At 49.5% G+C, this 69,412-nt stretch overlaps 3 protein-coding genes across 11 annotated transcripts in view; 2 read left to right on the top strand and 1 right to left on the bottom strand.

Moving 5' to 3' along the window:
- Window positions 1-532: 532 nt before the first annotated feature.
- PRPSAP2 (phosphoribosyl pyrophosphate synthetase associated protein 2) lies at window positions 533-42,008 on the top strand. Of its 7 annotated transcripts, XR_013824966.1 has the most exons (13): window positions 533-1,280; window positions 5,613-5,707; window positions 5,949-6,099; window positions 6,870-6,922; window positions 9,668-9,734; window positions 13,407-13,579; window positions 15,759-15,874; window positions 23,642-23,697; window positions 31,597-31,745; window positions 33,587-33,657; window positions 34,828-34,974; window positions 38,958-39,895; window positions 40,434-42,008. XR_013824966.1 is itself a non-coding variant. In XM_079903734.1 (12 exons), exons 4-12 carry the CDS (start codon window positions 6,886-6,888, stop codon window positions 39,114-39,116), a joined length of 975 nt encoding a protein of 324 aa, XP_079759860.1. In that variant the 5' UTR covers window positions 533-1,280; window positions 5,613-5,707; window positions 5,949-6,099; window positions 6,845-6,885; the 3' UTR covers window positions 39,117-42,008. The 7 variants fall into 7 exon arrangements, 5 of the variants coding, with proteins under 5 accessions (XP_079759860.1, XP_079759858.1, XP_079759862.1 ...); XR_013824967.1 differs by lacking the exon at window positions 40,434-42,008 and having other exon boundaries at window positions 33,587-33,746; window positions 38,958-39,087; XM_079903734.1 differs by having other exon boundaries at window positions 6,845-6,922; window positions 38,958-42,008.
- Window positions 42,009-52,102: 10,094 nt separating this feature from the next.
- The window catches only part of SLC5A10 (solute carrier family 5 member 10), a 55,111-nt gene continuing 37,801 nt past the window's right edge, over window positions 52,103-69,412 (top strand). For 2 of the 3 annotated variants that reach the window (XM_079905742.1, XM_079905743.1), the window contains exons 1-9: window positions 52,103-52,486; window positions 53,431-53,502; window positions 53,764-53,868; window positions 54,199-54,258; window positions 54,960-55,064; window positions 60,824-60,929; window positions 61,226-61,306; window positions 62,728-62,933; window positions 68,202-68,337. In XM_079905742.1, coding sequence (XP_079761868.1) covers window positions 52,373-52,486; window positions 53,431-53,502; window positions 53,764-53,868; window positions 54,199-54,258; window positions 54,960-55,064; window positions 60,824-60,929; window positions 61,226-61,306; window positions 62,728-62,933; window positions 68,202-68,337 — 985 coding nt within the window. In that variant the 5' untranslated portion in view covers window positions 52,103-52,372. Of the gene's footprint in view, window positions 52,487-53,430; window positions 53,503-53,763; window positions 53,869-54,198; window positions 54,259-54,959; window positions 55,065-55,394; window positions 55,527-60,823; window positions 60,930-61,225; window positions 61,307-62,727; window positions 62,934-68,201; window positions 68,338-69,412 lie in introns of those variants that run through there. The other variant, XM_079905744.1, reaches the window with a different exon arrangement.
- FAM83G (family with sequence similarity 83 member G) overlaps window positions 68,542-69,412 on the bottom strand; it is a 23,660-nt gene continuing 22,789 nt past the window's right edge. The window contains exon 4 of the mRNA XM_079905745.1: window positions 68,542-69,412. This exon is cut by the window's right edge and continues 627 nt beyond it. Within this exon, the coding sequence (XP_079761871.1) occupies window positions 68,743-69,412 (670 nt within the window). The 3' untranslated portion in view covers window positions 68,542-68,742.

Here is a 69,412-nt window from a genome sequence, read left to right on the forward strand (position 1 = left end):
CTAAGCCCGTGCGCCACAACCACTGAGCCTACGCTCTAGAGCCGGAGAGCCACAACTACTGAGCCAGCATGCCTAAAGCCCGTGCTCCGCAACAGACAAGCCACCGCAATGAGAAGCCCGCGCACCACAAGGAAGAGTAGCCCCCACTCACCGCAACTAGAGAAAGTCCGCGCGCAGCAACGAAGACCCAACGCATCCAAAAATAAATAAATAAATTTGTTTTTTAAAAAAAAGTCCGCCCTCGGGTTCTCGAGGCTCAGCCCCACCCTCCCCGCCCCTCTCCCCGCCCCTCGCCCAGCCTGGCCCCACCCCTCCAGTCAGCCCCGCCCCACTCGTGGCCTCGCCCCGCCCATGGCCCCGCCCCTCATCCGGCCTGGTGTATTCCAGCTAGACTAGAAGGCCCCGCGCCTCCCCTCTGTGGGCGCCTTCCCTGCCCCGCCCCTCACACGGATGGTCCCTCCCGAGGCCCCGCCCCACGTGCCCCGCCCCTCTATCGGCCCCGCCCCCTTGAGCGGCCCCGCCCACAGGCGTCGCAGTCGCTGCGGACGCAGTTCTCGGGTTTGAGTCGCCATTTTGCTCTTGGAGAGGCCGCCGGTGCTCCGGCGCTTTCCTCATTCGGCAGCGGAGGCTGCGGCGGGGCCGGGGCTGGGGTCGGGGCCAGGTAGGCGGGCGGGAGCCGGCGACGGTGGTGGCGCGGCCGGCGGGCCGGCCCTGCGGGGCACAGGTGCAGGGGCGGGGGGCTCGGCGGGGACCCGGCCGCGCGCAGCCCTCAGTCTGGTCCGGTTCGTAGGCGTCCGCGGGCTTGGCGCGCGGCCCGTCCGGCCGTTACGGGACCTGCAGCTGCGGGCGGAAGCCCAGCCTCACGCGCAGACTGACATCCCTGGCGGTGCTGGGCTGGCCTTGCGGCGCGGGCCTTTCTGTTGCCCCGCGGAGCTTGAGTGAGGACAGGGATGTAGCTCTAAGGCTTTTTTCTGCTTTTAAATGGTTTCCAGCAGTACTGCACAGTGACGATACCGACTTTTACCACCTTTTATTAATATTGACGCGGTTTGGGTGTTTAGCTTTTGCAAGGAATGGGAAATTCGGGATGGGGATTTGGGGTGTGAGAAAATGTGATTTATAATGTTTAAAACTGTTCCATGCACAAATGTAAGTGATTCACCCACATTATTGAACCCCACGAAGTCCTACCCTTCTTGTCCGTATTCCTATCCCGACCTCGTCTGTACCGTTATTACCCAGCTTGGGTTGGAGGAGATGCAGTTCTGCTCTTACTCAACGTAAGCACTTTCGTACAGTCCCGGATATTTACCGTTTTTATTGTATTAAATGTATATTCAGAGTTTTACTTAATTACCCCATTATGTAACTTTTGCATATGTTCAGTGTTCCTCCTCTTAGAAAAACCATGCAGTGACCATCATTGAGCTTTTCCTTTCCGTAAGATAAATTCTCCAAAGGGGAAATACTGAATCAGAGTTATGTGTTCTTTCTTTGACACGTGATATAAATTGTTTTCCAAACAAGGCGTGTTTACTACGCACATTTTTCTACATCTGGGTGTTTGTCGGGCTTGCCCCCTGAAATGCGGGGTGTCAGGTCACTCTCCGTGGTGTTGGGAGACTGCTGCTTCCAGGTGGGCAGCCTTGAGGAGGTGTCTTCATCTTCAAGCGTCACTTATCCCGTGTCTCAAAGGGGACTTGTAGTACCTGTTTTATTGAGTTGTCATAAGAATTCAGAGCGCTCAGAAAATGGTATTTAGCCGAAAGAAAACAGTCTGATGAAGAGATAGCCAGGTGCCTGGGGTCATAGAGGCCTGGAGGATTAATTACATCTAGGCTTCACCCTTCTAATTCTCTTCAGTACTGACTCCCAAAAAGCAAATTTTCTTTGAGTGAGGTACATCACTAATAAAAATAATAATTCTTTATACTCTCTGACACCTTTTAGTTTGCAGACTTCTTTCAACTCCATGTGTTAATCATTGCAACTCAGTGAGGTCAGGCTTTATTCCACAAACATTTGTTATTTGACGAACATTTGTTAAGCCTCTCCCTCTGCCAGGTACCATGCTAGGCCCTGGGTGTACAGCAGAGAAAATAATAGTGGAAAAAATCTCTGCTGTCCTGGACCTTAAATTCTGGTGAGGGAAGCTGTTTTTTTTTTTTTAGGGAAGCTGTTTTTAACCGAGCATGTATCTCTGCTGTCGGGAAGGGGAAGGCCAAGGACTCGTAGCTGGTAACCAGGGGAGGCAGGTCAGGTCTTCACGCTGTGACTCCAGCGGTCAGCACACGCGCTAGATGGAAAGCAACCCACTTTGCTGCCAGCCTTACTCATCTGAGATGTGCATGAGTCGTTTTGAAACGACTGCCAGCACTTGCAAAGCGAGTGGTCTTTCAGAGTGGTTTCCTTCATGAGACTTTTCGTAAGGTTCTGAGATTCTCTGAAAAGGCTGTGGTTTCATGTGTTGTATATAATTCTCACACATTCTAGAGTGAATTTAGGATAAAGGTAAAGGCAACTGTAGTTTATGGGGGGAAAATGGGAATGTTCTCTTTACTCTCCATTTCACACTATAGCCTTGTAGTAATGAGCCTTCTGCCAGCCCCATGCTGGTGACTATCTTGTTTACGAGGAGAATCTTTAAAACGCTTTTCTTAAAGCTTGGTAAAGAGCACAACTTGAATTTCCAATAGGAAAAGGAGAACTAAAACTAGCAACTAGTTTTATTGTTTGACCGACTTGTGAGATGGGTAGTCACAGAACATGACTATACTGATGACTGTTTCCAAAGGGACTCCCAGCCTGTGCCATTTTGAGGTCTTAGGTTAGGTTTCCATTATTGAAACCTGGTATCTGGAGACTGAAACCCTAGAGACCATAGTCAGTGATGAAGGACATTTAAACCATGACCATTAATGAAAGGTTCCAGGAAAAGAGAATACACAGAGGCAAGAGAGCCATCTTGAGATAGGTCGAGGACTGCCCTGGGGAGAAGGAATTTGGGGTTTCCCGTAAATCTTCAAAGAAAGGACAAGGCTCAGGATGGGGAGGCTGCTGGGAGAGAAGTCTGCGTGTTCTAAGGCTGGACCCTCAGGATGTGGGCATCAGGCCCGGGGCTGTTCAGGTATCTGGAGTGGCTCCTTGGTAGGAGTCCTAGAGATGGACTGAGTTACTTCCAAGATCTCTTCCTTCCCCTCAGATAGTTTGATTCTCAGTGTTCTCTCAAGAACGTCCTCTCAAGAACGTCCTCTCAAGAACACTGTTGTCCTTTAAGAAGCTTCTTAATTTGAAGGTTAGGGGATGTAGAAAAGTGGCCATCCCATGCATATTATGTACTCGTTCGGTAGATAACCAAAATATTAACAAGTTGACTCATCAGAGCTTCCATTTACCATGCGTATCCTGTGTGTGGGGCACTGTGTTAAGTGCCGTACAGGAATTAATCTTACAGTGACCCTGCAAGGTCAGTATTCGCAGTTGCATGGATGAGGGGGCGGAAGCTGAGAGTGACTAATTTATGCGAGGCCTCACAGTGAGTTACGGGGAAGTAGGAGCTGAGATGCAAACCTGGGTTTGACTCCAAAGCCTGTATTCATAAGTACAGGAGAATGAGTTTTATTTTTGTTGTGGTTTCCTTTTCCAGACTCTGTTCCTAAACACAGGCATAGAAGAGTTGAGAGGTGGTGTTAGAAGACACCTAGGATCTCCTCCGATTCTGAGTGTTGATGGTTAAACATTATTTCTTTGCTTTGCACCAGTCACCCTGCCCCACGCTATGCTGTAAAGCTGGCTCGGCACACTTTTTCTGTAGAGGGCCAGGTAATATTTTAGTCTTTGCAGCCCATACTTAACTCTACCACTGCATCCACAGACAGCTTGTTGACAGTGAGCGTGGCTGTGTTCCAGTGAGCATGGCTGTGTTCCAATACAGTTTTATTTACAGAAATAACCTGTTTTGGCCCGTGGGCTGTACTTTGCCGATCCCTGCCCCAAAGCCACTTTCCACGGTACACACCAGTGGTCCTTCTTGGTCTCCTTAGGGCTTTGGCCAGCTGTTCATACATTTCTGTTTGTAATTCATAGGCTTTAGGTCAAGTGCATTGGGGTGGCCTGTGTTTGCCATTGAGCGATGCCTCTGAGGAGGAAATGTGCTCTCCTAGCCTGCGTGGGGGACCGTGAGTGACCCACTGGCCCCCACTGGCGGTTACTGCAGAGAGAGACACACACATGCAGAAGGAGGCCTCTTTGGGTTGGTGACCTGCTGAGTGTGGCGTGCCTGCACCAGGGAACACTGGCAGCAGTTAAAAAGGACATGATGGGTCTGTACTTTCTACCTGGGATCTTAAAATATATTGCTTTTTAAAAAAGCAGATTATGAGTAGATTTGTACGATGATCCCTTTTATGTTAGAAATGATTTTTTATATGTATTTTTTATGGGGATCACGTGTGAACGTGTAACAGCCTGATGGTATCTCTTTCAAACTAATAATAAGAACTGTCAGGTCCAAGGACGTGGGTGGGAAGGAGCCTGGGATCGGAGCTAGTGACATTAGCCTAAACTCTCATGTTTCAGTTTTTTTTACAAGGAGAATGTATTTGTTTATTGTGTAATTAAAAGTTAAGGATAGGGGCTTCCCTGGTGGCGCAGTGGTTGGGAGTCCGCCTGCCGATGCAGGGGACACGGGTTCGTGCCCCGGTCCGGGAGGATCCCACATGCCGTGGAGCGGCTGGGCCCCGTGAGCCATGGCCGCTGAGCCTGCGCGTCCGGAGCCTGTGCTCCGCAACGGAAGAGGCCACAATAGTGAGAGGCCCGCGTACCGCAAAAAAAAAAAAAAAAAAGTTAAGAATAACAAATAAGATAATTGGCTTCAGCCTTTTTGCTCCTGACCACCAGCCTTCCCAGAGCCACCCACGTAAACATATGACTGGGGAAATGCAGTGGGCTTGCTGGGAAGGCGCCTCCGTCCCCGAAGGCCTAGTGGATTGTTGCTCTTGCATCTAACCCGTGCCTGCCTTTCTCCATAAGGACACTCAGCCCAGAGAGTGCCCAGAGGAGGAGGAGATCATGGAGGGTTCTGATGACCTGTAGGACAGGCTCTTTCTTTCTTTTTTTTTTTTTTTTTTTGGGATACGTGGGCCTCTCACTGTTGTGGCCTCTCCCGTTGTGGAGCACAGGCTCCGGACGCGCAGGCTCAGCGGCCATGGCTCACGGGCCCAGCCACTCCGTGGCATGTGGGATCCTCCCGGACCGGGGCACGAACCCATGTCCCCTGCATCGGCAGGCGGACTCTCAACCACTGCGCCACCAGGGAAGCCCAGGCCAGGCTCTTTCTGTCTGTGCCCTGCTGCTGGTCAGTTGCATGGCTGAGTCACTTTCCTTCAAGGTTATTGTTACCTGGTCAACCTTGTGTTCCAGTTGAGGAAAAATGCAGATGACAAGGTCAGGCTTAGACAGGACCTGGGGCAGCTGCAAGGCCAGGGGGAGGTTTCATGGTACAGGCATTACAAGGAAAGCTGGGCATGGACGGGTTTTTTATTCATTGTTTAAGGATCAGTCAGTCCTTGTCCTTGCTAATGGCTTTGCCATTTTTCTGTGTGTTAATCCAGGAGGAATTTTGTTGTCAGAGACTAAAAGGAGGTTGTCGTAATTGACTTTAAGCAGCAAACAGTAAAACACTGAGCTCTTCAGCTCCACCTTTCTTGTAAGTTTATCATTTATTCCCAGTGGTCATGAAAATAATTGAGTCATGTGATAGCATCTTTCCATAAATTTGGGACCCTAAAACTCAATAGACTTTCTATTTGTCTATATACATGTTTAATATAAAAGACTCCATCATGGTAAAAACTAATTTCCTTCAGCTTAAGTCACTTGCTATTAAAAAATTTTCTGGTGTATTTCATATCACATGACAGTTCTTAATATATTTTGTATCTTTCCAGGCTCTGAGAATTGGAAAACCAAGAAGGTTTTGATGTTTTGTGTGGCGCCACCTGAATCAGAAGCCAAGATGAACATAACCAAAGGGGGTCTGGTGTTGTTTTCGGCAAATTCTAATTCATCATGTATGGAGCTTTCAAAGAAGATCGCTGAGTGAGTATAATCATAGTATTAAAATCTGTACTCATTACGTGGTGTTTTACATTTGATAAACGGATTGGCACTGATTGTTAAATTTGAAAGCAGATATTTTATAGTTAAGCTGCTCATCATCTGTGTATTAAAGGCTCACCTTCTTGTAAACTGTTGTCACTCCTACACGTTCTTTCAGCAGACATTTATTGAGTGACTCCTGAGTGCCAGAGATTGTGTTAGGTGCTACATATGTATAGAATTATTTGAGTATAAAGAACAATGAAGGGTATATACTATATGAAGATACTTTATAGATTACAGTTCAGTATAATTTTAGTTATTTATTAAATAAATATTGAACCCCTACTGTGTACCAGACCTTGATCTAGATACTGGGGAGTAACAGTGAAGAAGCCAGTCAGAACCCTCCCTTCTTTAGTAGAGGGGCCAGGCAAGAAGCGAGTCAGCCAAACAAACAAACAGGATCACTTCCGATGGTGGTAAAGCGGGGAGAACGGAGAGGCAAGGGCAGGTTGTTCTGTCTTAGGGAGCCCAGGACCCTGGAGAACCAGGACAGCGTTGAGAGGCCTTCTTGGGTTGGCATAGGGTGGGGATGTGATGAGTTAGGTGACCGAACAATTCTACGTCCACTTTAAATCTCGTAATAGGAATACCTCTATTTTAAAACATTTGTATTATTTTGATCAATTTCTAAATCATCCTTAATAGTAAAGCGGTTGCATCTGTTCTGTTACTTTTTCAGCGTTTTCCGTCTTTCTCTTCTCTAGGCGGCTGGGGGTGGAGATGGGCAAAGTGCAGGTTTACCAGGAGCCTGACAGAGGTGAGTGATCCTGTGCTTTCGTGACGGTGGCCTTTTTGTGGTACATGCCGTGCTGGCCCAGTCCCCCATCCTCCGTAGCTGAAGCCGTCGGCCTCAGTGTCCAGTTAGTTCTGCCAGCAGAAAGACAGGCAGGCATGGTGGGCGAGCGCGGTGTTCCCACTAATACCAGCTCGATAGGGAATTCTGGGGCAGTCACATCTGGGGGCTTAAAGTCTAGTCCTTAGACGTCATCCGATAACTGCGTGGGTGCATGAACAAGCTGTTCACCTGAAGGAAGCATAAGCGCAGCGCTTGGTTGAATCCGTCCCCTTAGGCGGGGGGCGTATGCCCTGTGTAGCCACAGTATCAGGTGGTGGGTGTTCTTTTCCCCAACCTGCACTGCCTTGGGCTAGACTCCATGATGTCATGTCAGGAAGTGCTTTTTGCTAACTGATTTATGATGTTGTATAAACACCTCAAGTTGTGAAAATCACATGTTATTTAGCCTTTGTACTTTCTGTAGAAATGGCGGATGTTTAAAGTTATTCTAGCAGGAGCGACAGATGACCTGCATAGGTGTGAGAGTCAGACAACTTCTCCTTGGCAAGTTATTTTAGCTGTCTAAACTGCAAATAATTCGGGCTGTTCTGAGGATTAAGTGGGATAATTTGTGTGCCCAACACAGTTTTTGGCACATAGTAGACACTCAGTAAACACTGGTTCCCTCTCCTTTTCCACTGCAGGATTTTGTCTAATACTTAAATATTAGAGAACTTTCAAGACACTTAGATGAAAAGGCACAAATTTCCTCTTCCCCTATTTATTTCTTCATTACTGCCTCCTCTTCCCTGTCTCCCAATATCCCCCATGTGGCTTCAGTGGGAAAAAAGTATAATTGAGGGAAATATACAGGGAGTTTGGAGAAGATTTTGCTGCTAAAGGAATTGGATGAAGTCCTTTGTCTAGTGTAGAAGGGGGGCTGAGGGAGGCTGGTGGCGGAAGACTCAGGAGGAGCCTGTCCACCCTCCGGGTTCATGAACGAGGGGAAGGAAGCAGGGAACTAACGTCTCTAGAGTCCTTACCATTACCAGGTACTGAGGAACTGAGTTCAGGGGTGACGTTAGGATTAAGGCCCCAGAGGGAACAGAGTCGGGATTCAAAGCTCAATCTCCCTGTCTCTAAAGCTCGTTTTCTTTCCATGGTGCCACACTTTTTTGTAAACATGTACTCTATTTTTTCCAACATTTCTAATGAAAATGTTCAAACCTATAAAAAATGTGAAAGAGTAGTGCCATGAATACCCATATGAATGAGTACCACCCAGTTTCAGCAGGTGACACTTTGCTGTATGAATGTGTGTTTGTGGGACCATTTGGAACTGAGTTGCAGACATTGACACTTAACCCCTGAATACTTGACCATGTGTCTCCTAAGGAGGACGTTCTCCCATGTAGATACACTACCGTTGTCACGTTAAAGAGATTAATGATAATTCTCTATCATCTAATAGCTAATGTACGTTCTAATTTTCTTAGTTGTCCTAGCTGGTTTTTGTTTTTGTTTTTATAAATTTATTTGTTTTTTTATTTTTGGCTGCGTGGGGTCTTTGTTGCGGTGTGCAGGCTTCTCATTGCGGTGGCTTCTCTTCTCTTGTTGCGGAGCACAGGCTCTAGGCACATGGGCTCAGTAGTTGTGGCTTGCAAGCTGTAGAAGCACTGGCTCAGTAGTTGTGGCACGTGGGCTCAGTAGTTGTGGCTTGCGGGCTCTAGAGCGCAGGCTCAGTAGTTGTGGCGCACGGGCTTAGTTGCTCCACGGCATGTGGGATCTTCCTGGACCAGGGCTCGAACCCGTGTCCCCTGCATTGGTAGGCGGATTCTTAACCACTGAGCCGCCAGGGAAGTCCCTTTTGTTTGTTTTTTAAACCAGGATTCTTGGTTCAAGTGAGGTGTTTTTTTTGTTGTTGTTGTTTGTTTGTTTGTTTTTGCTGTACGCGGGCCTCCCACCGCTGTGGCCTCTCCCGTTGCGGAGCACAGGCTCCGGATGCGCAGGCTCAGCGGCCATGGCTCACGGGCCCAGCTGCTCCGCGGCATGTGGGATCTTCCCGGACCGGGGCATGAACCCGTGTCCCTCGCATTGGCAGGCGGACTCCCAACCACTGCGCCACCAGGGAAGCCCAAGTGAGGTGTTTTTTATATCTCTTTATTCTCTTCTAGACTAGGGCAGTTCCTTCACCTTTTCTTTTTTTTCCCCACAGCACTGACTTTTTGAAGAGTTTGTCTTGTGGAATTTCCCACTCTGGATTTGTCTAATTGTTTCCTTGTGGCTGATCACAAGTTTTTTGAGAGTAGGGATACTGGGCCTTATTTATCTTTACTTTCACAATGTTATTCTAACGTTTGTGCCTCATAGGTTCTTAATTGTTTCTGGTTGAATGAATGAGTCTATCATTTCCTGTAAGGATACGGGGCTCAGAGCAGCCCCAGCACTCGCTGTTTATGTATAGGAAGTGAGGAGGGGATATTTTCTTGTTTTAAGTGACAAGTGTGATTCCTTCTTAAGCATGTCGTATAACTTAACATGTTTAAAAGGTGTGATTAATCGAACTGTGTTCGTTATCCTTCATAGAACTGAAAACCTAGTGAGTGTTGAAACAGTTCCAGTTTCCATATTTTACAATATTGGGGAATGCTGCAGGGGTTTTTTTGTGCGTTTTTTAAAGTTATGTGCCTTGTTCACCCTTCTTCTCTTTTCCCCTTTTCCTGCCAGAAACAAGAGTACAAATTCAAGAGTCTGTGAGGGGGAAAGATGTTTTCATCATCCAAACTGTTTCAAAGTGAGTACCTTATCCAACAGAAATGTTGCTTTCTGGTCTCTGTTTGGGCATGAATGTTTAGAATAATGAGAATTGCCTAGACAGGGAGAATTACGATTGTTTTAAAATTACCATGATCTCACTCTGCTAATTTTTCTGACATAGCTGCTGACGTTTTTTGTGTTCTTTCAGTGTTCTCAAGGGTGGGAATAACCAAGTTTTGGGGTGGAGGCGCGTAACGATAAGAGAGCCCATTACGTTTGCTCTCAGTAGCCGGAATTTCATAAAATTTGTAGGGAAGCTCTTCTAGTTCCAAAAAAGAAAACAGGCGAGAGGAGAGGAATTTGCTTACTTGGGGTTCTTAAAGCTTTTCCTGCAGATAATTTAAACGTACTGTCCTGTTGCATAAATTAAAGGAGCTGAGAAGATAGACGGTGTGTTGAAGGCATGTGTGTTCCTGTCTCCTGTGACATTTGATAGCTGCGTGTTCTGGAAATTGTTGAGGTCACAAATGTGTACGCTGGGGATAGAAGATTCAGTGCAGCGAGGGTGTCTGCACCACTCTTCGATCAAATGCCACTCTGTCCACAGGTGTCCCTCAAGGCCTCTATAGATGAAATTTTTAACTCAGTACAATTTTTAATAATGTCTAGAAATCGGTTTGTGTAGTGCAACAGTTTTTAGCCTAGAGATTCCAAAAATTGCCGCAAGCTAAATTTGTGGTTACATGTAAAGCAAATACCAAAGAAAGTGAAGATGAGCCAAACTTTGGGAGAATTTAGACTTGGAACACATGACCTTTCACCTAAAGTTTGAACATCTCTGTCCTGGTCTTTGGTTCATGGGGATGAAATCTCAAAGCCACCTGACTCCTCTGGCAGGAGGAGCGAAGGTGCCCTGTCACTGCATCCCATCGTCCTGGAGCGCAAGTGTGCGGGCCTTTGCAGGGGGCCTTTGCGGCGGGGCCCTGGCTTCATGTCTTCCCTCCGCTTAGGACCCTCAGCAGGGCTGGGCTGTGGGGACGAGAGTTCGTGCTGCCCCTGCTGCCTCTCTCTTTCCCAGGCCAGACGCCAGGCTGGTAGAGCGCTCTCCATGCCCACGCCCTCATCAAGGAGGGGAAAGTGCAGAGCGCAGAACAGCTGACTTCCTTCTGGCTCCCGGGTGTTTGCAGTACTTTATACCTTCCATTTCTTTCCATTCATTCATTCATTCCTTCCTTTACATTTATTTTTGGACATTTCGATACTCTTTTCATTCTGCCCCTGCCTCTCGTCAGTTTCTTATTCCTCTAGCCAAAACCATTCCCTTGGCTTCCCTGGTGGCGCAGTGGTTGAGAGTCCACCTGCCGATGCAGGGGACATGGGTTCGTGCCCCGGTCCGGGAAGATCCCACATGCCGCGGAGCGGCTGGGCCCGTGAGCCATGGCCGCTAAGCCTGCGCGTCCGGAGCCTGTGCTCCGCAACGGGAGAGGCCACAACAGTGAGAGGCCCGCGTACCGCAAAAAAAAAAACCATTCCCTTAATTTTCTCTACATGCCTCATTTTGGAGTGCTCCAGACTGTGCCATAGGCTTGTCTTGTCCAGGTTGCAGAAAGCTTAGATATTGTGTTCTTTAAGAAACTGTTAACACTGAGATTTGGTGTCGTCAGATACACCTTGTACCTTGTCTTAGTGTAGACTGGTGGTAGGCACTAAAAGTATAAGAAAAATTTTAAATTAAGAAAATTCTGTTCACTAACTTAACTTTTCCTGTAATTCAGACAAGTTATTATTTGAATTTAGTGATGGAAAGCCTTGTACCAGTTCACAGAAAAATGGTGTTCCTGGGAGTATAGTTTGGGACCTTGGTGTAACTTTACATCTGCTGTTGGTTCCCCTACTCTTACCCCCGGCACAGAATGCTTTCTGAAAGGCGACTTTAACTCTTCCCATGTCAGGCTTGTTGTTTGGTATCAACAGAAAACCTACTCACGCAAATGTTCCGTGTTTCCCTCACTCTTGCATGCAGTCGCTCATTCACAGACATTTACTGAATGTCTGTTATGTGCCAGCCACTGTTACAGGTGTGTGAGATGCGCGAAGGATTAAAATAGTTCACAGATCCTTTGTCCTCATGGAGCCTGTGTTCTAGGACATGCAGGTAACATAATGAATAAGTAGACCAAACCAAAACAGCCTGGCAAGGAGTCGGACGTGACGATGGTAAAGGATGGAGAGAGGGCAGGCTGGGGAGGTGACATCTGACAAACACTGGAAGAAGGTGCCAGCTGGCGACGAGGGCACTCCAGGCAGGAGCAGGGAGCCCTGAGGCGAAGGCCCTCAGGTCGGCGTGAGGACTGGCATGAGGGGAGGGCACGGAGGAGGAGTGCAGGGCAGAGCTGGCGGGGGCCAGACCCTGAAGGGGCCTCGGGAGCTGTTGCAGGGCCTTGGCATCTGCGGGAAACCATCGCTGGCTCCTGAGCAGAGTGCATGATCTGCCTGTGACTTTAAGCTCCAGCTGGATGCTGTGCAGAGGGTGGGCTGCAGAGGGACTGCCGGGGGGGGGGGGGGCTGTCACTGGGGGGGGTCGAGGCTCAGCCCCAGGGCAGCAGTGGAGTGGTGGGTTGCTGTCACTGTGGACAGGAGAGCAGTTAAGGACGCCTCTGGGGGTTTTGTCCTGAGTAAACTGCAGGAGCAGTGTTGCCGTCAGCTGAGATGGCAGAGGTTTATGACGAGGCAGGCTTTGCCGGTCGAAGAGCAGTTCAGTTTGGGGTACGTTTTGAGATGTCTTAACAAGACTTTCTAGTGGAATTGTCAAGAAGCAGCTGAATTTGTTAGTCTGGACTTGAGAAGCCTGGGCTGGAGCTATAAATTTGAGTCCCCAGCATTTACAAAGCTCTGAAATTGGATGAGAAGCCCGAGCGAGGGATGAGGGAGGAGAGAGGAGAAGAGGACAAATGATCAGGTGTCAGGGCAGGAAGCTGGGGAGGAGAGCAAGCAGCAGAGGAAACGAAGCGGGGCGGGAGGGGAGCGGTGGGGGAGTGATGGAGTGTGTCAGGGCGAGGATGGAGAGAGGTGGAGTGAGAACCCAGCATTGGCCTTGGCCACGTGGAGATCATCTGTGACCTGGATCGGAGCGTGTGTGGGAGAGGATGAGAGAGATGAGTTGGAAGCAAGTGCGGACGACCGTCTTGAGATGTGCTGCCCAGGGGAGCCAAGAAATGGGGCAGTGGGGAAAGTGGCCTGAGCTGCTGTTAATGGGAGAAATGGCCCATCAGTATGAGCAGGGGAGAGTGACACAGTGATGGGGTGGCCGGGGGGATTGCTGGAGCCCTGCTTCAGTGGGCAGGGGGGATGGGATCCCTGCGTCACGGGAGGGCTGATTTTAGAGTGACTTTGGTGTGGAAAGTTCGTCTCTGGCTAATGGCTCGGGACAGGCAGACTTGGGGGCTGCACGCGCATGTGGCAGTGGGGGCCCTGGGCTCTTTTCTGACAGTGCTTTTCTCAGTGGAAGAGGAAGTAGGGTCATCGGCTGAGAGGCAGCATGGGGGCGGCTGATGGAGGCCCTAGAAGAGAGGGATGTGGTTTCTTTTTTGTGTCTAGAGCCTGTCTCGGTCGAGGCGGGCGTGACACATGGCTAACGCTTAGTTGGAACCAAGAGAGGTTATCGTGTATATGACGTTTCTCCTTGCTGGTTTCTGTCCTTGGGTTCCAGGGATGTGAACACCACCATCATGGAGCTCCTTATCATGGTGTACGCGTGTAAGACCTCCTGTGCCAAAAGCATCATCGGCGTGATCCCCTACTTTCCTTACAGCAAACAGTGCAAGATGAGAAAGAGAGGCTCCATTGTTTCTAAACTGCTAGCTTCCATGATGTGCAAAGCTGGTAAGAAAGGCAGATATTTGACGGTTTATTGGGGGTCTGGGAGTTTTATTTTTACCTGAGAAATTGTAAAGCATTGTCTTAACTAAATTAGAATGTTGAACAGAGTAGAAATAGTGGTACAGCTTTAAGATGGCTAATTTGTAATTAGAGAGAGTTCTCTCCTGTTCCCAACTCCCTAAACACAAAGCTGATGAGAACAACTTATTTTTTCCTAAATTCTTTGTTTAAAAAAATTAATATTGAAATGACAAGTTACAGTCATATTTTAGGTTGTTTTTAACGGGGAAGAAGGCATTTGGAATCAACAACTCTAATAACACGGCAACTATTTTTATTTTCGTCTCTTCCCTTTCCCAGTACACACTGGCATACTTTGCAGACCATACAAATTATTTCGTGTTGTGCATTTTTAGGTAACATCCTAAGTGTCTCCTCCTTGTTTCTAAATAATCTTCAGAGTTGTTACTCTGTGTGTGTGTGTGTGTGTGTGTGTGTGTGTGTGTGCGCGTGCACGGGTGTGCCTGTGTATGTGTGTATGATTATAGAAGGCACATGTCACAGAGCGTTTGCACAGAGAGAAAAGAATAAAAGTCCCCATATCACTACATTTTAACACAGACACTTACTGCAGAATAAGTTTTCTACTGTAGCATTTCAAAGAAGGCAAAACCAAAACAAAAAATGAATAAACCTGAGCCCCAGCAACCTGAAGAGCACACCCAGTTGAGACTCTGCTGGAGGGAGCAGGCCTGCCCTCCCCCCCTAGGCTTGCTCCTGGGGGGCCACCAGGCCTGCTTTCCTGTTCATTTGGGCAAGTTGTGCTTTAAAAAAATTTTCCAGTTGAATTATATGTATGTTTATATATATATATATATTTCCATTTCAAATATCCTTTAAGGAGCCAATGGGATGAAGATTCCTCATTTTTTCGAATTACAGACAGGCCTGTGCAGTTTGTCTTAATATATTAAGACAAATACTTGTCTTAATATGGCTTTGTCATGCCTATTGAAAAGACTTCGGGGAGATGAAATCCACTCTCACAGAATTATCAGACATTTCTTCATTGCTATGATCTTGGCTGTTTTAAGACTTTAAATTGATGTGAAAACCATGCATCTCTGTGTAAGAAAAGCCACCCAGTCTTTCCCTTCTGAGGGGGGAAACCCAGTTCCCCACCTCCTCTGAGTTTCCTTTACTCCTCGCAGGGAACACTTCACCTCTGTCACCAAATGTGTAGGCGTTTTCCCCACACCTTGCAATTCTCCAGGGCACCAGCTGGGTGTCGTACAGTTCCACTCTGACACTGTGTACCTGGAGATGGCGTCAGATCCCACGGGTTAAGGGCTCAGTCCCACGTGCCTGCTCCCCTGACCCCCCCAGACGCTCACTGCAAGTCCAGGTTGTCACCTGTGCTGACCAGTTGGCTATAAATCAGAGGTTCCCACGACCTCCTCTTGGGTTCGATTAATTTACTAGAACTCCTCACAGAACTCGGGAACACTGTTCTCTTACTGTTCACTGGTTTATTATAAAACGACATGATAAAGGATCCAGGTGGGCATCTGGGTGGAAGAGGTGCGTGGGGCAGGGTATGGGGAGGGGCTTATGCCCGTGTTCACCCGCCTGGAAGCTCCCTGAAGCCCGTGCTGTTGGGACTTCATGGAGGTGTCCTCACAAGGGCGTGCTCGTTCATTAGCTCCATTTCCAGCCCGTCCCCCATCTCGAGAGTGGGGGTGGGGAGCTTGAAAATCGTGGTGACCGGCCCCCATCCCGGAGCCCATCCTGGGTCGCCTCATTAGAACAAAAGATACTCTTGGTACTCTTATAACTAAGGAATTCATAAGGCTTTCAGGAGCTCTGTGTCAGAGCTGGGGTCAAAGACCAGATATTAGAATAAGAGATGCCCCTGGTGCTCTTAGCACTGAGGGAATGGCAAGGGTTTTAGGAGCTCTGTGCTGGGAACCGGGGGGCAGAGACCAATATTTATATTTTCTTTTATCTCATAATCTCATTGTACTAAAAAAAAATCTGAGAAATAAAGACACTGAGTTTTTGATGAGAGCAATTTTTAATAGTAATTTATTATATATGGTATCTTGTTTTATGTAGTACTTATTCATACAGTGCAACTGGTTATGAAATTATTTGTGTGTTTGTGTCTGCTTTATTTTCAAAGGTCTGACTCATCTTATTACTATGGATTTACACCAGAAGGAAATTCAGGGCTTCTTCAATATTCCTGTTGATAATTTAAGAGCATCTCCCTTCTTATTACAGTATATTCAAGAAGAGGTGAGCTAGCTCAAACTTTTTAACATTCTGTTTAAGGTTGAAAGATGCATTTCCATTTCCTTGGGCTGTCCATGAAGGATTAAAACTTGATGTATTCTGCTTAAAGTACTATTTACTTTATAAATGTAATTCAGTGTTTTTTTTTTTTTCAGTCTGAAATTCTTTTCCCATTTAGATTATTACAGAATACTGAGCAGAGTGCCCTGTGCTATACAGTAGGTCCTTGTTGGTTATCTATTTTAAATACAGTAGTGTGTATATGTCAATCCCAAGCTCCCAATTAAAGAATTTGAAAAAGAATAGATACCTGTATATGCATAACGGAATCACCCTGCTGTACACCTGAAACTAACACACCATTTTTTTTTTTAACATCTTTACTGTAGTATAATCGCTTTACAATGATGTGCTAGTTTCTGCCTTACAACAAAGCGAATCAGCTATACATATACATATGTTCCCATATCTCCTCCCTCTTGCGTCTCCCTTCCACCCTCCCTATCCCACCCCTCTAGGTGGTCACAAAGTACTGAATTCGGTGTATTTTTAAATTCTTAATCTGCAATTTATTTCTTTTGCTAAGCTGTTAAAATTGCTTTTTTTTCTTTTGCATCTCAGGTGCCTAGAGTCACCTAGTCGTGATTGTGACAAATATCTCACTGTCATCATTGGTCCATGGGTGGTCCTGGGCCTCTTTTATGTGTCCCTCTTCCTGCCTTATCTTCGTCCATGCACCTGTAGTCGTTGGCATCTGTGATCCTACCACCCAACAAGAAAACTAGCATCATCATAGTAACTTACGTCCACACATGTAGTCCTTTTGTGTCCCATCCCCCTGCCTCCTTCCACCCAAGGGAACCACTATCCTGAATCTTGTTTCATCTTCCTCTCAATTTCCTTGGTTAAATTTATTCCCAGGTGTTTTACTTTTTGGCTCTGTTGTAAATGGAGTTGTTCCTTTTGGTTTGTTCACTGCTGGTGAATAGAAATGAAACTGACTTTTGTGTGTTGATCCTGCACCTTTGCTGGACTCATGTATTAGCTCTAATAGTGTTTTGTGTTGTATGTGGATTCTCTAGGGTTTTCTACATGTAAGATCATATGGTCTGTGAATGGACACAGTTTGACCTCTTCCTTTCTAACTTGGGAACCTGTTTTTCTTGTCTGATAGTTGTGGCTAGAGCTTCCAGTACAGTGTTGAGTAGCAGTGTTGAATGTGGGCATCTGTGTCTTGTTCCTGATCCTAGGTGGAACGCTTTCAGCCTTTCACTGCCAAGTCTGATGTGAGCTGTAGGTTTTTCATTAATGCCTTTTATTATGTTGAGGAAGTGCCCTTGTATTCTATTCCTAGTTTTCTGTTTTTATCATGAAAGGGTGTTGGATTTATCAGATGCTTCTTCTGCATCATTTGAGATGGTCACGTGGATTCTTTTCCTTCATTTTATTTATTTATCTATTTTTTGCGGTACGCGGGCCCCTCACTGCTGTGGCCTCTCCCGTTGCGGAGCACAGGCTCCGGATGCACAGGCTCAGCGGCCATGGGTCACGGGCCTAGCCGCTCCGCGGCCTGTGGGATCTTCCAGGACCAGGGCACAAACCCATGTCCCCTGCGTCGGTAGGCAGACTCTCAACCACTGTGCCACCAGGGAAGCCCTCCTTCATTTTATTAATGTGATATATTACAGTGATTGATTCTTCTCATTTTGAATCACTCGTGTTCCTGGGGCAAATCAAACATATGTAATTTTAATATAGTTACATTTGTTATTCTTGGATGTAATAGCACTTTTGTGACTCATTATTTAAGAAGCCTTTTTAAATGTTAACTTATAATGCACTTAGCTATTTTGCTTTTTTAGGAACTCTTTTCCTCACGTGAATTGTCTCTTTAATAACTTTTCCAGAGAACGCTTTTAACAGTATTTAAAAGAGAGCAGGTTGTAGATTTCTGAGCAGTTTCTTTCTGTCAAGAGTACAGGCCTTCCCCATCCTCCAGTAACTAACGTAGGCCCTCAGTAGTGAAAATGGGTTGAAGTATTTTTGAAAGGGAACACTAGAAAATATTCTACTTGTTTTTTTAAAGTTATGCACAAGAAACATACAAACTCTAATACATTCAAAAAACAATATGAATGTAATTTACTTGAATATGATTCTCAGTTGAGAGAGAAAGGGTGCGAGAGCACAGCTCCTGTCCTCACAGGAGGAAAAGGGCCCGGGCAGAGGGAGGAGCGTGAGGGCAAGGCTGGGCTTCACACAGCATGGTCCCGGGAAGAGCCATCTCAGTGATGCCTCTAGTTTTGGAAGAAATAGAGCAGTCGGTGTACACTTTTTTTTTAAATTTATTTATGTTATCAATTTATTTTTTTGGCTGCGTTGGGTCTTCGTTGCCACGCACAGGCTTTCTCTAGTTGCGGCGAGAGGTCTTCATTGCGGTGCGTGGGCTTCTCATTGAGGTGGCTTCCCTTGTTGCAGAGTACGGGCTCTAGGTGCGTGGGCTTCAGTAGTTGCAGCACGTGGGCTTCAGTAGTTGCAGCACACAGGCTCAGTAGTTGTGGCTCGCTGGCTCTCAAGCACGGGCTCAGTAGTTGCGGCGCACGGGCTTAGTTGCTCCGCAGCATGTGGGATCTTCCCGGACCAGGGTTCGAACCCATGTCCCCTGCATTAGCAGGAGGATTCTTAACCACTGCACCACCAGGGAAGCCCTCGGTGTGCACTTTTATAGGCTAATGTTCATCTTTTGGTCTGGGGGATGTTTCCTCTCAAGACACCAGGAGTGCTGTGTGCTGACATCTAGAGACGTACATGGCAAGAGCGACTCTTGAGAGGCCCCTGTGGGCCTGGTGAGTCAAGGCCACAGCACCCTTGGCGCTGATCCAGAGGTCAGGGCAAGGTCATTGCCCTTCATGTAGGCGTCTGCCTTGGTGCAAGGCTGCCTGCCACTTGAAGAATCCCGTCTTAGGTTTCATTGTTGAAAAGAAGTCGGACCTGAACCCTCTTAAACTGCTCATGGTTCAGCAGATATGGGAAGTGGGGTCCTTGTTTCTGACGGTGAGCTAACAGTGGTAACCTCAAGTGTTTTAGTTTTAAATTCTCTGTTCTTCATTCATAGAGGTAAATTAAAACAGCCTATAGAAAATGAGACACTATATGGGAGCTCACTGTTTACTTTTTTATAGTATATGTACTTGCTTTATGCCTTTTGTTTTCATGCATTAGAGTTTCTCAGGCAGGGGGTAGATTCACCATATTTTACTGAATCTAAGTTGCCGTCAGTTAAGGTTTATGTTATTCATGTCATCAAGAAAGAAGGCAGCGCTGCCAGTCCTGCTGTGAGGCATTGCCTTCGTGTCACCTGGTGGCTCTATTCTGCAAGCTTTGACACTGATGTCATCCTATTTGACAGCTCACCCTCTGTTTTTCTTGGGTTGTCAAGGGAATTTGAGCACTTTCTGCCAAAAGTGGGCGTTCAGCTAATGGGTGCTCATTGCCTGGAAACTGTTCTCCAGCCTTGGCCGTGTTGCTGTGCATGCGTTAAGCATCCTTTTCAGATTTAGTCCTTCCACAGCTTCACCTCCTGGCAGGGAGTCTTCCTTTCGTAGGTCCCAGAAAGCATTTGATTGTTGCCTTGCAAGAAAATATGGAATTGTGGTCATTCCTCCAGTGATGACCCTTTGATTCATGAATATGAAATTTACATCGTGCTGCCCTCTTCCTGTGTCTTTCTGCGTGCATGGTAACTCGTCATTTTAATGCTGAATCATAGTGAGCTCTTTCTGGCGACATTTTATTTTATTTTATTTATTTATTTTTCCTGGCGACATTTTTTTGTTTGTTTGTTTGTTTGTTTTTGCTGTACGCGGGCCTCTCGCTGCTGTGGTCTCTCCCGCTGCGGAGCACAGGCTCCGGACGCGCAGGCTCAGCGGCCATGGCTCATGGGCCCAGCCGCTCCGCGGCATGTGGGATCTTCCCAGGCCGGGGCACGAACTCGTGTCCCCTGCATCGGCAGGCGGACTCTCAACCACTGCGCCACCAGGGAAGCCCTCTGGCGACATTTTAAATGGCAGTTAAGCCTGGCCCGGAGAGAACCAACAGTGCCTGTGATTCATGTGAATGGAGGACATAGGAACACCGTGGCCACCTTCATGCACGCGAAGGGGTGAAAGCACACAGTGCGGCTGCTGTTGGGCTGACAGCGGCTGTAAGGCAGCACTGAGTGTAAGACATCCAAGTTGTAGACATAATAAAATATAACCCAAAAGAGGTTTGGGTATTGATTCAGTATAGTGTTTGTTTTTAAAAAAAATGACTAAGTATTATAGTGATAGTACTAGTAATCATTGGTCTGCACCAGGGTTTTTTAAGGAAATTAGGAAGAGGGGAGGCTACCAAGTGTACTTTTGTGGTGTATCGAGAGATTCCATCCCATCAGTTTTTAAAATAGGAACTTATAAAGTGATCCTGTTTCTGATTCTTGAGTTGCTTTATTCCCCCCTGTGTTCTTCTTAGTGTCTTTATACCAGTTCACTCTCACTGTCAGAGAAATGAGATCTGGCAAGAAATGGAAAACCAGGGACACAGGCAGGGGTGTAGCAAAGGAGTGTGGGTGTCAGGCAATTTGATTCTCTGTGGTCCCACAGTGGCCCTGGTGATGTTTTCCCTTAATGGTTCCGGGGAAATTACTACAGGGTTTGGAAGTCAGACTTGCATGACATGTGGTGTGTTTTCCCCTCCACTTGATAAGATTAATAAGAATAATCTTCGAAAATGTGAAAAATGAAAACTTATGTTTACAGTGGCAGTTAGGGAAATTCTGACAGAAGTGATGAAACAAGCAGCTTCCCTGGACCACCAGCCTGGGCCCAGGCCCTCTGCAGGGCTCACCCTGGTTACCAGCCTGCGTAGTGTCCTGAATCCTCTCAGACCTTTGCCTCTGATTTACCTCCCATTTCTGTACACCTAGTTACAGAAATTGATTTGTGGGGGCTTTTTGAAAAAAAAAATACAAAAAACCACATTGATATATTGTTTGTGTTGTTCTGTAACTTTGTTTCCTTTCCTGTGCTGGTGTCTGGAGGTCTTTCCATGTTCAGCTATATAGGATTACTTCTTTCTTCATGATTGCTACATAGTACATCATCATCATTCTATGATGGTGTAAATGTTCTATCTGCTGTCAGAATGGCAGCCACACGTACCTGTTGAGTCCTTGAAATGTGCCTGCTGTGACTGGAGAATGGAATCCTTCATTTTATTTAAGTTTAATTAATTTAAATTTAAATAGCTACCTGTTGAGATGTTTAAAGCACAAGTTTAAATGAGCCGCAGTTTTTTCAACCATTTCCCTCTTGCTTGGATATTAGGTTGTTTTAATTTTTCACTCTTTTAAGTGAAATATTTTATTTTCAAAATATATTTAAGTCATGTTGCATTAAAAATTCTTGTACCTGCCCTTTTGAGTACTTACGCAAGTGTTTTTCTGAGCTATATTAGGAAGTGGAATTGCTTAATTGAAAAGTATCTACATTTTTCATATTTTAATAGATATTACAAAAATTGCAATTGTCTGAAGGGGCTGTATTCATTTACACTTGGACAGAATTCCCCATGTAAAACAGTGTTTTATCTTTTTGCTGTGGTTTTGAAATTTCAGCACAATGTGTCCAGGTGGATCTTTTTTCCATTCACCTCACTAGATGCTCAGTGGGTCCCTTTCATTCTCTATGAATTTTGTTTGCTATAGTTTGAGTATTTCATCCCTTCTATTTTTTCATTCCTTTCTTTGGGAACTGTTAGAAGTTGAAAATCTTGGATCTAGTCTGTATATTGTTTAACTTTTTAAATTTTTTTTCAAGTTTTGCATTCTTACATGCTGCCTGGTGGGAAAATTCCATGGCTTAATCTCACCCACGGTTTTTTTTTCAGCTGTGTCCCTCCTGCCCTTCAAGCCAGCTGAGTTTCTTATTTGCACCATAATAACTTCCACCGTCTAGATTTCTTTTTGGTTCATTTTCATAACAACTTGTTCTTTCTTTATGTGTATGATTTCCTGTTTTGACTCCTGAGGAGAAAATAGACCTGTTTTTATTAAAGAGTCCTTTCTTTTAAAGTTTCTTTTTCTTTGCTCTATTAACTGTTTCTTCATTTGTTATTTTTTCTCTTGGCTGGGTTTGGTGCTGTTTGGTGATGTTTGATGAGGCAAAGAAGTGCATAAAGCAGTTTAGAAAGACTTCCAGCAAAAATAAGGAAAACGCCTAAATGAAAATACTTTTTGCTACCTTACTCCCTGATAATGTTGGATAAGTTAGGCTTTTTATGTGTATAGATGGATCAGATGTAGAGATTTCTTATCCATATGGACATATCTATCATAGAGCCTTGTTCAAACTAATTGGTTTTTTTGTTTACTAAATATTGATTATTTTAGTGCTTCCCATGTACTAGGTATTGTACAAGGTGCTAGATGTTATTAAGTGCTTATATTAAAATTCATTGATCCAGCATAATTGTGAGAAATCAGTGGGGATATATTTGAATGAAATAATATAATTTAATGAAATGATTAGATTTTAAGAACATAATTTGAAAATATTGCCAAGATGAAATCAGAAACAACAAACTACTGCTCAGCTTAAAAGTAGTTCTGGGCTTCCCTGGTGGCGCAGTGGTTGGGAGTCCGCCTGCCGATGCAGGGGACACGGGTTCAAGCCCTGGGCCAGGAGGATCCCACATGCCGCGGAGCAGCTAAGCCCGCGCGCCACAACTACTGAAGCCCACGCGCCTAGAGCCCGTGCTCCACCACAAGAGAAGCCACCGCAATGAGAAGCCCGTGCACCGCGATGAAGACCCAAGACAGCCAAAAATTAAAAAAATAAATAAATTAAAAAAAAAAAAGAAAGTAGTTCTGTCAGGCTTCCCTGGTGGTGCAGTGGTTGAGAGTCCGCCTGCCGATGCAGGGGACGTGGGTTCGTGCCCTGGTCTGGGAAGATCCCACATGCCGCAGAGCGAATGGCCCCGTTAGCCATGGCCGCTGAGCCTGCGCGTCCGGAGCCTGTGCTCCGCAACGGGAGAGGCCACAACAGTGAGAGGCCCGCGTACCGCAAAAAAAAAAAAGTAGTTCTGTCTTCTAAACTCTCAGAAGTTGGTAATGGGTGTATCTTCAACTGTAATTATCCTGGTACAGATCACTTCAAATGTTTAAAGTAAAGAACTCCAAAGTAGACTGATATTTTGCTTATTTTCTTAAGGGCTCTTAATATCTTTATGAAGCAGTGCTAGGCGGGCTGATTCCTTTAACAAATTGGTTTCTTCATTATGCTGTGACAGAGACACATTAAGTAGTTATTTGTTTGGACCGCACTTATTTGGAATTCAACAGGTGCCTTGAATTCAGATTCGATGAATGTCATCCTTGCCCTGTGAAATTACATGTAACTGGGATTCATGAGAGTACTTCCTGTTGACTTCATAAAAACACCTTTGCTGCCACATAGATATGAGCTAATTACTGATTAACCCTACTTTTTTCTTAAAATAAGTCTATGAGAGTCATGCCTTGATAATAGTTTTTTTTATTCCTAGGTAGGCGTTTCTTCATCTTCTAAAGAGGAAATTTACTTTGAACTTTTTGTCTTTTTGGAAAACTTTGAAGTGACCAGATGACATTTTTGAGTCTGTTGGAATGTTCATTTTTATCAGTTACCGGGTACTGGTGTGAATAGCCTTGTGGAGACATGGCAGTAATCCCCACCCTCTCCTCTGTCACAGATCCCGGATTACAGAAATGCAGTGATCGTGGCCAAGTCTCCAGCCTCGGCTAAGAGGTAGGTGGGAGCTCCTCCGAGCCACACCCGGGGTCCCAGCCCCGTCGAATCCCAGGTGCTCTGGATTCGATCTCAGCGGTTCCCACTGTGTCTCTTATTTTTTATCCTGTGAACTGATAGTTTAATACTCCACGTGCTAAGTGATGATGATTTATTTTCCTCCCTTCTTTCCAGTCCCAGTCTGTGACTGCCATCACATTTCTTACCAGAAGCTGTCCAGGGCTGGGGAATCCCAGCCCAGTGCTTAGGCAGATCTGCCATTTCAAATACCAGTGAATGTATTTTGAGGCTGTTTACTGCCTTTTACTCAGAGAACTCAGTAATTTATTAACAGAATTGTATCCAGCCAAGAGGCTGGATTGGTATGTGTTAAAAGGTGACATTTTACAAAATTTACAAACACCACAAGGTGTGCAAATGGGGCAGTGCTGAGAGTTACATGTAACCTGGAGTAACTGATGAGTCAGGGATACAGAACCTAAAGTTGTGTTTGAATTGAGAAGGTTTCACACACAGACAGGCCTTGGAGATAGCGTGTTGGGTTCCACACCCCTGCCAAAGCCAATATCACAGTAAAGTGAGTCACATGGATTTTTGGTTTCCCACCACATATAAAAATTATGTTTACACTATACTGTAGTCTGTTAAGTGTGCAATAGCATTATGTATTAAAAAACATTGTACATACCTTAATTTAAAATACTTTATTGCTAAAAAATGCTAACCATCACCTGAGCCTTCAGTGAGTTGTAATCTTTTTGCATCAAAGATCAGTGATCACAGATCACCATAAAAAATATAATAATAATGAAAAAGTTTGAAATACTTTGAGAATTACCGAAACGTGACACAGAGACATGAAGTGAGCAGATGCTGTTGAAAAAATGGCGCCGATAGACTTGCTGGACGGAGGGCTGCCCCAGACCTTCAACTTGTAACAAGTGCAGTGTCTGCGAAGTGCAGTAAATCGAGGTCTGCCTGTACTAATGTTCCCTGGAGAAGCCGCTCCACTGGGGAGGGAAAGAACAAAATCAAACGTAGGAATGAAGGCTTTTTCTTAAAAATGCTCTTTTAAAATAGCTTCCCACAATCGAATACCTTTGCTCCCTGGATCATCGTTGAGCCCATGGAGCGAGGGAGCGGAGGTGCCTCCGTCCTGTGCCCACCGTTGTTAATGTGGAAGGAGGAAGGGCGGCTTGCACGCCGTAAGCCCTTGACTTCACAGGCGTTACGATAAGTGGTTTTCCATTACAAAGTAAGAATAGCAGTTACTGTATTAAATAAAGTTGGCATTTGTGATGAAGCCATGGAGTTGCCATGTTCGTGGGACCAGCCTCCCAGTCAGCCAGGGCTGCGCCCACACAGGCTTCCTTCGAGAAGCTCTGTCATGGAGCCTCATAGTGTCCGTTTGATTAAGTCATGAACACCGGGACTCATGCTGGAACATAAACATTTCAAACAGCCTTTCCAGAGATTTGTGCAAAGGCTGGATTAATGCTGATTTAGTAATTTCCTTTTCTCTGATACACGTGCTTTTTTAAATTAAGTTGAAAATTACATAACATACATTTAACTTCTTTAAAGTGTGTAATTCACTGGCAGGTAGTGCGTTCACAGTGTTGTACAGCCACCACTTCTCTCTGGTTTCAGAACTTGCTCTCATCCCAGAAGACCACCCCGAACTCACTGAGTGACCAGTCTCAGGTCCCTTCTCCCGCATTCCCTTGCAGCTGCTGATCTGCGTACTGTCTGTGTAGATTTACCTATTCTAGATATTTCATGTAAATGGAATCATATAATATGTGGCCTTTTGTGTCTGGTTTCTTTCACTGAGCATAATGTTTTCGGGTTCATCTACATTGTAGCATATATCAGTAATTCATTCCTTTTTATGGCTGAATACTATTCCATTGTAGGGATGTACTACACTTTGTTTATCCGTTCATCTGTTGATGGGCATTTGGGTTGTTCCCACCTTTTGGCTGTGAGCAATAGCAGTGCTGTGAACATTTGTGTACAAGTGTTTGTGTTGGCATGTTTTCATTTCTCGTGGGTATATATCTAGGATTGAAATTGCTGGGTCATATAGTAATTGTATGTTTCCATTTTTGAGGCACCACTAAACTTAACATACCCCAAACTGAACTGCTCTTTGCCCCCAAAAGCCTGTGGGGTTTGGCTGGAGTAGCGCAGTTTTTGTCTTAAAGTTTCCTGGCTTGTGAGGCTGCCCCTTGCTTGGTCTGGCTTTTGTTTGGGCACAGCTGTGAGCCTGGGGTAATGAGGCAGAAAGACAGATGGGAGGACCCACCACTGCGTGTTCCCTCTCACAGGTGAGGAGACACATCAGGGAGGTGAGGAAACGGATCCAAGGTGATTCTGCTGTGTTGTTTACAGGAAGGTAGCAGCACAACTAATGACTTCTTTTTTTTTAATTTATTTTTTATTTTTATTTTTGGCTGCGTTGAGTCTTTGTTGCTGTGCGCAGACTTTCTCTGGTTGCGGCGAGCGGGGGCTACTCTTTGTTACAGTGCGCGGGCTTCTCATTGCAGTGGCTTCTCTTGTGGCGGAGCGCAGTCTCTAGGCGCGAGGGCTCAGTAGTTGTGGCTCACGGGCTCTAGAGCGCAGGCTCAGTAGCTGTGGTGTACAGGCTTAGTTGCTCCGCAGAATGTGGGATCTTCCCAGACCAGGGCTTGAACCCGTGTCCCCTGCACTGGCAGGCAGATTCTTAACCACTGCGCCACCAGGGAAGTCCCAGCTAATGACTTCTTAGAGTGTCTTCCCCACCAGTGATTCTGGGATTTGGGCGTGGGCCGAATAGGCTTGAGGTTGGCTTGCCCATTCAGTCCGTCTCACTCGGTATGTGTGTGCTGTGCCAGCCGTTTTCTAAGGGGGGAGCAGTACAACCCGCTTCTCCCCTCTGGGGCTCGCAGATCACCCCATGTGCTGTTTGGCCAGTAGGTTGGGATGAAGGATCGAGCCTCTTTTTCCCGCCTTCTGTAATGGAGTCCACATAGGTTACACTGCATTCAATAAATGTTTTAGGACGGAGATGGTTGCTCCAAAGGGGATGAGGGTATAAAATAGTGTAGTTATGGCTTTTGCACGCCGCATCGAAGGTGTGCTGAGCGCTCTTGGTCGGTAGCACCTGCCGTGGCATCTCCCACAGCGCTGTGCTGTGATTTCCTCTCATTTTGACGTCCTGATTTGCATACTCATCCAGAGTTAGGGCTTGAGATGGCATTTCCAGCTCAGCAACACGCTGGTTTTGATCTGATTGTTTCCGGCTTCCTTCTCCAAGTCTTTTATTTGGCGCCTCACCTTAGAAAACTGTTACAGTTCATTTAAGAGACACCCTAAGGCAGCAGGAAAATAGTTAAACTAGGAGTCAAGAGACGCCGGCTTCCAGCTGGTGCCTACCCAGTCTTTGTGAGAGAGCTGAGAACCACCGTCCAGGCTCTCTGCAGGCCTCCATTTCCTCGTCGGCAGAGTGGGGGGTGACGCCTGCACTGCTTATCTTACAGAGTGGCGTGCGCCGAAGAAGGCGGGAGAGACTTCACAGATTGAGCAGCACGGTGAGCCCTGCAGTTCTGCAGATGTCGGTGGAGTTGAGGGCAGAGCTGTGGTTGTGCAGCCCTTTGGCAATGAGCCGTTGTCTTGAGTAAAAGAGGTCATCTGAGAACATAACGTTGCTTTAACAAACAGAACTTGCTTTACTGAGCAAGTTGTTTGGAATTGTTTTCCTAGAATAATTGAGGGAATAGAAAAAAAAAGTCTGAGATCCTGTGTTTTGTTCTGACCCATGATGTACATTTACCCTCATCATAGTACAATCAGAAGCGAGACTGAGTTGCTTTGGAATTCCTCTGTGACCGTCAGTGTCTAAAGCAGTATGACCTACCGGAACCATCCTGATTCCTTTTTTGGAATCAGGTGGGAACCCAAGTTACGTTACTGTTCTATGAAGTATCAGAAACTAACATCATTGTGCAGGTAATGCTTTTATTTATCTTGAAAGTATTGTGGTTTATAGTTAGTAGTGTTATAGTAGGTTAGTAGTGTTGAAACAGCATTATTCTAGGAATTGGCAAACCTCTACGAATTCCTGATGGGAAAAGACTTCCTTAGAGGATAACTGAGAGCTCAGGACTTTTGACAGTAATCTTGTTTGTGAAGCCAATCTTGGATTTGAAGGAGCACTTAATCTCTGTGGTGCTGTGAGGTTAGCGTGGGGCAGAAGCCAGTGAAGGCTCTGCCGTGGTCTTTGTCTGAACATATCTTTTTCTGAGGACTTCTTTAAAAACTGTTTTGAATTTTTTTAAAGGGTGAATTTAAAGTTATGCAAATACTACATCTTAACTCTTAGGATCTTTAGCAATTTTTATTAAAAATATTCTCCCCCTGAGGCTCTCCCTCTTTTCCTTAAGTAAAAATATTCACACACACACACAAAGATACACTTTTCTGGATCAGGTTATGCAGTACAGCTCTGCTCCTGTGAAGTCTGTTGTCTTTTCTTTGGAAATATAAGTTAGATTCATTGTAGGAAGGGCCAGACCAGTAGACGTTTCTTTATGTGCATTTGAGATTTTCTCAAAACCACAGAAGACTTAACTGCATGTGCTGTGTAATGACATCTTCTACTGAGGGAGGAAAGTGTAACTTCGTAAGAAAGTAATTTGCAATGGATGTAGCATCCATTTAAATTTCTTGAACTGATTGCAAGCACTGTGACAAAACTCTCCTTGGTCGTGGAGTGCAGACGGGAAACCTGGCACAGGGGAGATTCTGTTCCACCAGGGAGCACAGTCGTGCCTTTAAGTGCCTCCCTGTGGCATTGCAGTGCCTTGGCTGTGTCTAGTGCAGGTAGTCCTGATGATGGGGTTCTGTTAAATCCCTAATTTATGACCACAGCCCTTGTTTTTGTTCCTTTTTAGCTGTTCTTGTGGGCTGTAAGGAACTTGTTCTGAATTTTTGATGTTTGAAAACCAAGGTTGGGAGAACTTGTTGGATCTTCAAGCACTTGAGCATTTTTTTGTGCACTAGGTGCTGAAGATGGAAAAATGAGTAAGACCTCAATGGTGAATTCTACCAAACATTTAAGGGGGAAATAATGCTAACTGTACATAAACTCTTCCAGAAAGTTGAAGAACTAGTACTTCCCAGCTCACTTTATGAGGCATTCATTACCCTGATAGCAAAGCCAGACACAGACATTACAAGAAAAGAAAAACAGATCAATATTCCTCATGAACCTAGGTATAAAAATTCTAGGGCTTCCCTGGTGGCACAGTGGTTGAGAGTCTGCCTGCCGATGCAGGGGACACGGGTTCGTGCCCCGATCTGGGAAGATCCCACATGCCGCGGAGCGGCTGGGCCCGTGAGCCATGGCCGCTGAGCCTGCGCGTCCGGAGCCTGTGCTCCGCAACGGGAGAGGCCACAACAGTGAGAGGTCCGCGTACAGCAAAAAAAAAAAAAACCCAAATAACATCAAACTAAGTGAAACACTTAGGGATAAACCTAAGGTGTTCAAGACTTGCGCACTGAAAAATATAAAACATTGCCTAGAGAAATTAAAGACCTAAATGAATGGAGAAATATACTGTGTCTGTGGCTTGAAAGACTCAATATTGTTAAGATAGCGTATCTCCTCCCTACATTGGTCTGTAGAATTGACACCATCCCAATCAAAATGTCAGCAGGCCTTTTTTTAATAGAATTTGACAAGCTGATTCCAAAATTCATATGGACATGCAACGAAACTAGAATAATGCCCCCCCCCGAAGAAAAAAAAAAAAACTTTGAAAAAGGAGAACAAAGTTTGGAGATCTAACACTACCTGAATTCAAGACCTATTATAAAGCTAAAGCAATCGTGATTGTGTGGTATTGGAATAAAGATAAAAAATAGGTCAGTGGAACAGAATAGAGTCCAAAAATAGACCCACAGGTATCTGGAAGACTGATTTTCAGCAGATGTGCATAGGCAATTTAATGGGGAAAGGCTAGTCTTTTTAACAAATGAAAAATGTTGGAATAATCAGATGTTTGTGTGCAAAATAATGAATTTTGAGCCATATCTCACATCATTTTTAAAAATCAACTTCAAATGAATCATATACCTAAATGTAAAGCCTGAAAGTATAAAACTTCTAGAGGAAAACAGAGGAAAAAAAGTCTTTGTGACCTTGGTTTAGGTAAAGATTTCTTAAATATGACACTAAAAGCCCAACTGATAGGAAAAAATTGTTAAATTGGATGTCATGAAAATTAAAACTGCTCTTCAGAAGACATCATTAAGAGAATAACAGGCGAAAGCTCAGATCGGGGGAGAACATTTGTGAAGCATACGTCTGATGAAGGACGTAAATTCAGAATATATAAAGAATTCTCCAGACTTACTAAGAGAACTAACAACCCAACTAAAAAATTGGCAAAAGAGAAACAGACCCTTTACCAAAGCATATATATAGGTGGCAGATAAGCGCCATTTGTCATGAGGGTTCAATGCAAACTGAAACCACAGCGACCCACGGCATACCGCTGGGATGGGTACATTGAAAGGGCTGACAGCGGCCCGTGCTGGCGAGGGCGTGGAAAAGCCGAGTGCTCACACACGGCTTGTGGGCGTGTGACAGCCACTTGGGGAAACGGTAATGTGTGATCCAGTCACACCAAGGGAAAAGGAAACATGAGTCCAGATGGATTTGTACGTGAGTGTTCGCACGGTTTTGTAACAACTCATGACTGGACACAACTCAGAAGTCTATCCAGGAATTTCCCTGGTGACGCAGTGGTTAAGAATACGCCTGCCAATGCAGGGGACACAGATTCGAGCCCCGGTCAGGGAACTAAGATCCCACATGCCGTGGGGCAACTAAGCCCATGTGCTACAACTGCTGAGCTCAATGAGAGAGCCCACGTGCTGCAAACTACAGAGCTCACGCCCTCTGGAGCCCGTGCACCACAACTAGAGAAAGAAAACCCACACGCCACTACTAGAGAGAAGCCCATGCCCTGCAAAGAAAGATCTCACGTGCCTCAGTGAAGATCCCGCATTCTGCAACTAAGACCCGATGCAGCCAAAAAATAAATGAAATAAATAAGTAAACAATAAATCTTTAAAAAAAAAAAAGTCCATCCACAAGTAAATGGACAAATAGTGATAGACCCACACCATGGACTGTTACTCAGCGATGTAAGGGATGCTCTCTTGATGAATGTGGGTGAATCTCCAAACTGTTACGCCGAGTGAACAAAGTAAGACAAAATTAAGGACTACAGACTCCGATTCCACTTACGACATTCTAGAAAACGTAAAATCATGGTGATAGAAAGCAGCTCACTGGTAGCTAATGCTGGAAGGAGAAATTGCAGAGGGGCACAGGTGACGTTTGGCGGGGTAGATACTTTCAGTGACTTGGTTGTGCTGACAGTTGTACGGATATAGAAATACATCTGAGCTTATGAAGTCATGTGGTTTAGGTGTGTACAGTGTCTCGTATCTCAGTTACACGACAAAACCTTGATGCTTCATACTCTGTTGAGTAGTTAGTGCACTTTGTATCGTGTGGTTGGTTCTCACTGTTAACTAGGTAGATAGGTAGAGTTAATTACCAATTCCAAGTGAGGAAACGGAGGCTTAGAGGAGGTGAACCAACTTATAACTTACACGGGCTCGCTCGCTGGCCGAGTGCACACTAGGCCCAGCTGCCAGGGGGATGTGTGGTCATGTGGGGTCTCCACACTTTGTCTTGGATCCTGAGAGTCTAAGATTATTAATTCTCCTTTCTCATTAACCCTTTTGGAAACTACCTTTTTAAAGTTCCCATGATGTTTCTCCATAGATGTTATCAGAAACCAGCTTTGCGTGATTGTGAACGGGTCTCCTGCTCTCCTCCAGGGCACAGTCTTTTGCTGAGCGCCTGCGACTGGGCATCGCGGTGATTCACGGAGAAGCGCAGGACGCCGAGTCCGACCTGGTGGACGGGCGGCATTCCCCGCCCATGGTCAGGAGCGCCGCCGCCATCCACCCCAGCCTCGAGATCCCCAGTAAGTGTGCTGCCCCCGGGTCGCTTTCCTCTTTGATTTTAAGGCTGACTTAATTTTTTTTTCGAATGTGAAGTGCTACTTCTCTTTTTGTTTTTTAAATTGGCCAAAACTGATACCTTTCGTGGCCTGGCTGTGGCAAGTGCACTCTGGTGGCCTCTTAGAAGCAGTCTGTCTGGTCATACCAAGACCTGTGCACATGCTCAGTTTAGACGCATCTGTGGCACGTCAGGGATTTCACTTGTTCATTCACTAACATGTCCTAGAGTAAAGTAAAGTTTAACACAAGCAGAAAGCTTTTGGTGCACAAGTTATTCACTGTAGTGTTATTTCTAACGCAAAATATTGGAAAAGTCTGAATGGTTCACTGGAGGGCGGGGCTTGGTGAAGAATGTCGTATCAGCACAATTCATTATGCAGCCCTTTGAAATAATTAAGACTCTGGAAACGAGAAAAATATATGGAATGTATGTGAATAAGGCAGAATACAGAGTGTCGGCCTGTCTTTTGCCAGGGCGAGGAGGGAATATGAAGGATGAACGTGGTTGTGACTGGGTGGTAGAGTTATGCATGAATTTGTTTTTGTTTTTAAGAAACTTCCCTCAAGCTTTAATAACATCTTTTCAGTTAAAAAAAAATACTGCTTTTGTTTGAGTCTGCTGGGGAGAAAAGACTTTTCCTCTACCCTCTGTAGCTTCAGTGCTCAGGAGGTTGCAAATAAAACTGACAGAAGACAGATCAAGAAGAGAAAAGATAAGATTTTAAGAGGAGGTTGCAATTCGGGGCTTGTATATGGTCTTCATAGGGGAAGGGGAGCGGAGGAAGGGCGCTGATGGGAGGGCCAGTGGCTCGTAGGGAGGATGGATGGGAGACAGGACGGTGTGTGACAGTGTCTGTGTAGGAGTGGTGCCGACTTCTGGTCTGGGTGATGAGAGCCAGTCTTCCTGCGGTTGTTGCTGGGAGGGGGTTTAGGACAACTGAGTTCTTTTGAGTTCCTTTGGGGAGCTCTGCTTTTAGACAGATAAGGGACTTCAGGAATTCAAATGCCTTCAGCTTAAAATACTTTTCATGCCGCTGTGGTGTACTCTGGACCCCTTCGGGTTCTCACGTTGCCTAGGAGTTGCTCGTTTATAAACAAAAAACCTCAGAGAAGGAGATACGGTCCTGGGATGGCCATGAAGGAGCGAGACTCAGCTGGGCCTTGTGGATCCCGGTTAGCTGAGGTGGACGTTGAAGGCATTCAGGCATGGGTTCAACTGGGGACAGGATGGCAGGGGCAGGGGCTGGGCTTTGTGTGTGGCCGTGGGTGGCCAGGAAGGACGCCACCCTGACCACCGAAGCTCCCTGGAGGGAAGACATGGGGAAAAGGTGGCAGCAGAACGCTCCCGAGGGCAGTGAGTCCCTCGCGTTGTTTTTGCTCTTTGGGGTCCTTTGCACTTTAGGGTCAGTTTATTTCTGCAAAAAAAGAGGCTGGGATTCTGACGGGGTGCATTGAGTCTCTAGATCACTCGGGGAGCATTGCCATCTTAACGGTACTAAGTCTTCCTGTCCGATCTGGATGCCTTTTATTTCTTTTTCTTGCCTGACTGCCCTGGCTAGCACGTGCGGTGCTCTGTTGAATAGCAGTGGTGAAAGTGGGCATCCTTGTCCTGTCCCTGATCTTAGGGGAAAGGTCTTTCATCCCATATGACGTTAGCAGTGATTTTTCCGTAGTTGCCCTTTATCGGGTGGGGGAAACTCCCTTCTGTTGCTGGTCTCTTGGGCCTCTGTCATGAGACAGTGACTTGCTAAGGCCTCGGCTGGGCTCTTAACCGAGAAACGTGTGCGTGTTTTGTCCTGGGCAGTGCTCATCCCCAAGGAGAAGCCCCCGATCACAGTGGTCGGTGACGTGGGAGGAAGGACCGCCGTCATTGTGGTACGCAGGCCTCTCTTCCTGTCACTCTGTCGCGCTTGCCGCTGGTGCTTTGCTGGCTGGCTTGCCAGTCGTGCTGGGGACGGTGCCAGGTAGGTCTCACGGGCGCCTTGTGCCGAATGTCTGCTTTGGTCCAAAAACTGAGACTCGCCAGGTGACCCACAGCTTCTGTCCGGCTTGCCTACAAATCCGAGGCTCCCAGGACCCCCCTGGACTGGAGCATTTGCTAGAGCAGCTCACAGAACTCAGAGAGACACTTAGGTTCACCAGGTCATTAAAGGATGTGATAAAGGACACAGATGAGCAGCCAGATGGGGAGAGAGAGGCACGGGGCAGGGCTGGGGAGGGTCCCCGTGGAGTTGGGGTGCATCACCCACTCGGTGTGGAATGTTCACCCACCTGGTTCGCTCCCCGAACCCCGTGCTGCTGGGATGTTATGGGGGCTTCTTCCTGGAGGCCTGATGGATCATTAACCCCATTTCCAGCCCCCTCCCCTCTGTGGAGCAGTTGGGGCCGGCCGTGCGGGTGCTGCAAATTCCAAGCTTCCCTGGTCTTTCTGGTGGCCAGTGCCCATCCAGGAGCTCGCCCGGAGTCATCTCATCAGGACAAGAGGTTCCTCTAGTGCTCTTACCGCTAAAACATGTAAAACGGGCTTTAGAAGAGACCAATGTATATATTTTCTATTATCTCATACGGGGAGTCTGCGAGATTAGAAACCACTGGACTGAGTATTTTGTTAAAATAATAATTATTATTATTTTTCCCATTATAAAAATATATGGAAAAAACACATTTCCCATCCACCCAGTGCAGAAAATTTAGAAAATAAGGAAAAGTAGCAAGAAAAGAGGAAAGAACCACCTAGAGTCAAAAGCATCTTCTAACAGGTGCTTTACTATGCATTAAAAAGGTCTAGGGTGAGTATTTCTGGCGCACCTGCCTGGTGGGGTGTCGCTCTAGACGGTAGGGATAGAGAACTATAGGCCCAGGGCGCCTGTGCTGCACTGTGGGAGGCCCGGAGGGAATGCAGCGGGAGCCCGGTGACCTCGCTGTCTGGACACGTCAACGTGGACAGCAGGTGTGTCACAGTAGAATTAGTCCAGCCTTTTTCCCCGTGGTCTAGACCCACCTTTACAAAAGTGTTCATGTCTTTTGCTGAATCTGTAATGCCAGGACGACATTATTGATGATGTGGACAGCTTCCTCGCTGCAGCAGAGACCCTGAAGGAAAGGGGTGCGTATAAGATCTTCGTGATGGCGACTCACGGCTTGTTATCCTCCGACGCCCCTCGACTGATCGAGGAATCTGCCATCGATGAGGTAACAGAGCCGGGCTGAGTGTGGGCACAGCTGCCTGGTGCCCGTGCCCATCCCGACCTGTGGTCACGGGAGCAGGTGGAGAGTGAGCTGCTCTGTAGTTCAGAGTGGTAGTTCTGTTTGCGTGTCACTGCCTGCAGCCTCTGTGTTCTGCCCGTGGCAGTGGGTGATAGTTTTAGTGACTCTCGTAAGTGGAGCCCTTGGCCCTGACGGAACCGCCTGATGCTGGGCACATGCCGTCCCTGAGCTCCAGCACAGCCCTGCAGGGAGAGTGAGAAATTGTGCACCAGAAAAGTTCAGTGACTTCTTAAGGTCAGGCAGCTACGAGCCCAAGCTCGTAGGGTTCAGACCCTAGTTTACCCGATGCTAAAGCCCAGCTCTCTTCCTGGTACAGACGCCCGTGGCATGACGTCGGGAGAGGAGGGCACACAGGGCCACCTTCCTAAACTGCCTGCAGCTCCCAGAGTGGCTGAAGTGAGGCCAGCCAGGTTTCCTCGCCCTCCTTTGTCCACCCCTCATTCCAGGGGCCAGCTAGCTGCGGGGGTTGATTGTGTGAATCACGTTTTTATTATCTTTTAAGAAGCAGAAATGCTGTCTCCTGTATATTCCTGGGTATTGAATCTTAAACTAGTCGGACTCCTTTAACTTTTCTGAGGCCCACACTTTTCCTCTCGAGCAGTCACTCTCCCTGAGCCTGGCCCATGCTCATCATCTCTGATGGGTTCAGGATGCTTTAGCACAGAGAGAAAGCCAGGCTCGCACGGCTTAGCTCGATCCGGCCTCCTTTCTCCGCTGCACGAAACACACATAAAGCGGGAAGACTTCAGGCCCACGGCGGTGCTCACTGGTCTGTCCGCGTGGCGCTAGGCAGGGTTCTCGCAGGTGCTGTGTGTGGGCAGGTTAGCAAGAGCGTGTGGGGGGCTGCTGCATCCAGGCCCTCGGAACAGAGTGGACTTTGGAGAGGACGCATGAAGCCCCGGACGTGGAGGTCGCACATCCTAGGCCAGCAGGGGGGCTCTGTCACTGATACCCATACTGGGGAGCCGGGTCGGTAACTGATGGATAAGCGGGGTTCCATATAGGCCTGTAGACGAAGCACAGTTGCCCAGTAGATAATAAAGCTACGAACCCTGTAAAAGTAACAGCAGGATCGACAGGGTGGGAGGTGGGAGAGGAGGAGGGAGGCTGATTGCCCTGTCTCTCAGAAGAGGAGCCAGTAAGCAGGGCTTGGAGTTGATAAATCAAGATTTGAAGTGTTTTTCTTTCTGTTTTTTTAATTAAAGGTAGTTAAATGAAACGTCCAGAATAGGCCTCTATAAAGTCAGTAGATTGGTGGTTGCCAGGGGGGTTTGAGGAAGGGTGAAATGAGGAGTGGCCGAAGCGGGTACAGCGTTTCTTTGGGGGGAGATACTAATCACAACTCTGAGTATCCTGAACGTCATTAAATTGTATGCTTTCAGTGGGCAAATTGTATCGTATGTGAATTATATCACCAAAAAGCTGTTATTTTTTAAAGTGGTTAGACTACATTTGGAAAATTCATTCCCGACTGAGGGTGGTTATCTAGTGAGAAAACTGACCCTCCAAGGTGACCAGATGGTACAGTCCCTCCTGGGGGCACCGTCCCCGAGGCATTGTGCTCAGAGCAGGTGCAGCCCTGCCTGGGGTCGCCCTTCACACTGATGCCGTGTGGATGGGGCAGAAAATTCTGTGTTTGATACCAGTGGGTAGGTGTTTTTCCTTTGGGAGCTGTTCTTTTACAGGTCATGAGACTTACATGACCCTTCATGTTCCCACGTTTGCCTTAGTTACCAGGAAGATCAAACAGAAAAGGAGTCACGGGTTTCCCTGGTGGCACAGTGGTTGAGAGTCCGCCTGCCGATGCAGGGAACGTGGGTTCGTGCCCCGGTCCGGGAGGATCCCACGTGCCACGGAGCGGCTAGGCCCATGAGCCATGGCCGCTGAGCCTGCGCGTCGGGAGCCTGTGCTCTGCAATGGGAGAGGCCACAACAGTGAGGGGCCCGCGTACCGCTAAAAAAAAAAAAAAAAAAAAGGAAAGGAGTCACACAGTAATTACGATGGGCTAGGTTTTCATGGCCCTGCTGCTGGTTCTGAATGATTCCTGATCATCCGTCTGTTTCAACAATCTCATGGTATATGTACATTTTTTATTATAAGCTGTCTTGAGGCTTATTTTGGAAGTAGGGAGTATGTATGATAAATAATAACTTTAAAAATATTCCCATCTGTCTTTTTAAGAAGGCTGAGTATTTTTTTTCCATTTGTAGCTGTTGAAAAATGCATGTTTCCCCTTTTTTGATTTTCATCAAATCTTTTTAAAATAACAGCTTTATTGACATACAGTAGTCCCCCCTTATCCACAGGGTATACCTTCCAAGACCCCCCAGTGGATGCCTGAAACCGTGCACGGATAGTACTAAACCCTATGTATAGTCTGTTTTTTCCTGTACATACATATCTATGATAAAGTTTAACTTACTAATTAAGCACAGTAAGAAATTAACAGTAATAACTAATAATAAAATAGAACAATTATGGCAATATACCTTCTTGTGCAAATTTAATGCCTTTTTCATCTTAACTAAGCACTTTCACATACTGTGTCTGCAACTTTTACAATTTGATATGTGACATGAATTTCTGTTTCCTTCTTCACAAGTTTACGGATGGACGATTCATTCATACCATAGATCTTAGCAATCTCAGCACCCAGTTTTCCTTCCTTAAGTCGAGAACTTTTGCCTTTTCGCTTAAAGGAAGCACTTCACAGCTTCTCTTTAGTATATCTGAATTGCCAGCCTCACTACTTTTGTAAAATTAAGTAAAATAAGGATCACTTGGACATAAGCAGTGTGGTCTGATACCCGAGATGGCTGCTGAGTGACTGACGGGCAGGATCTGCTGGACAAAGGGCCGATTCACATCCCAGACGGAGTGAGACAGCCCAAGAGTTCATCACACTACTAAGAACAGCGCACAATTTTAAACGTATAAATTATTGATTTCTGCAATTTTCCATTTAGTGTTTTCAGAGTGAGGTTGACCGTGGGTAACTGAAACTGTGGAAGGTGAAACCTCAGATGGGGGCTGTGGGGGATGTCTGTAATTCACATGCCATATGATTCACCCATTTAAAGTGTATACTTCAGTAGTTTTTAGTATATTCACAGAATTGTGCAGCCGTTACGACAATCACTTTTAGAACATTTTCATCCCCCCCACAAAGAAACTCCGTACCCATAATCAGTCACACCCCATTTCTTCTCAATCCACTCAGCTTTAGGCAACCACTAATCTGCTTTCTATCTCTGCAGTAGGTTTATCTAATCTGGCCATGTTATATAAATGGAATCATATAATATGTGGCCTTTGATCTCTGGCTTCTTTCACTTAGCATAATGGTTTTTGAAAGTTCATCCATGTTGTAGCAGGTGTCAGTACTTCATCCTTTTTATTGCCATGTAGTATTTCACTGCATGCCTGTAATTTTTTTGCTCTCTGTTCATAGTTTGGGTTGTTTCCACTCTGACTGTTGTGAATAATGCTGTCATGAGCACTCATGTACATGTTTTCAAATGGAGATGTTTTCGTTTCTCTTGGGTGTCTACCTAGGAGGAGAATTGCTGGGTCACACAGTAACTCTATGTTTAACCTTTTGAGGAACCTCCAGACTGTTTTCCAATGCAGCCGAACCAGTTTGCATTCCCACCAGCAGTGAATGAGGGTTCCAGTTTCTCCATGTCCTTGCCAGCTCTTGCTGTTATCTGTCTTTTTGCCTGTAGCTGTCATAGTGGGTGTAAGGTTTTCAAACCTTAACCTAAGGTACAGGTAGCATTCACATTGACTGAAAACATCGCTGAAGGCACAGTAGACCCACTTCAGAGATGTGAGAATGTATCTGATTTTCAGGTCGAGCCAGGAGGCTACTTGGTTTTATGATCTCTTGTTTTGCTCTTGATTTGCAGGTGGTGGTTACCAATACAGTTCCACACGAAATCCAGAAGCTCCAGTGCCCCAAAATTAAAACTGTGGATATAAGCATGATCCTTTCAGAAGCCATCCGTCGGATTCACAATGGGGAGTCCATGTCCTACCTTTTCAGAAACATAGGTTTAGATGACTGAACAGCTTTCCTTTCTTAAAACTCTCAAGGGCCAAACTGGAATAGTAAGAATAAGCACTGTGAGGCGTGTGCCTGACTGATGATTTCACAGGGACCGTCTGTGTCTTGTTCCTTCCTTTTGTTAATTCCTATGAAGATAGACCAACTTTTTAATTCCATTTGGGTGTTTGTGAGTTTATGGGGGCAATTTTTATAAAAGAAAAACTATATTCTCCTCTTAAATAAAATAAGTTAAGACCTGGTTGTGTTCAGTTTACCTGTTGAAAAAATAACTTGGAAAAAAGATTTTAAGCTCACAAACAACCTTTTCCCAAAGTTGCTGGAGCCCAGGTGCTTTAAAAAGTTAATAAAATAAAATGATATACTGTATGATAATGCAGGTGAAAAGCCAAAAAGGTTATGCTGTTAAGTCCAGTAAATTACATTTTTAGAAATGCTGTTATAGACACGCATATGGAATATGTGACCGTTATTTATTTTCTGCAACAAAAGAAGGAATAAAAACTGTATCTGTGTGTGTGTATGTGTGTGTTTTTTTAACTTTGTGTTTTGGCAATTGTTTTATAACTAAAATAAAATGAGAGCTGAATATACATGCTGTGGATGTTGGAATGTTCATCAGCTTGTTGAGATTTCTGCAGCTTTGGGGTGATACAGTAGTCTCTTCGGGATGTAATGTTCCCTGTTCTGTTTGTCCAGGACCCTGCACGTTCTCAACGCGTAGTCACTTGACTGCAGCAGGAGAGGAATTGGAACACCAGCTGTGAGCCACTGGGGCAGGTCAGGAGTTGGCGTGAGCTGCCATCTGCATCTTGGTGTGGCTCCTTGGCGTGGCATCTTTGTTCTGCTCCTTGTTTAAACAAAATGCAGCACTGCATGCTCTGGAAAATGAGATGCTGGCGGGGAGGGGGTTACAGAGGGCAAGCGATGTGACCCTTGTCAGTGTCAAGCACCTAGTATTGTCTGTCAGAGTTCAGAACTCTACCTTAGAGTTTATCAGGCTGGGAGACACTGGGGTCCCATGAGTTATGCCACTAAGGTCATGTAATGGCAGTCCCCTCCAATTCATGCAGGAAAGAATTAAGATTACTTTTTCTTCCAAAAGACCTTAAACCTTTGCTTTCTGAGTGCATGCTCAGAAAAGACCTGAGAAAGCCTTTAAGCTTGCACGTGTGGCTGCCCTGAGGTTCTGTGTAAGCAAGAAGTGAGGGCCAAGGCAGGGTTGAAGGCATGCCCCAGGACACACAGCCCATCTACAGACTGGGAGAGTTGTTCTCTCTCTCTCTCTTTTTTTTTTTTTTTTTTTGTTTGGTTTCAGGGTTTTACGGAAGTGTGTGATGACTCACTAGCTGACTGTCCAGAGATTTCAGTTGCCACCAACAACAAAGAATACAGACTTTACAAAATCAGTTTTGAAAAGCCACTATGCAGACAAACCCTGTGGAGGGAGGAGAATCTGATTTCCAGACTTTCACATTATAATATTTAAAATACCAGTTTTCAACAACAAGAAAAAATTCCGAGGCATGTAGAGAAACAGGAAGGTTGGGCCCATACACGGCATCTTCCTTGAGGAAGCCCAGACTTTAGACCTACTAGACAGAGACTTTAAGTCAACTCTTTCAAACATGCTCAAGAGCTAAAGGAAATCATGGGGATTATGTCTCACCAAATGGAGAACATCAATAAGGAGAGAGAAATAATAAAAATGAACCAGACAGAGAGGATTTGAGGAAGATGGTGGAGTAGGAAGCACCAGGAATCTGTCTCTCCACCTAGACAGTTGCAGTGGCAAATACATCTGATGATTTTGGAATTCTGGAGTCTATTGAAGGTTTGCAATTTCCAGGGGAAGTGTTGCACAGTAGATTATAGCTAATTTTGGTCAAAACCAGCTCTTAGTACAGTTGGAGATACCCGGCCCCCACTCCCACCCCTGTGGCAGGCAGCTCTGCACATGCTTCTGGAGTAGTCTGCACCAGCTTGTGGGAGCCAGGATAGGCAAAAAGGCCCCGTCCTCCAGATAGCAGGAATCTGTGCTCTGATAGCTGATATCGGCTTCTGATCACAGAAGTGCAAAGAGGCTGGTAGCCATTGTTACCTCACCTCCCCCACTGTTGCAAGCTCCTCCTCCTCCAGTTGAAGAAGGAACAGTGCCTAACTCATGCTGAGGCCAGCATTACCCTACTACAAAAAACAGAGACATTGTAAGAAAGATGAAGCAAAGTCCAGTATCTCAAGAACATAGGTGCAGAGATCCTCAACAAAATATTAGCAGAACAATTCCAACAGTGTATAAAAAGAATTATGCATAACCAAGTGGGTTTATCCCAGATATGCAAGGCTGTCTCAACATTTGAAAACTCGTGTAATCCATCACATCAACAGACTAAAAAAAGAAAAATTACATGATTATATCAATTGATGCAGAAAAATCATCTGACAAAATCCAACATCCATTCATGATAAAAACTGAGTGACATAGGAGTAGAGAGGGCATCTCCTCATCTTTTTAAAGAATATCTTCAAACAAACTACAGTGAACATCATACTTAGTGGTGAGAAACGAGAAGCTTTCCCACTAAGATCAGAAATAAGGCAAGGATGTCTCCTCTCATCACTCTTTTTCAACATTGTACTGGAAAGCCAAGCTAATGCAATAAGAGAAAGATTTAAAAGGTACACAATTGGGAAGGAAGACATAAAACTGCTTTGTTCTCAGATAATATGATCATCAATGTAGAAAATCTGAAAGAGTAACAATGCCTCCACCCCAACTCGGAGCTAATAAGTGATTATAGTTAGATTGCAGGATACAAAGTCAATTGGTTTTCTATATACCAGCAATGAATAAGTGGAATTTGAAAATAAAGGTACAATGCCATATACATTAGCACCACAAATATGACATACTTAGGTATAAATCTAACAAAATATGTATAAGATCTATATAAGGAAAACTGCAAAACTGATGAAAAATCAAAGAACTAAATGAGAGATAGTCCATGTTCATGGAGAGGAAGACTAATTGTCAAGATGTTAGTTCTTTCGAACTTGATCTAAAGATTGAGTGCAATCCCAGGGACTTCCCTGGTGGTGTGGTGGTTAAGAATCCAACTGCCAGTACAGGGGACACGGGTTCGAGCCCTGGTCTAGGAAGATCCCACATGCCACAGAGCAACTAAGCCCATGCGCCACACTTACTGAGCCTGTGCTCTAGAGCCCACGAGCTACAACTACTGAAGCCCATGCACCTAGAGCCCATGCTCTGCAACAGAGAGAAGCCACCACAATGAGAAGCCCACGCACTGCAACGAAGAGTAGCCCCCGCTCACCACAACTAGAGAAAGCCTGTACGCAGCAACAAAGACCCAGTGCAGCCAAAAGTAAATAAATAAAAAGATTCAATGGAATCCCAATCAAAATCCCACCAAGTTATTTTGTGGATTTTGACAAACTGATCCTAAAGTTTACATGGAGAGAGAAAAGCCTCAGGATCACCAATACAGTATTGAAGGGGAAGAGCAAGGTTGGAGTATTCACACTACCCCACTTCAAGACAACTCTAAAACTAAAGCGTATAGACCGATTGAACAGAGCACCCAGAAATAGACCCACATATATATAGTCAACCAGTCTTTGACAAAGGAGCAAAGGCAACATAGTGGACCAAAAATCATCTTTTCAACAAGTAGTACTTGAATAGCTGGATATTTACATGGAAAAAAAAATGAATGTAGACTTAAGTGTAAAAGTCAAAAACATAAAACTCCTAGAAGAAAACCTAGATGACCTTGGTATGGCAGTGACTTTTTAGATATGACACCAAAGGGATGGTCCATGAAAGGAATAATTGATAAACTGGAATTAACTAAAATTAAAAACTTTTGCTCTGTGAAATGCACTGTTAAGAGAGTAAAAGACATGCCACAGGCAGAAAAATCTTTGGAAAACTCTTAACTGATAAAAGACTGGTAAAAAGAACAGTTAAATCTCAATAATAAGAAAACAATAGCCCGATTAAAAATTGGGCTGAAGACCTTACAGACACCACCAAAGAAAATATACAGATGGCAAATAAGCATATGAAAAGATGCTCTCTATTGTATGTCTTCAAGGAACTAAAAATTAAAACAATGAGATACACTACACACTTATTAGGATGACCAAAATCTGGAACACTGACAACACCAAATGCTGACAAGGCCGTGGAGCAACAGGAACTCCGTCATTGCTAGTGGGAATGCAAAATAACCACTTTGGCAGGAAACTAAACACACTTTCACCATGTTATCCAGCAATCATGCTCCTTGGTATTTACCCAAAGTAGTCAAAAACATGTCCACATAAAAACCTGCACATGGAATTTTATAGCAGTTTTATTCATAGTTGCCAAAATTTGGACGCAATCAAAATGTCCTTCAGTAAGTGAGTGGATAAATAAACTGTGGTACTTCCAGACAGTGGAATATTATTCGAGCAGCAAAAAGAAATGAGTTATCCATGAAACGATGTGGCGGAAACTAAAATGAATCTTATTAGACAATCTGAAAAAAGCTATAATACTATACGACGCCAACTATATGACAGTCTTTATGGAGACTAAAAGATCAGTGGTTGCCAGGGGTTGGTGGGGGGATGGAGGGAGGACTAGAGAGAGCACAGAAGATTTTTGTGGCAGTGAAAAATACTCTATGATACTATAATGCTGGATATATGTCATTATACATATGTCTAAACCCACAGAATGTACAACACCAAGAGTAAACCCTGATGTAAACTGTGGACTTCGGGTGGTGGTGATGTGTCCATGTATGTTCACCAATTGTGACAAATGTACCACTCTGGTGGGGTTGCTGATAATGGAGAAATTGTGCATGTTGGGGCCTGGGGCCATGTGGGAAATCTCTGTACCTACTGCTTAGTATTGCTGTGAACTTAAAACTGCTCTAAAAAAATAAAGTCTTTAAAAAAAAAAAAACCTAGGCTGGTTTGACAAAAAACTGGGTACCATAGCCTAGCCAAGCTGACTAGTAAAACTAACCATCGTATTAGGATATTGATTGTAATCCCCAGGGCAACCACTAAGAAAATAAGTAAAAAATACATAGTAAAAGAAAGAAGGGGACCAAAATGGTAGACTAGAAAATATCTATGCAACACCAAAAAGGGAGTAGTGGAGGAATTGAGGACTAAAAAAGATACGACATGTAGAAAACAAATAGCAAACTGGCAGAAGTGTTTCCTTATCAGTAATTACATTAATGACAATGAATAGAACTTTCCAATCAAAAGGCAGACATTGGCAGGATGGATTTTTAAAAAATGATCCAGGGGCTTCCCTGGTGGCGCAGTGGTTGGGAGTCCGCCTGCCAATGCAGGGGACACGGGTTCGTGCCCCGGTCCGGGAAGATCCCACATGCCGCGGAGCGGCTAGGCCCATGAGCCATGGCTGCTGAGCCTGCACGTCGGAGCCTGTGCTCTGCAATGGGAGAGGCCACAACAGTGAGAGGCCCGCGTACTGCAAAAAAAAAAAAGAAAAAAAAAGATCCAACTGGGAGTTCTCTGGGGATCCAGTGGTTAGGACTCGGTGCTTTCACTGCTAGGGCCCAGGTTCGATCCCTGGTCAGGGGACTATGATCCCACAAGCCATGCAGTGTGGCCAAACAAACAAAACTTACACAATGTTAAAAAAAATTAAAAATTTAAAAAAATGATCCAACTATATGCTGTGTGCAAAAGAATTGTCTCCAGAGACACAAATAAGGTTGAAAGTGGAAAGATGGAAAGATATTTGATACAAAGAGTAACCAAAAGAGGGACTTCCCTGGTGGTCCAGTGGTAAAGAATCCGCCTTCCAGTGCAAGGGATGCAGGTTCTGTCCCTGGTCAGGGAACTAAGATCCTGCATGCCACAGGGCAACAAGTCTGCCTGCCACAACTACTGAGCCTGTGCACCTCAACTAGGGAACCTGCGTGCTCTGGAGCCCGTGCGCCACAACTAGAGAGAAGCCCGCGCGCTGCAAAGAAGAGCCTGTGCGCTGTAACGAAAGATCCCACGTGCCACAACCAGGACCCAACGCAGCCAAAAAAATAAGGAAAAATAAATATTTTAAAAAACAAGAGTAACCAAAAGAGAATTGGGGTGGCTATACAAATATCAGAAAAAGTAGACTTTAACACAAAAATTCCTGCAAGAGACAGGGAAGGACATTATATGATTATAAAAGAGTTCATTAAGACGATATAAAAATTATAAATATATATGCACCTAACGACAGAGCCCCCAATAAATGTGAAGGAAAAACTGACAGAATTGAAGGGACAATAGGCAATTCAATAATAATAGTTGGAGACTTAAGCGCCCCCTGAAGATAATGGATAGAACTAGATAAATGAACAATAGGGAAACAGAGGATTTGAACAAGAGTATAAACCAATTCGACTTAATGGACATGTACAGAACAAAAGCAAAATACATCCAACAAGAGCAAAATACACATTGTTCTCAAGTGCACATAGAACGTTCTCCAGGATAGACCACATGATAAACCACAAAATAAGTTCTCAATAAATTTAAAATGATTGAAATCATACGAAGTGTCTTCTCTGACCACAATGTAATGACATAGAAATCAGTAACAAAGAAATCAGGAAAATTCACAAATGCATGGAAATTAGAAAACAGTTTTTAAAAACCAGTGGGATAAAAGAAGAAATCAGAAGGTGAATTAGAAAATACTTTGAGGGACTTCCCTGGTGGTCCAGTGATTAAGACTCTGTGCTCCCAATGCAGGGGGCCCGAGTTCCATCCCTGGTCAGGGAACTAGATCCTGCATGCCACAACTAAGAGCCCGCATGCTGCAGCTGAGACCCGGTGCAGCCAAATAAATAAATATTTTTCAAAAAGAAAATGTATGTTTTTTTCCATTCCATTGGATTCACCTTGGTTTGTAGCATGTAACATAACTAGTATGTTATATCTATGTGTATACTAATGAAATTTTTAACAGATTTGTACTTTTAAAAAATAAATTTATATTTTCTTTTGGGCTGCATTGGGGCTTCGTTGCTGCACACGGGCTTTTCTCTAGTTGTGGTGAGCAAGAGCTACTCTTCGTCGTGGTGCAGGCTTCTCATTGCAGTGGCTTCTCTTGCGGAGCATGGGCTCTAGGTGCGCGGACTTCAGTAGTTGTGGCTCGCGGGCTGTAGAGCACAGGCTCAGTAGTTGTGGCACATGGGCTTAGTTGCTCCGGAGCCTGTGGGATCTTCCCGGACCAGGGAATGAACCTGTGTCCCCTGCATTGGCAGGCAGATTCTTAACCATTGTGCTGCCAGGGAAGTCCTGTACTTTTTTTTAATGAAAGTTCCTGGTTCTGCATGACCAAATAGTGCAATCATTTTTTTTTTAATATTGTAGCTGATTTCAGAGGGATATTCACTAATAAATGTATGATGTATATCAAGTATTGCCCCCCCAAAGAATATAACATCCAAAAGAATGAAATACTTGGAGTATTGCCATTTTAACAATATTAAATCTTCCAATCCATGAACATGGGGTGTGTTTCCATTTTATTTAGGTCTTTAATTCCTTTCAGCAATGTTTTGAAATTTTCATTTTGTGATATCTCATTGTTGTTTTGATTTGCGTTTCCCTAACAACTAGTGATGTTGAGCATCTTTTCATGTACCTGTTGGCCATTCATATATGATTTTTTGAAAAATGTCTATTCAGGCCTTTTGCCCATTTTTAAATCAGATTTTTAAATTTTATTTATTTATTTATTTATTTTGCTATTGAGTTGTATGAGTTCTTTCTTTCTTTCTTTCTTTATTGGATATTAACCCCTTATCAGATACGTTTTGCAAATATTTTCTCATTCTGTAGGTTGTCTTTTCAGTTTGTTGATTTTTTCCTTTGATATGCAGAAATCTTTTAGTTTGATATAGTTCCACTTGTTTTTTTATTTTATTGCTTGTGCTTTAGGTGTCATATCCAAAAAATCATTGCCAAGACCCATGTCAAGGAGCTTTTTTTACTATTTTACTTCTAGGAGTTTTTCGTAGTTTCAGGTCTTACATTTACATCTTTAATTCATTTCAAATTAATTTTTGTAAGTGGTGTAAGATAGGGGTCTAGTTTCATTCTTTTACATGTGAATTTCCAATTCTCCCAGCACCATTTATTAGAGAGACTGTCTTTTCTCATTGAGTATTCTCGGATCCCTTGTCAAATATTAGTTGACTGTACATGCTTGGGTTTGTTTCTGGGCTCTCAGTTCTGTTCCATGGGTCTATTTGTCTGTTTTTATGCCAGAACCAGACTGTTTTGATTACTACAGTTTTATAATATAGCTTAAAATCAGGAAGTGTGATGCCTCCGGCTTTGTTCTTCTTTCTCAGGATTTGGCTATTTGGGGTCTTTTGTGTTTCCATGTAAATTTTAGGATTGTTTTTTTCTACTTCTCTAAAAGACACTATTGGAATCTTGATAGGAATTGCATTGACTCTGTAGATGGCTTTTAGCAGTATTGACAGTTTAACAATATTAATTCTTCCAATCTGAACACAAGATACCTTTCCATTTATTTGCATCTTCTTCAATTTCATCAGTGTCTTACTGTTTTTAGAGTAGAGATCTTTCATCTCCTTGGTTAAGTTTATCCCCAAGTATTTTATTGGTTTTGATGCTATTGTAAATGGGATCATTTTCCTTATTTCCTTGTCAGGTAATTTGTTGTTAGTGTATAGTAATGCTACTGACTTTTGTATGTTAATTTTGTATTCTGCAACTTTACTGAATTTGTTGACTAGATTTAACAGGGTTTTTTTGTTTGTTTTTGTTTTGTTTTGTTTTGGTGGAGTCTTTAGGATTTTTTATACATATAATGTCATCTTCAGATAGAGACAGTTTTACTTCTTCCTTTCCAATTCTGAGGCCTGTTGTTTCTGTTTCTTGTCTGACTGCACTGGCAAGGACTTCCAGTGCTGTGTTGGATAGGAGTGGGGAGAGGGAACACTCTTGTCTCGTTCCTGATCTTGGAGGAAAAGTTTTCAGCCTTTCACCACTGAGTATGATGTTAGCTGTGGGCTTTTCATACATGGCCTTTATTATGTTGAGGAACTTCCTTCTATACCTAATTTGTTAAGAGTTTTTATCATGAATGGATATTGAATTTTGTCAAATGCTTATTCTGCCTCTATTGAGGGATCATATGTTTTTTTTTCATTCTTTCTATTAATGTGATTTATCCCATTGATTTCCATATGTTGAACTATCCTTGCATCCCAGTATAAATCTCACCTAATCATGATGAATGATCCTTTTAATGTGCTGCTGAGTTTGGTTTGCTAGTATTTTACTGAGAGTTTTTGCATCTAAATTCATCAGGGATATTGGTTCTTTACTTGTAGTGTCCTTTTCTGGCTTTGGCATCAGGGTAATGCTAGCCTTGTCATATGACCTTGAGAGTGTTCAAGCTCCTCTTTGATGTTTTTGGGAAGATTTTGAGAAGGATTGGCATTAATTCTCTAATGTTTGGCAGAATTCACCAGTGAAGCCATCTGGTCCTGGGCTTTTCTTCATTTGGAAATTTATGATTACTGACTCAATCTCATTACCAGTAATCGGTCTGTTCAGACTTTCTATCTCTTCCTGATTCAATCTTGGTAGTTCGTATGTTTCTAAGAATTTTTCCATTTATTGTAGCTTGTTCAGTTGGTTGGCATATAGTTGTTCATAGTAGCCTCTTGTCATCCTTTGTATTCCTGTTGTATCGGTTGTAATGTCTCCTTTTTCATTTAAAATTTTGTTGATATGTGTCCTCTCTTTTTTCCTGGGTTAATCTAACTAAAGTTTTGTCAATTTTTAAATTTTTTTAAAGAACCAGCTCTTAGTTTGGTTAATCTTTTTTATTGTTTTCCTGTTCTCTATTTCATTTATTTCTACTGTAGTCTTTGTTATTCCTTTCCTTCTGCTAACTTGGGGCTCCATTTGTTTTTCTCCTAGTTCCTTGAGTCATAGTGTTAGGTTATTTGGGGGGGATCTTTCTTGCTTCTTAATTGAGGCATTTATTGCTATATAATTCCCTCTTGGAACTGCTTTTGCTGCAACCTATAAGTTTTGGTATGTTGTGTTTCCATTTTTATCCGTCTCAAGAAACTTTTTTTTTTTTTTTTTTTTGCGGTATGCGGGCCTCTCACTGTTGTGGCCTCTCCCATCGCGGAGCACAGGCTCCGGACGCGCAGGCTCAGCGGCCATGGCTCACGGGCCCAGCCGCTCCGCAGCATGTGGGATCTTCCTGGACCGGGGCAAGAAGCCGTGTCCCCTGCATCGGCAGGCAGACTCTCAACCACTGCGCCACCAGGGAAGCCCAAGAAACTTTTTTATTTCCCCTATAATTTCTTCTTTGATCCATTGGTTGTTCAGGAGGGTGTTGCTTAATTTCCATGTATTTGTGAATTTTCCAGTTTTCTTCTTGTTATTGGTTTCTAGTTTCACACCTCTGTGGTCAGAGAAGATACTTGGTATGATTTCATTCTTCTTGAATTTGCTATGACCTCTTTTGTGGCCCAACATATAGTCTATTCTAGAAGATGTTCCATATGCACTTGAGAATATGTATTCTGCTGTCATTAGATAGAATGTTCTGCATATGTCTGTTAGGTCTATTGGTTTGTAGTGTTGTTCAAATCACCGTATCCTTATGCTTCTCTGTCTGGATGATCTGTGCATTGTTAGAGTGAGGCATTAGAGTCCCCTACTGTTCTTGTATTGCTGTTTATTTGAAGAAAATCTTAATAGGTGCAGGGTCCTACCTTGGTTCAGTACATCTCCGCAGGAGGCCAAGACCTCTAAAGCCTTTTAAATTCCAGAAGCCTATTTATTTTATCCTCAAGGTAAAATGCACATAACATAAAATTCACCACTTAAACTATTTTAAAGTATACAGTCCAGTGGCCCCTAGAGAGCTTCAGGATGGGGCTGGACACCAGAAAGACCAAGGCATGATGAGAGGATTGAAACTTTCAGTCTTGAGCTAATTATTAGTGTCAGTGATCTAATCCATCATGCCTAGGTGATAACACCTCCATAAAAACCCCACACGATGAAGGGAACACACTGTCCCAGGTTGGTGAACACACTGGTGCTAGGACTCTTCTGGACTCCACTCAATGGACCTCTTCATCTGAATCCTGTAGAAATATCCTTTATAATAATCATAAGTAATCGAGTGTTTCCCTGAGTTCTGTGAGCCATCCTAGCAAATTATCAAACCTGAAGAAGGGGTATGGGAGCTCCCAATTTACAGACGCTCAGCAGAAGTACGGGAGGCCCAGGACTTACACCTGGCATCTGAAGTGGGAGCAGTTTTGCCGGACTGAGCCCTTAGCCTGTGGGGTCTGCGCTAACTCGCAGATAATGTCAGAATTGAGTTGAGTCACAGGACACCCAGTTGGTGTCCAGAGGGATGGAGAATTGGTCGGAGTGGAGAAAACCCACACACATTTGGTGTCAGAAGTGGTGTTTGTAAACAGGACATAAAGGCTTCCTTCATTTCCTCCACTGCTGCCCTCTCGCTGTCCCCATCCATCAGCTCTTCTTGGCCTCCTTTACCCAGGCCTTTTGATCAGAAGGTGGAGTGGGTGGCAGTGTTGTCTCTAAGTGGTTTATTTCCTTCCGAGACCCAGGCTGCAGAGCGGGGACCAAATACTGTTCTTTCAGCTACTGCATCTTTAGGAGACCAGTTTCATAAATCTGGATGTTATCCCGTTGTGCCCTCTGACCAGTACAAAGTGATCTTTTTCTTTTTTTTTCTTTTTTTTTTTTTTTTTTTAGCGGTACGCAGGCCTCTCACTGTTGTGGCCTCTCCCGTTGTGGAGCACAGGCTCCGGACGCGCAGGCTCAGCGGCCATGGCTCACGGGCCCAGCCGCTCCGCGGCATGTGGGATCCTCCCGGACCGGGGCACGAACCTGCGTCCCCTGCATCGGCAGGCGGACTCTCAACCATTGTGCCACCAGGGAAGCCCCAAAGTGATCTTTTGATTCACGATACATTTCTAGCAATGGCTTGGGAAGTAAAACCACCTGAGAGGCTAGTTTGTTGAAGGTGAGGGTAGTTGGGGAGGGGCGGTCTGAGCCTGCCTGACTTTACGGTAAGCAGTGACTTACTTTTTCTTCCCCGTCTAGTCCCGCATGTGAGGGGATTAATCTTTAAACCCTCTGCCTCGGTTACCGAGTAACAGGCACAGTTGGTTTTGCAGGCCAGTGTGTTCCCAGTGGCAGCCGTTCACTCATTAACACTTCTGGAGGGGTTGCGTGTCCTGGTTAAACTCCAAATGTCACCCACGGAGACCCACCCGGCTGTACACACTGATTTAATTAGTGAGCAATCTGAGCAGGAAGGACCCAGTGGAACCAGAGACATCATTGCCACCAACAGGGAGCATCTGGGGTCAGATGTGGAGCTGAAGCCCAGCTCTGGCCCTCAAGTGGTCGTGCAGGGACAGGTGGCCAGCCTCCTGCCTTCGTCCCTTGACTGTGACCCGTACCACCTACTCTGAGCGCAAAAGGGGACAGTGTGCAGAAGAGCTAAGCAGGGTGGCTCTCAGCCCCTGGCAGACGCTTGCTGGATACTAGGACCCAGTATCTGTGGTCCTGGGAGACCCTGGGGACCCAAGGGGATGGTCAGGATGGGACGGTTTGGCCTGATCACTGGTCTAGAAAAGGGAGCAGGAAATTTGGTGACAGGCCTTTATTGTCCAGCGAAGGGTGTTCTAGGACCAGGACTGCCGTGGCTGGAAGTGAACCATGTGACGCAAGTCTCTATCCCAGGACCCTCTCGGTCCACTCACGGCCTGCTGGGTGCAGAAGGATGTGGCTGCCATCATGGTAGTGTCCCCAGAAGTGGGGCATCTGTCCCCAACCCTCCGTGCTTCTTATCCGAATTACATACAGGTTCAGCCACCCATTCAGTCACGACCCCTTTCTGGGACGATTCTGGTTGCCTCTGGATCCACGAGGCTCCCTTTACTTTGCCCGAGCCTCCCCCGAGCGCTCCCCACTCCCTCGATCCCCACTGGGGGTGGAGGAGATGTAGCTGCGCTTTGAAGCAGCTTCCCTGCACGCGGCCACACCGTGGGCAGGAGGTGGCACCGTCGGCTCGGTTTAATCATCAATTTATTTCCTGCCGGGAAGCCCTTTCTGCCCTGGCCTGGCCTCAGTCCCTCGCGCTCGAGCTGGCCCTGCTGCAGGATGGCTGCGGACAACTCTACCAGCGGCCCCCACGCCCCCGGGCCGCAGCTGAGCGTGGTCGACATCACCATCATAACCGTGTATTTTGCCCTGAACGTGGCCGTGGGCATATGGGTGAGAGGACGGTGGTGGTACCAGCTGGGGTGGGCAGTGGGGTGCGGGAACCGGCCGGCACGTCCCTAGGCATTGCATCCTCTCCCTGGAGGCCTGGTGCCCGCGGGGTCCTCCTCCCAGCCCTGGGGGAGATTTGTCGGAGCCTTGACCGAGCCCCTTTCCCTCTCTGGCAGCAGCTTCTCAGTCTCTAAAGTGAGGAATAGGAAGTCTCTCTAAGGGCAGGCCGAGTGCGAGGCTTGGGGCCTTCTATGCGGCTGACACGCTGGGGGCCCGGGCACAGCACGCCGTCTTCCTGGCCTCGCCTCCGATGTCAGATGGACTCACTGGGCGAACATCGCCCTGAACGATAGAATCACAGGGGTTCTCGGCTGCACCAAACCAGCTGGGCCAGAATCCAGAGGCGGGGAGGGGCGCGCAGGACCTGGGGGTCTCTGTTTTGACAACTCCGTGTCCACCAGCCTAGCCTAGTTCATAAGCCAGTTTCTCCCGCCTTTGATAGGAGAGAAGCGATTTTGGTCATCACAGGCAGCAGCGGGGCCCCTTCTATGCAGGCACTGTGCACATCACCCTAACTCTCCCACAGCCCCGGGCCAAAGGCCAGCCCCGTTTACAGGTGAACCCCGGGGCTTCAGGGGACAGGGGCTTGCGCAGTGAACCCCAGGACCCTGCACGGAGGGGAGGGCCTCCTCCTGTCTACTCCTAACGCCATCAGCTGATGAGCACTGGGGCTGTTTCCACCCTTTGGCGTTGTGAATAACACCGCTGTGAACATTCAAGTACAGGTTTTGCTCGAGCACCTGTTTCCAGTTCTCTGTATCCTGGGAGTGGATTTGCTGGGTCCCGGGATAATCTGTGTGTCTAAGTCTTTGGGGAGCCAGCGGACTGTTTCCGCAGCAGCGGCACGAGCCACGCGAGGGCTCCAGTTTCCACTTCTGTCCTTGCAGTCCTCGTGCCGGGCCAGCAGGAACACAGTGAGCGGCTACTTCCTGGCGGGCCGGGACATGACGTGGGGGCCGGTGAGTACACCCTGTCTCCTCCCGCCCCTCCTTCCAGTGGGGCCGCATCTGATCTCTAGGTCAGCCCTCATCTGCATCCCTGCGGTCACTGTGTGTCCTCCTCACCCAACGTCACCCCCCAGGCCAGCCCAAGCAGGCAGTGATGGGGCAGGCTGAGACTGACAGGGGGTCCCCAAGCTGGGGTGCTGGAAAACGTGGCAAGGGTGGGGCTCGGAGTCGGGGTGGGCCTCTTGCTAGATCCTTTTCCTCTCTCTCCTCCAGATGGGAGCCTCCCTCTTTGCCAGCAGCGAGGGCTCGGGCCTCTTCATCGGACTGGCGGGTTCGGGTGCAGCTGGAGGCCTGGCGGTGGCAGGCTTCGAGTGGCATGTGAGCTCCTGGAAGGCGGGCCCAGGCTGTGTGGGGCCGTGGGAGGAAGCACAGCAACCTTGAGAGATGCTGGATGGGGCTGCATCAGAGCCTACCCCTCTGTGGCCAGAGGGGCAGCTCCCAGCAACCGGCGTGGCCAGCGTCCAGGCAGGCGGCGCTCCTGGGGAAGCTGGGTCTTCAGAATGCTGAAGAGCCGCGGGAAGCCGTGAGCCTTTGCCTGGCTGTCTGTTTATAGGGCTGCGGGGGCGGGGCCGCCCCAGGTTCTCCTGGCAACTCAGGCCTCCAGACCCCTGGCGTCTGCTGTCCTTACTCTGCCTCTGTCCCCCTCAGGCCACGTACGTGCTGCTGGCCCTGGCGTGGGTGTTCGTGCCCATCTACATCTCTTCGGAGGTGAGTCTGCTCCTGGGGCCTCAGGACAGCCCCGCCTGCGTCCGGGCCTTGGTTGGAGTGGGTGGTGGTGATGGGCAGGACCCCTGGCTTCACTCACAAGGTGAGTGAACCCACAACTCTCAGTTCTGGGTTTGTTGTTAGTCCAACTAACATTCCCATCAGCCCACGAAGACAGGTCCCCTTGGACCTCAGCCCATGGGCCTCGTCTGTTGGTTTCTGCTGTACCTGCGTGTTGCATCTGGGGGATGATGCATCTACCCGAGCACACAGGCTGCACACCTGGGCTGTGCACTGGGCTACACACCTGGGTGAGACACCTGGGCTGCACACCTGGGTGGCGCACCCAGGGGACACTGTCCTTGACTCCACCACTCCTTCAGCCCCAGCTGGGCTGTCACTAAGTCCAGGGGATCCCTTTCCTGGTTGTCTCAGTCGGGCACAGCCGGCTTCCCCAACCAGCCGAAGCTCACTGGATTTGTCACCACAGCCTCCAAACTCATCCCTGTGCCCCCAGGCACAGTCCCCCGAATCCATTCCTCCTGTCTCAGCCTGCCACACCCAGGCCTGAGCCCCTCAGGATGTGATCAGAGCGCTTAGCCTGGAATTCCAGGCCTGGCGTTGGGAGTGTGAGAAGCTCCCGGTCCTGAACATGGGCTGTGGTCTCGCAGCACGCTTAACCCCTGCCCCCGTGCCCCCGCCAGATTGTCACCATGCCTGAATACATCCAGAAGCGCTATGGAGGCCAACGGATACGCATGTACCTGTCTGTCCTGTCGCTGCTGCTGTCTGTCTTCACCAAGATATCGGTGAGCTGCCCCACCCCCAGCTTCTGGCTGGAACACCCCTGCTCTGGGGTCCTCGAAGGGACCTGACATCCCTTGATCTGTCTCTGCCTTGTCTAACAGCTGGGGAAACTGAGGCCTAGAGAGGCACACTGACTTGCCTAGGGTCACACAGCTGGCCCAGCACCCTGGGGCTGGGCTCAGCAGCCGGCGAATTTGGGGTCAGAACGCAGGCCCCGTGACTCCTGCTTTGCCCAGGTTCTGGATGCGGGGTGTCAGGGGTTACGGTTAAGGGCCGGCACCGGGTGAGCCGGGACCGCCCACTAGGGGGCGCCCAGAGCCCGAGGTCTCTGGCCCGTGATGCCGTTTGGTTGTCAGTCCTCCGCTAGGCTGACCCCGCGGCGCCCCCTTTCCCTTGCGGGCCTGGCCTGGCCCCGCTGGAGGGCCAGCGTGGGGCGCGTCTTGTCCACACCCTGCGTTTCACAGGTAGGGAGACGGAGGCCGGGAGGGCGGGGAGCTGGTCCCCGGCGCGCGAGAACTCCGCGGCAGCACCAGGCCTCGGGTTCTCCCTCCCGAGTCCTCGGTGCCTGCCGGTCCCCTGAGGCCGTCCAGCCGCTCCAGCTCCGGCCCCTGCGAGGGCTCAGAGGTGGTCGGCGGGGCCTGGGCGGCCTGCTTCTGGCCGAGCGAGCCCGCGCAGCCCCGAGCCTGCTTCCTCCCGCGTGAGGCCTGGCGCTTCTGAGGGCGTGGCCGGGGCTTCCTCCTCCGCGGCCCCTGCAGCCCCGGGAGCCTCGGCCGGCCGGGCCTTCACCGGAGCTGCGCGTCTGCACGTCTCCTTCTGGGTGGGTTTCGGGGTGTTTAGAGAGCAGGCGCCACCTTCTTCCCTGGACAGATCCTAAGAGTTCTCCCCTGGGGCTTCCCTCTACCGACCAGGACGGCGCCGCTGCTCTCCAGGCCCAGTTCCCACGCGGGCTCCTCCCCCACCGCCCCCACCGCCCCCCCCACCCCCCCACCCCGTGCCGGGCGCCTCCCTGGCAGCAGGACCTCAGTACAGGGGGACGCAGGTGTGTCACGGTGGGCGGGGGGGACAGTGCGGACCCAGAAGAGGGGTTGGCAGTGCCTGCTGGGGTTGCGTTGGTTGGGGTCTAGTGGAGAAGGGGGTACGCACGGCATGGGGGGTGCAAACGCCAAGGAGAGAGGTGCACGGGCGTAGGGCGCGTCTGGGGTGGTCCCGTCCGGAGGCCCAGACTGCAGGGGTCAGGCGCCTCGGGAGCAGAGGAGGAGCTGGGAGGGAGGTGACCGGGAGCGGTGGCAGCTGAGGCAGACCTGAGGGCTGCAGCTGGCTCTTGGGTGGCAGTTCCCGCCCTGGCCCAGGGGGCTCCGTCGGAGATGAGTGAGGAGTGCCCCAGGGGCCCTGGAGGCTTTGAGCAGAGGTGACACGGTCAGGTCTGTGTTAGTGCCACCGGCACCCCCAGAGGATGGACTGGAGGGGACAGGGGCGAGAGGCGGGGGGCGGGGGGCAGTCTGGTGAGGCCAACCCCTGGTCGAAGGGGTTTCGTCTCCGCCCACCCCCCTGTTCGTCCTACTGGTGGCTCTGAGGCAGAGCTCACACGTCACACTCATAGCTTGGGCAGGACGTCCAGAATGTCGGGGTTGGGGGGCAAAGTGGGGGATCCTTCGAGGCCACCTCGTGTGCAGCCCTGTTTACAGACAAGACGATTGAGGCCTAGGGAGTGGCCACCACTTGCTGAATCAGGCAGGGACAACCGTTAGAGCCCAGTGGGCCCGAGCGCTGCCGTGTGGCGCTGAAGGAGCCAGGCGTGGTACTTCAGACTCCACTTTGTGATGGGATGACTCAGTTTGCCCACCTATAAAATGGGGAGCCTCAAGGCTGGGGCTGCCTGGATGAAGTGGACAGGGAAGCAGGAGGAATGCAGATTGCCGGGCTGGGTCTGGGAGGGACTGGGGCCCCCCAGCTAATGTTTGGGGCTGAAGCTGTTTGCAGTGTGTGTGCCCAGCCGGCCCCCAGAGGCCCTGACCTCACTGGGTGGAGCCCCAAGAACGCCCAGGACCCTCACCAGCTGCAGCCTGTCCAGAGACCACAGGGCCCGCCTGCCGCCAGCCCCCATGTGGGGACAGTGGTGTGCAGAGAGAGCAAGCCATGGGTGGCAGGGGGCCTCACACGGGCTTGGGGGGAACCGAGCTCCATCACCGTGTGCTCTGGGAAATAGAGAAACCCGGCCTGACACCCCAGGCCACTCAGGGTAAAGGCCAACCGTGGCCAGCAAGACCCTCACCTCTCCTGCTTCTCCCGACGCAGACATCACTCCAGCTACACTGAGCACACCCGAGGCATGACCCTGCCACAGGGCCTTTGCACCTGCTGTGTCCTCTGGCTGGAACCTCTTCTCCTGGATATCCATGTGGCTCACGCCCCTGCCTCTCAGGTCTTTCACAGCTCACCCTCTCAGCGAGGCCCTCGGCTGCCCCGCAGGTGCAGACCTGCGCCCCCTGTCTTTCACACACGTGCTACCTTCTTACGCCGAATGATTTCATTAGAATGGCCACAGTCTGCCTCCCCCATTTTTTCTCTGTTCATTGGTGTATCCCCAGTGGTACTAGGTGCCCGGCACACCTCATGGGACTGAATGGAATCATCTATGTCAGGCTCGGCTGGGTTTTCCGTGAGGGGCCAGATAGAAAGTATGCTCAGTTTTGCATGCCACTTACACACCACTGAAATTTGCTGTTGGCGTTTGAAAGACACACCAGTGCGGCTGATGGGATCAAGCCTGTGGGCTATAGTGTACCAGCCCCTGGTCTATGCAAACGTGCCTGTTTATTGAGCACCTACTGTGTGCCAGGCCCTGGGTGGGCACCCATGATGAACCCATTTCTCGTTCTCAAGGACTTTTCCTTCCAGGCAGATGAGATAAGTCAGCAGAGCAGTGCATCCACACTGAGTGGTACAAGAGTGATCAGTGCAGCAAATGCAGGGCTGAAATCTGGACGGAAGAGAAGGAGCAAGCGACAGGTTTGCTTTGCAGACAGTGGTCCAGCTGCTGAGGGAAGCCGATGGGGCTGGGGAGAGGGTGCCTGCAGGGCCTCTGGGCCGGGAGGTGGGTTTCATTCTGCGCGAGTGGAGATGCAGAGACCTCGGCGCTCCCTCTGAACAAGCCGAGTGCAGGAGGGACCAGCGAGGGGATTCCAAAGGGATGGGGCCCAGGGTGGGGAAAGTGGAGGCGGGCAGGAGTACTTTGGGAATCAACAGCCATGGCCGGTGGGTTGGGTGCAGGGAGTGTGGCAAAGGTGAGACGTGTCCAGAACACTGAAGGGACAGTGATGGCCTCTGTGGAGATGGGCGAGGTTGGGGGTTGGGGACACAGGCTGATTTGGGGTAAACTCGTGGTAAGTGTCAGTGCAGGGACCTGCCCAGCTTCTCTGCTATCCACAAAGGGAGGGGGCAGTAGGGTCTCATGCAGGAAGGTGTCCAGGACAGGGCCCAGCCAGGGGGCACGTGCCTGTGGGGCACTCGGGGTGCTGAGAAGCTGTGACGAGCCAGCAGAGCAGCCCTAGCCTGCAGGTCAGCTCAGCCCAGCTCCCTCCCATGTCCGGGGCTCATGGCCCCTGCAAGCCCGTGGGATGGTGCAGGAAGGGGGGGTCAACCCTCTCAGGGGCCCCGAGGGTCAGCCCTAAAGCCCGCAGCCCTGCTCACAACCGTGCAGCTTTGGGCCAGTTGCTTCGTGCCTCTGCGCCCGTGCCCCGCTCTATGGAGTGGAGCGGCTCCCTCAGGGGTCCCGCCTGCGCCTCCGCGGCCTGCCCTGCGCAGGGCCTGCAGAGGCCAGCAGGGCCAGAGGGGGCCGAGCACAAGTGCCTGTGTTTCTCCACATCTGCACCCACACTCTACCCAGAGGCTCAGGAGGTAAGGCGACGTGCTCACCAGGGACACAGACCCAGGTCCGAGCGGGGCTCTTAGCTTCTAGCAGGCTGCAGCTCAGCTGGGGCCCCAGGAGAGGGAGCTCCGTCGGCAGAAGGAGAGGTCAGAGCCGGCCGGGGGTCGTCTGAGGCTCCTCGCGGGGTCTCCTTTAGAGCCAGCAGGCAACCGCACATTTGCTGGCCTCCAGCGGCAGCTGCGTGGGGTCCCCAGGGGATCGGCGGCTAAAGTCCCACCTCCACACCTGTGCCTGTGCTGTTCCCGCTGCCCACGCATCACTCTTCAGATCTGCTGCCCTGGAAGGAAGTCCCTGAGCAGTAGAGCAGTTGGGGAGCAGGGCGTCGGGGCGGGCTGAGTCCTGAGCAATGAGATGCAGAGATGGGAGGTCCCAGGGCAGAGGAACTTGGGCGGGCCAAGGCCTGGAGGCAGCAAAGTGCCTGGCGTGGAATGTCGGCGTTGACCAGACTTACCTGGGCTTAAAGGGATGCGTGGCCAGAGCCTGGAGGCTGGGCGCACAGGCCAGGGCTGTCCTCTGAGGCAGATGGGGTCCAGGGAGTGGTCTTGAGCAGTGGCTGGAGGCCAGCCAGGTGGGAGGAGGGGCTGCTACTTTCTAGAGCCCCCCTGCTCCGTCGCCGGTCCCCTCCATCTCTGATACCTGCCAGAGCCTCGCCTTGGGGAGGTCGCTTGCCCTCCATGGGCCTCCGTCTGTCCCTGGTCTGACGGAGCAGGGGGCTTGGAGAGTCCTTCCTGCTCTGATATCCAGCAGCTCTGGGCTTCTTAGCTTGGGCTGGAGGTGGACACACACACTCGCAGCCGGAGGGTGGGGGGGCCAGAGTGAGGGGCCGCCGACTCCCGAGAACACCTCGTCTGAGTGCCCACGCTGGCAGGTGCCCTCTCCAGGAGAGGGGAGGGGAGGAGCCTGGGGGAAGCAGGGGTTCCACAAGCCTGACTCCGAGCAGGGCTGGTCAGCTCCTAGCTCGGCCGGTGCCCCAGGCCTCGGGCAGACTGTCCCCCACTCGGCAAGCTCAGCTAACCCGCGGGCTTGCCCAGCTCTCTGAGGAGCCTCTTGGCCCCAAAGGCTGTATTTTGGGTTATCTCCCTGCCATTAAGCAAGCCCAGAACGGCAGTTTCGGAAACTTGCGGCGGGGAGGGACCCTGGCCCAGCCCTAGGTCCCGCAGGATCGGGTCCTCCCTCCTTCCCTGGGCACCCACTGCGCAGTGGGGAGGGGCGGGCAGTTGTGGTCCGTAAGGCCCATTCCAGTGCTGAGGCTAGAAGACTCGCCCCAGGGCTTCAACTCTTGCCTCTGTGCTGCCCCAGGGCCTGGGATGGCAGGACTGTGTCCAGTTCAGCCCTAGGAAGTAGCCTCGGCCTGAGCCGTGGTCCTGGCTTCAGTGTCAACCCCATGGTGGGTCAATAAGTGAGACGGCCCCTCTGTTCCCCCAGCCCACCCCTGGCACACATCTGGTTTCTTCTTGGGGTGCCCTGCTTAACAGGGAGCAGAGAACAGGGACCCAGGGACCCAGACAGACGTGGGTCTGGAGATGGAGGCTCACTCGTCTTCTTGGACCCCCCACCTCCAGGAAGCCCTCCCGGACTCCCTTTTCCATCCCCAGGCAGGGGCCAGACTGAACAGCAACACCGCTCCCTGGTGGGCAGAGGGCACTCAGGACTTTATTAACATCAGCAACGTCCCCTGCACACTGCTTGTCCACAGCCAGGACTTCCTCCCCTTCAGAACAGTCCCTGGAAGGTGGGGGGGGGGTCTCCCCTTCTTCCTCTACGTCGGGTGTGTGGCGCTCCGGGTCCTGCGGTTACCTCGGGCCCGTGCACACACCCCTTTCCCGTCCCCAGATCGACCTGTACGCGGGGGCCCTCTTCGTGCACATCTGCCTGGGCTGGAACTTCTACCTGTCCACCATCCTCATGCTCGCCGTCACGGCCCTGTACACCATCGCAGGTACGGCGCCTGCGGGTGGCAGGTGTGGCCTGTGGACACGCACGGGAACCCGAGCGGTTGGTGGGGGGCAGGGGGCCGCCCCCTCCCACAGCCTGGGACCTGGCCAGTTCGTGTCAGGCACCTGGGCTTCAGCAGCTGGCTCCGCTGGCCTGGCTGCTGCGTCCACAGCTCACCCACCCGTGCAAGGGCAGGGGACGTCGATGTGGAACAGCTGTCCCTCCCGGAGCTCTGCTCACCTCCCTGTCCCTCCCCTGTCGAGGCCAGGGCCCCTCCAGCTCTCTCGTCTCCACCCACAGGGGGCCTGGCCGCTGTGATCTACACAGACGCCCTGCAAACGCTCATCATGGTGGTGGGAGCCGTGATCCTGACGGTCAAAGGTGAGAGGCCATGGGGGCTGTCACAGCAGCGAGCCCTTTGGGGTCTGGGTGCCGCCCTGTCAGGGCCCGGTGTCCGCACTGGGGGTGGGTGGCCTCATGAGGTCAAGCCAAGGTCAAGCCACGAGGCAGTCAGCCCCCCACCGGCCTCCCCTGGGTGACGGAGGCCTGCTCCCCTCCCACCCCTGCTGCCCAGCGGCACTTCTGTCACCCGCTCCGGGCCGGCTGGCATCTGGCTGCGGACCTGACTCAGGAGGCAGGGCTGTCCGCACCCACGCGGGCTCGGGGCTCAGTGGGAGCAGGGCTGCAGGTGGGTGTGCAGACACACTTGGGAGACCACAGACCTGCCTGGACATCTGCCCCCATTGCTTCAAAGCATGTCCAAGATCTCAAGAAGCCAGCGGGACAAAGGCAAGGTGGAGAGAAGGGGGGTTTGGATCTCCTGGTCTGGGAACAGGGAGGAAGCTCGGGGTGGGGGCTGCCCCAGAGGTAGTGAGATCCCCATCCCGGGAAGTATGCAAGCAGAGCCAGGAGGATCCCACGGAGAGCAAACGGTCTCTTCCAGACTCAGACTCTAGGACCCTGTGGCTGGGCAGTTTCCAACCCGTGTCTGGTGTTCGTCCGTTCGCTCTGAGCACTCCCCCTGGCCTGGCCTGGGCTACAGGTGGCACTGGTGCCGGGAGCCCAGAGTCCGGGCAGCGGGCCGCCTGCTGGGGAAGGCGGGGGAGTGGGGCCTGTGGCTGCCCAGCCTCCTCACAGACCAGGGGCCTGTGTACCCGGAGCCCACTGCGGGAGAGGCACCCAAGCAGCCAGGCCTGGTCTGGATGGGGGCGGGGGAGTGACCACAGACAAAGCAAAAGCCACAGGTGGGCCCAGACCCCGAGGCAGACAGGAGCAGTGAGGGGGTGAACGTGGTTGGCTCGCGCCGGCCGCCTGGCGGTGTAGCCTTGGTGGTGCCCCTGCCCCTCTGGGGACTCTGTGTCCCTTCTCAGTGCCACATCCCCCAGCCATACTCAGCTCTGCCGAAGTCATGTCCTTTGGAAGCCCCTGGGTCAGGACGTTAGCCCTTCAGATTCCTCAGGAAGGTCCTCGAATGCCAAGAAAAGACACGTTTGCTTCCTTGGGTCGACAGCCTGGCAGAGAGCTCCTCACCTGAGGCTGGTGGGCGTCCAGAGGCCGGCGGGACACTGGGGTGCCCTCGTGTGGAATGCTCATTTAATATTATCATTTTAAATACAAATAAAATAGTCCTTTGAATTCACCTTTTTTAAAACCCTCTACGTCCATACCTTTCCAGACCCTGGAAAAGGTGAAGTGGGAAAAGTTGAGTTTGATGCAAGAAGTTACTCGTGAGCTGAGGGCAGTGGGGCTGGGAGTCACGGCCGCCAGCCACCAACCGTGCCTGTCCCGCCCACCCCCTCCAGCTTTCGAGCAGATCGGCGGGTATGATCAGCTGGCGCCAGCCTACGCCCGGGCCGTCCCATCCAGGATCATCTCCAACACCACCTGCCACGTGCCACGGGCAGACGCCATGCACATGTTCCGAGACCCCTCCACGGGGGACCTCCCGTGGACCGGGATGACCTTCGGCCTGACCGTCATGGCCACCTGGTACTGGTGCACCGACCAGGTGAGGTCACCGCCCTCCCTCCCTTCCTTTCTTCCAGGGTGGCTCTGGAGGTCAGGGCGGCCAGGGAACACCTGCGCGGTGAGCCCGGGCTGGGGTGGAAGCCGTGGATGGCGTGGCTTCAGGCCCGGGCACGAGGTGTTAGGGGTCCTTGCAGTCCCGGGGGGCCTGGGCCTGCCGTTTAGAGTCGGATGAAGCCCACTGGCCACCCATCCTGGCCTTCAGGTGCTTCAACTGGGACAGTTTGGAGTACGGGATTCCGAAGGGGCTGGAATGCTCCTCGGCGGCCCTGACGTCGGCCTGGGGGCTGGCGTTTCGGGCCAGTCTTGGGGTCCCAGGACCCGGCAGCTCACAGGGCTCCGGGCCACCCTTGGCCTGCCAGTGCTGGGGAGCTGCCACAGCCGGGCCCACTTTCCTGCCAGAGCTCTGGGCGCCATTGGCGGCGGGGCGGTACTGCGGGGGTCCCAGGGTCCTCGACGGCTGCGGGAAGGCATCTTTATCCCTAGGGACTCGGTAGTGGTGGAACCGCTGGCCCTGGGAGAGAGAGAGAGCAGAGTGAGTGAGACCCAGGGACTGGGGCAGCTCTGCCCCTTCCTGAGGGGCCCTTGCCAGGCAGGCTGCAGCCGGCACACCTGGGTTTGCTTCCTGGCCTTGCCACTCACCAACGGGTGGTCCTAGACAAGTATCTTCCAGTCCTCCGTGCCTCGGTTTCCCCACGTGTCCCAGGGGAACGGTCCGCCTGCGAGGTCGCACTAAGGCCAGCGCCTACTCTTCCCCATGCCCCGCCCCCCTCCTCCACATTCTCCGTAAGAGGGACGGACGGGGATGCCAGAGACAGTGCCTCCCCCTGCGCCCGCGTGTGTGGTGAGTGTGGCGGCTAGGTCTTCCTCCGGAGTCTGACTCTAGGCCTTCCCAAGTTGGGCACGTACCAGGTGGCACCAGGCGGCCCTGCTCCCTCTCTGGGCAGAAGCAGACGATGCCCCCGCCCTGCCTGCCTCGAGGGCCACGGGTAGCTCCAGGTGGCACTTGGGCGGGAAGGGGCCTCGTGAGCACCAGAGCCTCAGCGGGCACGGGCCTGATGACCGTCCTCGCCTCTGGACCCGTGGCCTCGAGGGCCCCACCCAGGAGCGAGGCAGCCAGCCCAAGAGTCGACCCAGCCAGTCACTGTGGGGTGAAGGGGGGCAGCTTCTCTGCGAGGCAGGCCTGGCGGCCCCATCCACAGGCCAGAACGCTGAGGCCCAGGGTGGAGTGCCTGCCCGGCGAGGAGCGCTCTGCAGCTCCCGAGCACAGGTGTTTTGTGTGCTCGCTGGGAGACCCTGCCTGGGCTGTGACGGCGGGAGGCAATCTATGTTGGGAGGGTCCAGGAACCCTGGGAGGCTGGGCCTCAGTTTTCCCATCTGTGACATGGTGCCGGAGAGTCCCTTGTAGGCTGCGCCCACCACAGGTGTCTGCCTAGCACCCCTGGGGGGCCTGGGGGCCGCCGGCCTGGGTGAGCGAGGGGCTGGTTGAAAGGCCGGCGGTGGAGGGCATGCGGGGAAGTGTCTAGACTGCCCTGTGGGCCAGCCGGGGCCCCTCTGCCCCAGGGCACCTCTCACTCCCTCCCCACTCAGCATGGCCTGGCATGGCATTGGCGTCTCTGGGTGGGGCAGCATTCAGGAGATTCTCCCATGAAGGCCAGGCGAGTGGCCTGGAGGTCAGGGCTGGACTGGGCTTGCCTCCTGGATAAGAAGGTCACACAAGGAGGCAGCTGACCCCAAGGTGGTCCAGAGTGCCTTCCCCCCCCGCATCGTCCTGCTCAGGCTGGGTCTGCCTGGGCGACTGCTGGGCCTTGGACCAGAACCCCCGCCTGCGTGGTACCGACCTCCTGGGCCCTGGGGGCTTGGCAGGACTCTCCTCAGCCCCCGGGACACCCACGGTGTGGCCAGCGGCAAGCGGCAGCTCTGTGTGCCGGGGCCACGGGCGCTTTTCGTTTTCTTTAGGCTTCTCAGTGTCTCCCAGCTCAGCCACAGTGCGTAGGCGACATCAGAGCCCAGCAAACCCAATAAACAGGAGGCAGAGGCCCGGTGGGCAGAGAGCTGCCACACCCCTCCCCGACCTCAGCCGCTCAGTCAGCACCCCCAGGAGGCGCACAGACCCGAGGGGCCTTGGGGCCTGCCCGCTCCCGTGGTGCCGGCGCTCCTCGCGTCACCTGCCGCTGCTGCAGTTTCAGACGGGCTGTCTTTCAGGCAGCAGCTGGGTCAGTCCTCGTGGCGGCCACCACTTTTCAGGCTCCCGCGCAGGTCAGGTGCAGTGTCAAGTGCATGGGCCCCGTTGCCTCGTTTCTCCCCGTGTTCCCGTGGGCTCTCTTGTCCCCATCTCACAGCCAAGGGGTCCAAATGCTCCTGGGCGGCACAGGGCCGTGGCTGACCCTGAGGTGGCCCTGATGAACGCCTAAACTTGGTGACTCGCAGCCGGCCACCCGGGCACGGGCTTGGCCGTCCACACGCGGCCTCATCCAGGATTTGCAGCAACCCTGCAGGTCGGGGGTCATGTCACATCTTGCAGGCGAGGACAGAGCGGTTCGGGGAGGTCCAGTGGCCGGGCCGGGAGAGGGAGCTGGCCTCCGGCAGGGCCTGTGCAGAGAGGCACTGGGAGGGTGCTGCCGGGGAGGCCCCGGCCTTGCCTGCTGGGGCACCGAGCCTCAGCTTCTCCAGCTGTAGAATGGGGCGACCACGGCTGTCCCGCCCACCTCCCGGGGCTGGCCGCCAAGAGCACGGAGCAAAATAAGGGAAGACACGCAGGGATTTAGGGAAACTCTTCTCTCCCGCGGGGAGCGCGGCCCTGGGCTCTTGTAATCACAGGACATCACAGGGGAAGGGTCTACAGAGAAGCTGTCTAGACGGGGAGACTGAGGCCCCAAGCGAGGAAAGGACTTACGGCACGTCACAGGAGCTGGCGGAGAGGCAGGACTGGAATCAGCTTGCCCTGCAGACCCCACGCCGCCAGCCCGGGCACCCTGTCATTTTTTTTTTTTTTTCATTAAGAAAAGCAAAGGCAGTTTATTTTGAGCTACAGCAAACGGGAGGCAGCTTCCGTCCCTCACATTTGGCAGAGGCTGAAAGGCAGGCAGATGAGCCAGGGAGTTCTGCAGAGGTCCTGATGGGAGGCCCTGATGGGAGGCCGCGGCCCGGGGACACGGGAGGTGGGGCGACCCTGTGATTGGTGCGGGTAGGAAGCGACCAGGGGACAAAAGTTAGAGATGCTGTCGGTTACTGATTAGGTCCTGGCCACCTGGGGCTAACTGTTAGAGCAGTCATCGTGCAGCCTCCTCAGCGGTTACTGGAGATAACCGTCGGCCTTCCTGCGTGGCTCTGAGAGCTGTTTATTGTACGTAACGGGGTGGCTTCCCGGGCAGGTCAGAGTTCTTTTTTTTTTTTTTTTCCCCTGGGCTGCATCACGGGGCTTGTGGGATCTTAGTTCCCCGACCAGGGATTGAACCCACGCCCTCGGCAGGGAAAGCACAGAGTCCTAACCACTGAACTGCCAGGGAAGTCCCAGAGTTCTATTTTTAGACGCGGTCCAGCCAACATCCAAGTGCTGTTCAGCCTCTGTGGGACTGCGCTCCACAGTAAGTGCGAGTGAGCACACCTCCAAGGGCATGCCTTCGCTTCTGGACCTTGAGGTGAATATGACAAACTGCTCAGAAGCCTAAATCTTGAGGGATAATCACCTCTGATCCAGAGCTCCTTTACAGGAGTACGATTTTCATCTCATTTTCTCTGAGACACTTAGATGGGCCTCTGAAGAAACACACGACAGTTTCTCTTAAGGACCCTAAACACAAATGAGCACTAAGGGGCCTCTGAGATGGACACACGCAATTTTGGGCCTTTACAAAAACCACTTTTGTGAAAGTGGAGGGAGTTCGAGTACAGTGGTGGAAACAGGTTCCTCCTAAAACAAAGGCTGTTTCCACTCCTACGCCTGACATGATGAGTCTGCATTTGTTCCGTTGGATGTTAACTGTTCCCTAGGCGTCAGACATTAGATCGAGCATGGCCCACTAGGTCCACGACTATTAAGTACTGACTATCTTCAGCCAGGTAAGACCTTGGGAAAAGATGGAAAAGACCACACAGAGAAAGCATCTGGGGTCCTCTGATGGAGAACAGGCTACAAGCCACTATTTCCCAGAATGCCCTGGAGCCCCTTTGCTTTGATGTAAACCCAGGTTATTTTCTCCCGTTGATGAAAAGGTGCTGGAGGATGAGCCGGGGAGGGTGGAGTCTCCCAATGGACACCAAGGAATATTCTAGTGGATTCAGTGGGCTGCACCCTGAGAGCTTTGAAAATGACCCCATCCCTGCCTGATCTACCAGAGAAAAATCTGTTTCAGAGCTTGCCCTGCCCTGGCACCCTGGAATTAATGCTTCACCAAGAGCTGTGTCTAGAGGGAGATGCTAGGAGCTACCTGTCAAACCTGCGTGTTTGGAAAATAACTTAAAATCACAAAGAATTCCTACTTCTGGGTTGCAGGAGGTGATTTAAACTGCAGAACACCGAAGGAAAAATACTTGTATTTCAAAGTTATAGACTGCACAACTCTGTGAACATACTAAAAACCATGGAGGTGTACACTTTATGTGGCTGAACTGTGTGTGAATCACGTCTCAGTAAAGCTGTTTAAAGTCCCACATTCTTTTTTTGGTGTCAGAACTGGAAGGGATCTCAGATGCCATCAGTTCCAACTACCCCCCTCCCATTCTGCAGATCTGGAAGCAGAGGCCCAGGCAGGAGCTGCCTGAGGCTACATGAAGAGTTGCCCTCATGCTGCAGCTTCTAGCTCCTTCCATTACTGAAATGCAAGCTTCCCCAAACCCAGGTCCTAAAGCCCCAGACCTCTGCCAGGGACACGACACAGTTGGAACCAGCGTCTGCTCTTGGCACGTGCATGAGCCTGCCAGCCTCTCATGAGGGTGCAGGAGGTGGGGGGGGTGTCCCTGATAACCTACCCACCCAGGGTCTTCTCCCGCCCTGACAACTGCCAGGGTGACAGGCTGCTCAGGACCAACACCTTCCCTCCTCGACAGCTAGGGAGACTGAGTCCCCGGAGAGAACCTTGGCCCCAGGTGCTCAGACAACTGGCAGGGATGCTGTTGGGTGTTAGGGTGGGCGCGGTTGTCTCAGGCCGGTCTCGGGCTAGTGGGACAGCACCTATCTCACACACTCCCTGAGGCCCACGGGCGAGAAATCCCGAGGAGGCTGGGGCTCACTGCCTCCCCCTGCCCCCAGGTCATCGTGCAGCGCTCACTGTCCGCCCGGGACCTGAACCACGCCAAGGGGGGCTCCATCCTGGCCAGCTACCTCAAGATGCTGCCCATGGGCCTGATCATCATGCCGGGCATGATCAGCCGTGTGCTGTTCCCAGGTAGGACGGGCCCTGGGGGCTGGGCTGGCTGCAGGGTGCAGAGGTCACCAGGAGGAGAGGTCAAGGACAGAGGCAAGGTGTTTCCCGGCCTGGGGGAGCGGGGAGGGGAGTGGTCCCCAGGGCCACAGTCAAAGGGATCGACACGGAGATGGCTTGACATAAGGTCCGGGCAAAGACTACCTCCTGCTGTGTGATCTCAGGGTGTGACGGAACATCTCTGTGCCGCCGCCATCTCCTCATCCACAAACTAGGGAGCAGACCACCCACATAACACCACACCCCTGAAACCTCTGGGTGTGTGGTGTGTTTCCTTTCGGATCCTGGTAGCTGGCTCAGGTTGCCTTTATGGGATGCTGGGTAATGACCTGGGGAGGCGGCTGCCCAGCAGACGGCGCCTTTGGGTGCTCACGCGTGGGGGAGGGGCTCCCAGGACCCCGGTGCGCAGGGGCCCCGACCCACCTGTGCCTCCTTGTCTGCCAGGTGTGGGGCCTGCATCCTCAGAGCGCCTGCCTCTTCTCTCTCCTGACCCTGGGCCCACGAGGAGCCACCCAGGGGTCCACCAAAGGTCCCACGGGTCATGTGGGGAGTGCTCAGACGTTGGCGGGGGGGCTGGGCTGACCCGTTGGCCACCTGCTCTGAGTGGCAGCTCCGGAGGGCGGCCGAGCGCTCCATCACCTCAGAACACTCATCTGACACAGATGAGGAGACCACCGAGGGCCGCTCGGGGCCAGGGCCACGGCCAGAGCTGCCTGAGAGGCTGTCCTGGTCACTGAGGGTCACGTAGTCGTCGTCGTCTTCCTCCTCCTCCCCCTCCAGCCCATTGGGGACCACCGGCCCCCCGCCGTCGGGGTCATCCTGGGTCATAGACAGCTGGTACTGAAGCGGGGCATGGCCTGGGCCTGCCGTCCTGGGGAGCCCGTGGTCCGTCCGGTTGTGGGCTGCCTGCCCCTCTGGGGTTGCCAGGGCCCAGCCAACACCGCCGCCCTCCTGGGCAAGCAGGTCTGCCACCGGGACTGTGCGGGGCTTGGCCACAGGAGGCCGTGGCTCGGTGTCCCCCTGGGGGCGGCTGTTCTCG

Source organism: Stenella coeruleoalba (genome assembly GCF_951394435.1).
Source record: "Stenella coeruleoalba genome assembly, chromosome: 19".
Taxonomy (NCBI): Eukaryota; Metazoa; Chordata; class Mammalia; order Artiodactyla; family Delphinidae; genus Stenella; species Stenella coeruleoalba.

Excerpts from the sequence above, each read along its gene's own strand:
- PRPSAP2 (XM_079903732.1), top strand. The coding sequence starts at position 5,981 with ATGTTTTGTGTGGCGCCACCTGAATCAGAAGCCAAGATGAACATAACC. Across the intron at positions 6,923-9,667 it reads TTACCAGGAGCCTGACAGAG|AAACAAGAGTACAAATTCAA; the intron begins GTGAGTGATCCT and ends TTTTCCTGCCAG. Across the intron at positions 33,658-34,827 it reads GAAGGACCGCCGTCATTGTG|GACGACATTATTGATGATGT; the intron begins GTACGCAGGCCT and ends CTGTAATGCCAG.